This window comes from Hylobates moloch, unplaced genomic scaffold (genome assembly GCF_009828535.3).
Source record: "Hylobates moloch isolate HMO894 unplaced genomic scaffold, HMol_V3 SCAFFOLD_6, whole genome shotgun sequence".
Lineage (NCBI taxonomy): Eukaryota > Metazoa > Chordata > Mammalia > Primates > Hylobatidae > Hylobates > Hylobates moloch.
Window position 1 is genome coordinate 33,024,104 of NW_026652281.1, and position 72,089 is coordinate 33,096,192.

The 72,089-nt window shown below is 38.1% G+C and overlaps 2 protein-coding genes and 1 long non-coding RNA gene across 5 annotated transcripts; 2 read left to right on the plus strand and 1 right to left on the minus strand.

The window, feature by feature from the left end:
• The first annotated feature begins 2,089 nt into the window (after window positions 1–2,089).
• Window positions 2,090–47,272, plus strand: TMED7 (transmembrane p24 trafficking protein 7). Of its 3 annotated transcripts, none has more exons than XM_032156622.2 (4): window positions 2,090–2,563; window positions 7,512–7,757; window positions 12,017–12,144; window positions 44,461–47,272. In XM_032156622.2, coding segments are annotated over exons 1-4 (567 nt in total). In that variant the 5' UTR covers window positions 2,090–2,371; the 3' UTR covers window positions 44,462–47,272. The 3 variants fall into 3 exon arrangements, with proteins under 3 accessions (XP_032012513.1, XP_058296581.1, XP_032012512.1); XM_058440598.1 differs by lacking the exon at window positions 44,461–47,272 and adding an exon at window positions 13,791–15,033; XM_032156621.2 differs by lacking the exon at window positions 44,461–47,272 and having other exon boundaries at window positions 12,017–12,767.
• Window positions 7,773–23,573, minus strand: LOC116470922 (uncharacterized). The gene is made up of 4 exons (XR_004248685.2): window positions 22,978–23,573; window positions 22,527–22,637; window positions 8,989–9,049; window positions 7,773–8,124 (listed from the first exon to the last, which is right to left on the minus strand). It is a non-coding gene; the product is annotated as an uncharacterized LOC116470922 (long non-coding RNA).
• Window positions 44,520–45,227, plus strand: TICAM2 (TIR domain containing adaptor molecule 2). The gene has a single exon (XM_058440597.1). It carries the CDS (start codon window positions 44,520–44,522, stop codon window positions 45,225–45,227), a length of 708 nt encoding a protein of 235 aa, XP_058296580.1.
• Window positions 47,273–72,089: the final 24,817 nt, after the last annotated feature.

Sequence of the window (72,089 nt, forward strand, 5' to 3'; positions counted from 1 at the left end):
CTTGGACATGTATTTTTCAGGGGGACACAATTCAACTCACTGCACACATTTACATAAATAACACATCTTTTAACAAAAATCTTTTCCAAATAAAAATTTAGCAAGACCAGTGACCTTATTTTTGTAAATCTTTCATATCTAGATTTAAGGAAGAAGCTGGGTGCTCATTTCCTTTGATATTCAATCTGTTATGCTGTTTTGGTTGAAATATAATGAAAATCCAGTTTCACACAGATCATTACATACCCTCTGAAAGGGTTTCAAGAGGCCTCTGGGGTCTTCAGAGCAACACTTGAGAACCACTGCTCTAAAGCATATACTCCATAAATATATATAAAGTGGAATTTCCAGGCTGTGGCTATATATTTCAGGCTATATATATATATATATATATATATACACACACACACAAACACACACACTGTATATAGGTGTGTGTGTTCTGTGTGTGTATACACATATTCTACTTTATTAGATAATGGCACATTGTTTTCCAACTTGATTAACCAATTTACTTTTTCAGTAGCAGTGTATAAGAGGTTTTGTGGCTCTATAAGTCGACCAATATCTGTTACTGTTACACTTAAAATTTTTGCCTATCTAGTGGTATGTAATGTATTGCACTGTGATTTTAATCTTATTCATTCATCCTTTTTTGTCTGTTTGTTTGTATTGCCATTTTATGTATGAAGAAACTTAGGTTTATTTAGAAGACCATTGTTACTTGTCCCAGGTCACAGAATTAGTAAATAGAACCCATGTTTTCTATTTTCGAATTCAGATTTCTTCCCACTCACCAACACAAATAATGCTTCGGTTTCTGGCCCATTTCTCAGGAAGGCTCAACGTCCCCCCGATCCCCTCCCAATAACTAAGAATCTTGACTTCAAATCTTCTCCCTTCATTTCCCCACTGTGGAGGCTTTGGGCACTTCAGACGGCTGGAGGACTGCACAGCAGCCCTGCATCTCCCTCCCTTCATACCCCACTACCCACCCACCCCCACTCTCACCCTCTCACTTCCCTGTCTGACTGCTTCCTATCTGCCTCTATTTCCTTTTCATAAACCCTCTACTCATCTTCTGCTGACTAGACCCTCATCTAATCATTTAAAAAGGAATAATATCTAATTCGTGTGTATAATGCAAGAGAAAATGTATAATGCACTATAAGAAACACCTGTTAGCTGCTATTATTACCTATTAATACTACTACTTTTTAAGCACTTCAACACAAACCAGTGGTGTGATCATAGGCAGTTACTCAATGTTTTTCATCCTCAATTTTCTCATCAGTGAAAAGGCATAATACCTACCTTATGAGGTTGTTTGAAGGATGGAATGACATAATATATGTAATGTGCTCAGCACAGTGCTTTACGATAAGGCATGCTCAAAGACGTTTAATTTACTTAACAAAAGTTCATCTAGTGCTTGCTATGTACCAACCACTTCTAGGTACTTTTTCCAAATATTGGTACTTTGTAATAATTCTCTATGGTAGGTGTTATTATCTCCATTCTACAGATACAGACTGAGGCAGAGAATTTAAGCAAGTGGCCGGACGTCACACAGGCAGTACGTGGCAAAGCAGGGATTAAGCACTCCTGCAGTCTGCTCTTAGAATTCGCGCTCCTTGCCCAGCTGCTTCCCCCAAATATTTATTATTATGAGAAAACTCTGCAAATTGCAAAGTGCTCTATCACCAAAGATTAGCACCTTAGGGCAAAATGAGCCCTTTACCACTCCCTAGATGGTCCCCAGCGCTAAGTTCCCAGCGGAGGTTGCAGTGAGCGCAGATCGCGCCACTGCACTCCAGTCTGGGTGACCAGGGCAAGACTCTTGTCTCAAAAAAAAAAAAAAAAAAAAAAAAGCCAGTGATTGGAGCGTAATTACCCTCGCCAACCGCCTGTAACCACGGCGGCCGCCACGCCCCGTGTCCTAGCCTCGCCCCTCTCCGCCCACGACTCTGGCCCCGCCCCTCGTCCCAGGCTGCCACGGAGGCAGAGCCAACGCCTCACGGGCTTCCACGTACGCACTCCAACGCCTGTCCCCGGAGGAGAACACATCCGGGTCACAGGAGCCGGTGTCTCAGGCTCCGCCCCTTCCCCCCTCCCCCGCCAAAGGCTAATCCCCATTTCCGACCCTCTCAGGCCTTTTCCGCTTCTTTTTCACTGACCCAGGTGCTCCCCTTTGCGTCCCTCACGGGAATCCGGAGGGTCTCTCTGATCCCGAATCTCCCACAGGCGTGAACCTGCTCTGCGGTGTATCTTTGCGGGGCGGCCTGCGCTGAGGCCTGCCGCGTGCAGTGCGTCCGCGCAGACCCGACCCTGCGTCTCGCAGCTCGGTTGAGGCCGCCGCCGTCTTCTCGGGATGCCGCGGCCGGGGTCCGCGCAGCGCTGGGCGTCCGTCGCGGGCCGTTGGGGGTGCAGGCTGCTCGCACTGCTGCTACTGGTGCCTGGACCTGGCGGCGCCTCTGAGATCACCTTCGAGCTTCCTGACAACGCCAAGCAGTGCTTCTACGAGGACATCGCTCAGGGCACCAAGTGCACCCTGGAGTTCCAGGTATCAGGGGCCTAGCAGTCCCTGGGCCCCAACTCACGGCTCCAGGATTGGGGGTGCAACTTTCCTGTCCGTGTTTCCCCATTCTTAGGCTAATTCAAAAATCGCTTCTAGGTAGCTGATGCCCAGCATTTGACTTTCCTCTAATAAACCTTGGGTGAGAGATGTTAAGACTGGATATTAAAATATATGAATTCCAGAAATGCTCACTTTAGCATTTCTTTCCATTCTCATTTTTAAGGCCTATTGAACTTTCTTCCTTAAAAGATTCCCTTAAAGAAGATCATTTATACTATATAGTACCCAGTGTCAACCCCTCTACTCTCTAATCCGCACCTCCAATTTAATTGGATTTGAAGTGCTGCCAATGTCTTAACTTCATTGGTTTTCAGTTTTACCAGTATTAGGACTGTTGGTTAATGCGGTCCCTGTCATTGGAAGAGCTCCATTACAGGTTGAACGGCCATTTGCCAAGAGTGTTGTAGAAAGAATTGCTGTAATAAATGAGAGGCCCTTTCTGATCTTTAGGATTGTGTAAAAAAGAAACTTTTTAACAATGTGGTTTCTTCGGTTGGTTAGAACAGTCTTTACTGAGTTTCAATTTTGTTTGGTAGGCGCATTTAACATTTGGGTAGCTATTGAATCCTAGGTGCCAGTGATACAGAAGTGGTCGAAACAGATAGGGTCACTGCCATCATTCATGATTCCCCTCTCACCCTACTTTTCTTAACTGGTATCTGCTCATCCATCAGAACTGTGCCTTAAGAGCACTAAGTAGGATCCATAAAGGAAGGCTTCCTTTGGAAAATTATTTTAAGCTGAACTTTAAAGGATGAGCTATAAACACCTTGGTAAGGGAGGAGGGGGAATAGCCTGTGGTTGTAGTGAACACTGAGAATTTCAGGGCCATAGAGAGAGGTCCAGTATGGTTGGGAATAAGGAGCCAGAGCAAGGGGGTCAGCAGGGGCAGGCCAGATAGTGTCTTGCTGACCATGTTAAGGATTTGTTTTTCCTGAAGGTGCAGGAAGCCATCAGAGGGTTATAAGCAGTTCAGTGATATGACCAGAATATTCTTGGTGGCTGCATTAATAATAAATTGTGCAGGTAGAGAAGTGGTGGTAAGATGTTGCAGAGTGGATGTGGAAGGCTGATTAGGAGGAGGTTATTTTGGTGGTCTAGACAAGAAATGATAGTGGCTTAGAGTAGGGTGATAGCAGTGGGGTAAATGAAAAGTGAAAGGATTGGAGAGAAGGTAGTAAGTAGAATCAACAGGACTTGGTGATGATTTGGCTATAGTGGGTTAGGGAGGGGAGGCCAAGGATGACCCTTAGGCTTACTTACCTTCATGGATTAGCACCAGGGGACAGAAAAGAACATAGCAGGAATTGTGATAAAATGTATAAGCCAACATTTTCTTTGTTTGAATTTAATAAACATTTCCTGTATTTTTCTGTATGCAGACTCAGTGATTAGTGCTAAGGATACTACTACAATGGCTAACAAATTAGCATCTGTTATGTGTAGACAGTATGTTAAGCATTTCAGGTGTGTTCTCAGGAAAGCCCGATATGAAATTGTTATAGCTCTTACTCCTTTTTTACTGATGAAACTGAGGTTTAGATAGGCTAAGATCCAAGGGCATAAAACTTAGAAGTAGCTAAATCAGTAATGCAGTCCCAAGTTAAATTCTTAACCACTTTATTATACTACTTCCCAGAGACTGACTTTGACCTGAGAGAGCTTACGTAGACATATATAGTCATAAAATGTTAAATGCAACAATAAAGGTATACGCTAGGTATAGTGCTGGCAGAAGACAGAAGGATCATCAGGGGACATTTAGCTGAGGAGCTGATGTTAGAGCTGAGTCTGCAAGATAAGTAGCTGTTGCTCTACGAGGCGGCAGAGGAGAGAAGAAGGGGCCCTGGGCAGATATGTTCATGACAGTTTCAGCAGGCCTGAAATTAGCCTGAGCTATATTGCTAACATTGTGCATAGCATTGAAATACACCAAATAATAATAGTTTTGTGACTATAGTTATATATATTAATAGTCACAAAATGATTATTATTAGCTTTAATATAAAGCTATTATAATAGCTTTGTGACTGTGAGTCCAAGGGCTTTGGGGGCAGTTTGTACCAGTTTGTCAACATTATTTATTGGTAACAGTGAGACTGATGATTTGCTCCTGGTCTTGATGAGACCACACCCCCAACCCAGAGCTCTGTTGTTGAGACTAGCTCCGTAGCAGGAATATGCCTTTGTGACCAGCAAAATATTTAAAAATGCAATCAAGACTCCATTTTGGGTTCCTTGGTTCCAGGGTGTTTTCTTTGCACACTTGGGTGGTTCCAGATCTGAGAGAATATATGTCTGGCCACAGACCTAACAGAGGGAAGACAAAGGAGCCCACACCTAACTTTTTCAGATCTCTTGCTGTGAGACAGCCTTTGGCTGTGATGTTTTATATTCTTTTCCTTTTGGGACTCTTTTCAGTCCCAAGTTAAATTCTTAACCACTTTATTATACTACCTCCCAGAGACTGACTCTGACCTCAGAGAGCTTACATAGACATATATAGTCACATAATGTTATAAACTGTAGATTTATAACATTATAACCTACAGTAATAAACTGTAGATTTGCAAACACTGTCATTTTGATCCCCGTGATTCTTCTTTAGCAAACCCTGTTGAACTGCACTGTCAGTGCAGATGTAAAGCAAAGACTTGTTCAGAGAATTTCTGGTAGTCTGGTATTTTAGGAACATAGAACGAGTAAGGGTGTGAATAAAAGAGGTTCTGAAGCTACTTGGGAGGAAGAACAGGTGAATAGTATACCATTGTTAACTGGTTTAGATTTTTCTGCAGACCACAGGTAATTATCAAAAAGTGTTTAAGTGATTGCTCAATGGGAAATGAGGAAAGATGGGGAGATTGGCACCTCTCCTTCCCAGGGGATATTCGGCATCATGTTAGGAGAAGGGCAGCTACCTGCATCTAGTAGGTAGAGACCAGGTATGCTGCTTAAAGTGTCACAGTGCACAGGACCGTACAGCCTCCTACAACACAGAATTATTCAGCTCAGAATGGGAATAATGCTGAGGTTGAGAAACCCTGAGTTAGAGGGAGAAGATATTGGGTAGTGGGAAGAACTTTTAGGAAGTTGTGGCAGTAGTCCTGTCTGGATTGTGGTTTAGGAATGCGATGAATTTGAGAGGGGCAAAAAGATTGAGAGATTTGTGTGATCATATGGATAGATAGGGACACTTAGTTTGAGATGATCCTCAGTTTCAATAGTAGATGATTGGACAGGTTTGAAGGATACTATTAAGTGAGATTACTTGTTTTAAGTTTGATGGAAGAGAAGTGGTGTGATGATAAGTTCTGGTCCTATTCAGTTTGTATGTATGTGTTTGATTATTCAGAATGCAATGGTCAAGTATGTATAATTCACTATAGCAAAATGAAGTTATTATTTTCACCTGGAGAAAAAGTTACTTTTTGTTGAGGATGGGGATTGGTAAATCCCCAATTGATAAGACACTTTCATATCAAAACATTTTATCTGTATATTAACATTTACATATTTTTACGGTTTCATAAGTGCATAATTATTTTCATGTGATTATCAAAATGATCTGTAACATAGTTCGTTAGTCATCCTCTCTCTTAAGTGAGAAAAGGTCACACAGGTCACAGATCCTTCTTTTAAATCCAGAGTTTGACGTAGAATGTCAGTATGCTAACCAAGAGAGTTCAAGGTTGAAAATAACAATTTTGTGCTGCCCAATCACATGGTGGTTTGGGAACCCTTCATTCAACCCAATGTCTCTTCCTCATCATCTCTTTTACAAGTGTGTACGTTCACTCTTTCTTCACCTCTCTCCTCTCCCTCTTTCTTCCTACTCAGTTCTTTCTCATGTAAGGAAGCTTTTCTCTTTAATCCTTTCCCCCTTTTGTCTCTTAGAATACTTATCCAGTTACCACAGGAAAAATCTCTCCCTCCTCTGTTTGTACAACCCAAATGGCTGGAATTGTAACTGATTAAGCATAAGCCCTTGAAAGTAGTTCCACAGTTCTGTTCAGACTCATATCACCTACCTCCAGGCTTCCATTCAGTATGTTTGTCATTAGTACTGGCTTCCTAGATAAACAGACTTGTTGTCCTTCATGTTATTTTGTTTTTGCTTTAATCACAAGAGTTTCAACAATATTTTGTTTAATCAGTTATGTGTCTCTCCTGAAAACATGGTTGTAAATGATTATATACTTTTAGAGTAGCCCACTCCATTACTCAACTTACAGTGTGGTTCAGAACAAAATGTATTTCAAATTCCATATAACTGACTGTAAAAGAACTTAATAAACACAGTCTAATTTGGCAGTAAAATGAGCTTAAGTTCTATGATAGAAGTATAAATGGGGTGTAATCCTAAGGATTGGCCTACCTTGTTACTTCACTGTGTGTGTGCTTCGATGATGCTAATAAGAAAGTGGGTGAGAAAATTTTCAGAAATATTGCAGGCAGTAAGCTTAGAGGTTAAGGATATGACTTTGGAGTTCAAGTTCTGCCTTCCCACTTAACTAGATGAATAGTCTTGAATAGGTTGCTTATTTAACATCAGTTTTTCAGTCTGTCAAATGGAAGGAAAAAAAGTATATTGTAGGGTTGCTGGGAGAATTAAGTGATCTAATAGATCTACATTAATTAGCACAGTTGTCTGGCTAGTTCAAAGTGCATAAAAGTTGGAGGAAACTTGTTCAGTTTCTGTAAAGTTTAGTTGAAGTAAAATCTCCCAAGTTCTATCCGCTGGTGAAAATTAAAAAATGTAAAATTGTCTGTGATAGTAAAAGTCCTTTGCCCATTACCTTATTGCCATTTTAATAGGAAATCTGATTAATTTTTCAAACTTTTCACAGTGATTTTTTTTTTTAATCTCTTACAGGTGATTACTGGTGGTCACTATGATGTAGATTGTCGATTAGAAGATCCTGATGGTAAAGTGTTATACAAAGAGATGAAGAAACAGTATGATAGTTTTACGTTCACAGCCTCCAAAAATGGGACATACAAATTTTGCTTCAGCAATGAATTTTCTACTTTCACACATAAAACTGTATATTTTGATTTTCAAGTTGGAGAAGACCCACCTTTGTTTCCTAGTGAGAACCGAGTCAGTGCTCTTACCCAGGTAAATAAAAAAATCAGCAATATAATGTTGGTATATTTAAAAGGAGGAAAAAAGCATAATTTAATATCATGCACCAACTGATGAGCATGGAATTTTGAGACTGACAGCCTTTAAAATCTATCTTAATTCTTACATGTAGGCATTTCACAGAGAACTGCAGACTTTTATAGTGAAAAATAATGTTGAAAGATTTTATGAACTTTTAATTGTAAAGAGAAACAAGCATTAAAATAAGGAGGAAGATCACTAAGGTAGAAACATCAGTGCTAAAAGAAGTTTGGGAAGGCTGAGCAGTGTTCCAATCTTCTGAAGCATTTTCTTTAATCCCTGAAGGAATGTTGCCGTCATACTCAGGAGGCTGGTGTAACTGGAAGCAAAATAATGCCTAAATTAGTAGATAAATAATACCATATGATAGCCTTTAATACCGTTACTTAGTGTTACTCAAGCTGCTGTAACAGTAACTTGTGCTGTAACTTTAGGTGAAATATTGAAGATTAATGGTAAGGCATCTCACAAAAATAGTTACAAAAGCTGAATTCAGATTTATTTTGGAGAAATAGAGAAAGCGTAAAAAATTTAAATCCAGTGAACAGCTATTGCTTAGGTGATGAGGACTGTTTTATTTCTAGTTCAAATAGAGCAAAATCCAAAATGCTTCAAAATCCAAAACTTTTAGCTCCAACCTGATGCCACAAGTGGAAGATTGTACATCTGATCTCATGACACATCATTGAAAATATCATATACAGTTGCCTTAAGGCTGCATATATAAGGCATATATGAAACATAAATGAATGTCATGTCTAGACCTGGGTTCCATCACAAAGATAACTCGTTATGTATATGTAGACATTCCAAAATCAGAAAAAATCTGAAATTCAAAGCATTTCTGGTCCCAAACATTTTGGATAAGGGATACTCAACCTGTATGGGCTTAGATCATATCTAAAAGTTACTCAATTAGGCATGAAAAAGAATTATTTACCACTTATTCGTTAAAAACTTAAACTGGTATTTTAGTGTTCCCAGGTTCTATTTAGTCTCTTGGCCAAAGTCATGGTGAAAGAAACAGCTTTAAGAATGTGTAAAAGCCTTAATTCATAAAACTGTTGTTAGAATTAGCAAGATATATTCAAATACTCTTAATTTTAGAAATGTTCTCTTTATTTTAAGGTCTTGTGTGAAAGACACCTTGCTTTGTAAAATGATATTTCTTTGGGGCCATTACTTTAACCTGTATCCATTCCTTCATGAATTTTAACTTGTATAAGGTGGCTTGTTCTAAAAACCTAAGTGGGTAAATAGAAGAAATGAATGGTAATAAAGCAGTTAGTATCATAGCCGTCTTTATCCATGCTACATTTTTTAATTTTTCTCAGTCTTATTTTTCTGCTTTCAAAAAGATAATGTATCATATAATAGGGATAGTTATAAAGCAACTTTTCATACTACAAAATTGAAAATTACCGGCTAGTAATGCAGAATAAATGATAAGAGTTTTACTCTCACTATTTTTTACCTGTTGATAAAATGATGGATTTAGAGTAGGCAATGATCACCAGTCACTACTAAAACCATTAAGTAAAAGGCTGATGGGGAACTTTATACTGAGCGGATCAGACTGAATGATCATTCACAAATGGAGAGATAACTAGACATTATGTGCCTTATGATAACATGCAGTAAGAAGTACACAACACTGACTACTAGACGTTCCCACCCAGAACATTGCACCTGAATTCCATCAAGTCTCTAGCTCCAAATGCCAGTTTACAAGAAATACAGAGGATAAAGGAATAGCATGGGAATGCAATCAACAAAATCCAGGAAGTGGGAAATGCCACAAGATAGGGGTAGATGGCAAGGAAAAAAGAAAAAACAAGGAAGAAAGCCTAAAGATTAACGAAGACTTACATCAGCCAAATGATTGTGTTAACCTTACTTGGATTCTTATTTGAAAACCAATTTTGAAACAATAGGGGAAATTTGAACACTATTTCCTGACTTTAAGGAACTGTTTTAAATTATTTCATGGTTATAATACTATTGGGGTTATGTTTTTAAAAAGTGTTATCTTTTAGAAATAAAGTATAAAAGTATTTGTCGCTGAAGTGATAAAATATCTGAGATTTGCTTTAAAAATAATTGGGGAAAATACGTGGAGAATGTAGATGAAGCAAGATTAGCCATGTGTTAATCTTTATTGACATGGTGGGGGTTCATTGTACTTTTCTCAATACTTTTGAATATGTATGGAAGTTTTCACTGTAAAAGTTTTTTAAAAATCACATCTCCGGCCAGGCATGGTGGCTTACGCCTGTAATCCCAGCACTTTGGGAGGCTGAGGCGGGCAGATCTTGAGGTCAGTAGTTCGAGACCAGCCTGACCAACATGGTAAAACCCCGTTTCTACTAAAAATATAAAAATTAGCTGGGTGTGGTGGAGTGCGCCTGTAATCCCAGCTACTCAGAAGGCTGAGGCAGGAGAATCGCTTGAACCTGGAGGTGGAAGTTTCAGTGAACCAAGATCGCACCATTGCACTCCAGCCTGGGTGACAGAGCGAGACTCCATCTCAAAAAAAAAAAAAAGTCACATCTCAAAAGTTGTAGAATGCATGTAGTTTAATTTCTGTGATTTTCTCTAATTCAGTAGTTCTTAACCCATACCCCATGGACAGGCTTAAAGGAGTTCCTAAACATTCTACATTTGTGTCAACTCCTTGCCTTTATGTGTACTTTCCAGGTGAAGAATCCTTGGGCAATATGCCATTCTGAGAATACACAGCAAAGAAATGCTAGAAGCATATCTCTCTGTAGCTCCTCATCACAAATTCGGAATCATTTTACCACAGTTTTGCAAATTTTTCATTCCTAGGGGCCCAAACAAAGCAAGGACAACAAAAATATTTGAGCCTTCTAATAGGTTAATGCAGTTTGTTGGCCTCATAATTTCTTACATTTTTTTTTTTTTTTTTTTTTTTGAGACGGAGTCTCGCTCTGTCGCCCAGGCTGGAGTGCAGTGGCACAGTCTCGGCTCACTGCAAGCTCCGCCTCCCGGGTTCATGCCATTCTCCTGCCTCAGCATCTCCGAGTAGCTGGGACTACAGGCGCCTGCCACCGCGCCCGGCTAATTTTTTGTATTTTTAGTAGAGACGGGGTTTCACCATGGTCTCGATCTCCTGACCTCGTGATCCGCCCGCCTCGGCCTCCCAAAGTGCTGGGATTACAGGCGTGAGCCACCGCGCCCAGCCAATTTCTTACATTTTTTAAAAGCACTTTTAATAGAATATTTTAATAATTATTCCTTTCATACTTACTTTGGCAGAACTTTATTAAACATTATTTTCTAATTTCTATATTCCTTAACTAAAATTGAAACAAACTTAGATTTGTTTTTAAAACTCTTAATACAGGCTTGTTGCATAAAATAATAATAAAACATGTATTTTACCACTAGGATTAAGTTTGCAGCAGTAGAAAAATATTAAACCATGGTATACAAAAAAACTAGTCATTTAACCTTTCTCAAAACAGATGGTATAATAAATGTATAAAAAGGCAAGCTGTTATCAGCTAAAGGCTCACAAATTGATTACACAGTGAAACTGAAACTTGCATCCTGTTGGGAACATACATATTGGTTTAGTTGACTGGCATGAGGTAAAAGGCTGATTTAACAAATAGATAAATGTAAAAAAAAAAAAGTCATTCCTATTCTGATATATCCCTTTTGGATTTAAAAGTTACTAACAATTTTGATGTTGTGGCTGTTTTAAACATAGTTCAAAGAGCTTTGACTAATTCAGCTTTTTTTTTGTACTATGCTTTATTTTTATAGATATTTGGACTTTGACTTATATTCTCATTATTGGTGAGCTCACTGCCATTCTCTTCCTCCTAATTCTTCTTTAAAGAACTTGGGCTGGAAATTCTGTAGTCACCAACCTTAGCTGATAAGTATTTCTGCTATTGTTAGCTTAGTGTTCCATCTGCCCCCTTACTGATACCATGGCTGTGACATCTCAGTTGGGGAAAACAGCTGCTTCATGAGATCTCTAGCCTTAACAGTTGTCCCAGTGAAAATGAGCAGGGGGGTTTCATTGCAAGGACAACTGGCGTAAATGTATGAATGAATGCCAAATTAGTAGCATGTTAGTCAGAAGAGGAATTGAGATCAAATTGAAAGAAAAGCTGAATATGATAGATGAAGCCTACAGAAAGTATCACACATACTGACTGAAAACTATTTCTCTACAGATGGAATCTGCCTGTGTTTCAATTCATGAAGCTCTGAAGTCTGTCATCGATTATCAGACTCATTTCCGTTTAAGAGAAGCTCAAGGCCGAAGCCGAGCAGAGGATCTAAATACAAGAGTGGCCTATTGGTCAGTAGGAGAAGCCCTCATTCTTCTGGTGGTTAGCATAGGGCAGGTATTTCTTTTGAAAAGCTTTTTCTCAGATAAAAGAACCACCACAACTCGTGTTGGATCATAACTACGTTTTGAGAATTGATGCACCATTGCCACTGTAATATTGCTGTCCTCTAATTAATTTTAGGTACTGAAGAACTTAATATTGGCAACATTTTTAAAACCTTACTCATACACTTGTTGGGAGGGATGTACAATGCATATTCCCAAACTGTGGAAAGGACACCTTTTTTTATTTGTAAAGGTGGAAAAACTTTGGAACTCATTTTGGGCTATTCATGTTAAATATTCAGCACCAATGATCTACTCTGTTCTCGGTTGTTTATATCTACTCTTCGCACACTAAACTTTGGTATTTTGATTCCTTTTAACCATTTAAGACTACTTTTCTTATAGGTAGTTGATATTTTAAAAACCTTAGATTTAATGTCTACATGTGTTAGGGAGGAAGAAAATTGCCTTTTAATTGTTAATAAGAAAACCAAATGTGATGAACTGTAGCCCAAGCCCTATTCTGCACTGTTCAGTTTTATGGAGGAAAAATAAATCTACCATAGGAATGTTAGTTAATATTGATACATCGTGGTAAAATTTATTTCTCACTAGCTTAGAAAATGTCAGACTTTTGTTTTTGGGGTTTATGATTTATAACCAGCTATACTATTTTTTCATAAAGGCATTTGTAGCACACAGAAAACAGTAGTTTCAGTAGCATAAAAGAGTTTATACAGGCCTTAAATATCAGACTGTTTGTAACAGGTAGAAATATTACAGAATAATTTAAGACACTATAATGGGGGCAAATGAAATAGGAAAATTTTTAGTGAGTTACCCGTACTCATTACATTTTCAGTGCTTTTACAAAGAAAAAAGGTGATATGTTTAATTTTAACATTTTAATTGGCTGGCTTTTGCCCTTATATGACTTTAATATCTGAGTCATTCCCAGCTTAAATTAACAATTGTTAGTATTAGTGTCACACATAAGTGCCATACATTTTATCCTCATGGGTGTGATGCACTGAAAAGTTAGTTGCTCTCCTTTTTTCTTTTTTTTTGTCTTGCATATTTTGTTTCTGTAGTTTCTGGTTAGCTACCCTGAAGTGATTTAAAAATTTAGAATGCAATGTGTTTCTTATTTGGTAATCTTCATTGACTTTTCTTTATTTAATGAGTATTAAATAGTGCATATTCTGTAGACTATAGGGTTTACATTGTGTTTGCATCTTATACCTTGTATAGATTGAGCTGATTGAAATAAGATTTTGTTCCAAGTATTATCTGATAGAATACAAGATGATTCAAAATTATATAGATATTTAAAGCTTTTCTGCTGTTTTTTTTTTTTTTAATTGCAACTGCTTTTCTGCCATGCCTCTCTTCCCTACCCAAAAGTGATGAGTTCTGTACAAGACAAGACTGTCATATTGTAGAGACTTTGATATGTGATACCATAGAATACTGATTGGATAGCCATCCTAGTCACTTATCAGTACTGACTAGAAGTTAACTCTTAATTCTAAGCTATCTTAAAATGCATATATATACTTCTTGCGTGGAAGAGCAAAACAAATTCAAGTTGTCATGCTTGATAATTTCAGATGCCGCAGTATAGCAAAGGGTGAACATGTTTTCAACCCTTTTTTAAAGATATTTGAAGACCAGCTACTCCTTAATATTTATCAATGGATTAAGAAGTTTAAGATTTTGCGGATTTATCAATTTGGGTTTTTGTACTGAAGTTGTCTTGCGGCTTTGTAAGTGTCCCTTTATATTTAAATTTGAAAGTTTTAAGCACTTATGTTAATGTGATTGATCAGCATGGGCATATGTAAAATGTCCTTTTCTGGTTGCCTCTCTATGCTATTATGTTCAGATACTTATACCATAATTAAACAGTAAGTTATAGACTTGCTGAGTTTGGCATAGATAGTGTACTCATTTAATCTGTGCCTCTCAAAACTTCAGAATATTAGCATATTACCACAAATAATTTTTGGTGAAACTATTGAGATATTAAAATTTTTGAAATCACTACTGTTACCTGTTATAGAAAATAGTGTGGGCTTAGTCTAGTCTCTGTGTAACTGGTTACATTTTGATGGTTGTCTATACTCAACTGGATATGTATATGTAAATTAGAAAATACATACCTATCCAGACATAAATGCTAAGTAACATTTTTTTCTTCCTCCAACTACATAATTTGTAGCTCATCATTTTTCCTTAATCCTTTCCTAACTTGTTGCAGCAGTTTGAATTTCCCAAATATTTATGTTTGGACATAATGGCTCAGAATACATATTTGAACATCATAGTTGTATATATTTTTAAAGTAGAATAAATAATGGAAAGCAACTTGATATACAAGTTTATACTAAAATTTCAACTGTGTGAAAATACATTTTAAGGTATTACTTTGCTAATAATCTACACATTCTTTTTTCTATTAAAGAAACAAATGGTTTGTGGTTCACAGCTTTCATCCAAGCTTGGTGATAATCAATTTTGAAAATACAGTGGACTGAAAAGCAAATTTATTCTTTCGAAGATTTCATTTAAATCTCTGTACTATGCATTTTTGTTTCAGTTTGTAAATGTGTAACATTTATAGTTAAATAGGACAAAGCAGGCCCTATGACTATTGTTTTCAAAAAATTAAATTAATATATAAATAATTCAGAGGGGTTTTTCATTTACTTTTGAAAAGAAATTTCTTTAACAGGATCGCACCTATCAATTTCTTGTAGAATAAAAAAAATCTTTCAACACACTGACTTCACTTGTTTCTGTCAGGATTTAAATCTTTCTAAAGCTCCTTATAAACTTAAAGCCTGGAGTACAGTTCTGTAATGAGAGTGATTATTTATTTGGTATTTTATTAAAATATCTGAGGGACTGTCCAAGAAAGAGGTGAAAGAGAAATACCACATCTGTACTGCCTAATTTGTAACCTTCTCTTTGCATTCCTTACTGAAAGTTTGTGTAGGTGAAAAGCAGTTAAATCATCAGTTGCTCTAAAGAGGTCTTAATTTTTAAGTAAATTACCTTTAGTTTGTATATTACCTAGTTGGATCAATGTTTTTCTTAATAATGTAGTCAGAGGGGACAGTCTGGTTCCTGGGCACAATTCTCCGAAAACAGCAGGGAAATAACTATAAGTATAGGTTAACATTTATTGAATGCCTACCTTGTGCTAGGTGCTGTGCTGAGTATTTGTATTGACACATTTAATCTTTGCAATGATTCTATGAAATAAAGGTATTATTTCCATTTTACAGATGAGGAAAGTGAGGAATAGAGGGGTTAAGAAGTCTCATATCACATAGTATATTAGCAGAGTTTGAATATGAACCATAGCAGTCTGGCTCCAGAGCCCTCTTTCTCAAGCACTATGCAATATTGCCTTACAAAAAACCAATTAAGGATAGATCTCTGAAGGCTTAGCTATCTTGATTTCATTACAGCTCAGTAGCGGTTCAGTGCTTTGGCTTTGGAGTCACAGTCAAGTTCAAGTCATGGTTGTGTGACTTTGGATTTTATTAACTATATATTTCTGTTTTCCATCTGCTGCTAAGGTGATGCCATCTGGTATAATGAGAATGAAATGAGATGTTTATTAAACACTGAGGATCAGTGCCTAGCATATACAAGCACTTAGTAATTATATTTTTATCATTAGTCTAATTCTGGTCTCTTGATCTTTGTTTAGTTCCTAAAGTCCTTACTATGGTTTCTATTCATGTGGCTCTTACATGAACAATACATAACACAAATATGGTAGTGTTCGAATGTCTCTCATGCACATAATGGTCTGCTAGAAATTTCAAAAATGAATAAGACCGGCTGGGCGCAGTGGCTCATGCCTGTAATCCCAGCACTGTTGGAGGTCAAGGCGGGCAGATCACCTGAGGTCAGGTGTTCAAGACTAGCCTGGCCAACACGGTGAAACCCTGTCTCTACTAAAAATACAAAAAATTGGGCATGGTGGCGCATGCCTGTAATCTCAGCTACTCAGGAGGCTGAGACAGGAGAATCACTTGAACCTGGGAGGTGGAGGTTGCAGTGAGCCGAGACTGCACCACTGCAGTCCAGCCTGGGCGATAGAGCAGGACTCAGTCTCAAAAAAAAAAAAAAAAATGAATAAGACAGTCTGACCTCCAGGAACGTAACCTAGATGGTGTAGATAGGATAGCTGTATGAGCAACTAATGTTACACAGGTAATGAAGCAGAGTGGACTCGAAGGGTGCTAGAGGAAGAAGAGAATATATAGGTCCAAAGACTTATTTCTTAGGGAGTTTTACGTTATCTCCCCACAGCGGAAGCCCTGGTTATATGACTGTGCCAGTAATTGAGTGGTTTAATTTCCAGTTTAGGGATATGGGTATTAACCAGTCCCTGTTGCTACAGATTGAAAGACATATTCTTTAATTTTGTTAACAATAAAGGTGATGTTTGATCTCCTGAGTAACTTCTCCATCTCAGGAGTTTCCAAATTCTGGAGGAAAATACAAGGATGTTATCCTATTTTTATCATTAGGAATCAGCTTCCTTGCTGAAATTTAGATACAAAAGTGACACTGGTCTGGCATACTCTGTTTTTAGTGCTGGATCATTTAGATTCCTAATGATCACTACTATCTTGAAAAGGCAACAGCATAAGAATTTGATTAATAATGGTTCAAAGAACAAAGTCTACCCAGAATTTCATCATTCTTTTTGGTGTATTTCAGTTATTTTTTATAGATATTTGTGTATCGTTTAAAGAAATCGGTGTTGTACTGTCTATAACAAATTTTTACACTTTTACATTTGTGAAATCTATCATATAGAAGAGAGCATTCAACATGTACAATTTAATGAGAAATAAAGTTATAAAACAGATACTCATATACCCAATGCTCAGGTTAAGAAATGTACATTGCCAATACCTTAGAAAGCTCCTATGTATCCTTTCCTGGTCAGTTTCCTGAATCACCCCGAGAGAGAGAACCAATATTCTGCTTGTAATGCAAATAATCTTTTCTTTGTATTTTTACCAATTAAGTATACTAGTTTTCACACTTTTTAAAACATAATTTCTAAACCATCATAAAGTGATACTTTTATAAATACAAAATCATGTACGTGAATGTATTGGCACTGTCAGATTACTATCAGCATTTCTAAATGTTTATGCATGCTTGCTCACTTCATGTGCTTCTCTCTCCATCAGCTAATGACAATTGATCAATATGGGATCAATATGGGACCGCACTTCGAGTAGTACCGATGTCTACATTCCTTAAAAATAGTCTAAACAGGTAGAAGTAAACATTAATAAAATTTAATAAAGTATTAAATTCTATTTAATAAATAGAAATGTCACTTTTTTATGACTTGTTGAACATTTAATGCCATCCCTGATGGCTATAGTTTTTGTTACTGTGTTTATTATTAACATACCACCACTGTGTATTTCTTCCATGAAGACATTTGGATGGTTCCACCTTTTTTGCTATTTTGAACAAAGCCACTATGAACATTCTTATATATATGTCAGGTTGTACATGTGTATGATCTCTTGAGAATACATCCAGCAATGGAATTGGTGGGTCATAGGATATGTATATCTTCAAATTAACTAGGTGATACCTAACTTTTCCAAAGTAATTATTCAGTGCTTTCACCAGCAGCATTAAAAGATTCCACATTTGGTATTGTTAGACTTTAAAAATGGAAAATCTAGGCTTGTAATGGTACCTCGTTGCTTAATTTGCATTTCCATGAGGTTAATGAGGTAAACCTGTAGTCATTTGTTACCCAGCATAGAAAACTAACACAAGAGATAAAGCAGCATTTGGATGGAAATCTATAGCTTTAAATATGTAAATCAGAATAGAAAGTTGAAAATTTGAGGAGCTAACCATCCACTACAATAATATGACAAATTAACATAGAAAAGAAAAAGCTGAAATCAATAAAATAGAAAAAATAACAAAGAAGGAAAACAAAAATTAATTTCCATGAGACTCATTTCCATGAGTCTCAATATCTAGCATTTTAGTTATTCACTAACTGCAAAGTTTTTTATTTCATTATCATTACTACTTTGATCCATAGATATTATTTGGAACTATAATTTCCAAACATGAATATTTAAGTTTTCCGTTATTGTTGATTTTTAACATAATTGAATTGTGATCAGAGGATATATTCTCTATATGATTTAAATTCTTTGAAATGTAACTGTTAACAGTTGCTTTATGGCATAATAAGTGGCTGGTTTTTATTAATTTTAGGGTGCTTGAAAAGAAAGTTCTACAGTTATTTATGTTCATTAATCATTTTAGTCATGTTCATTAATTTTCAAGTCTTCAGTATCCTTAGTGATGATTTTTTTGTTTTTGGTATATATCTCTTGATTACTAAGAGAATTGTGTTAAAATGCAGCTAGCATGATTTTAGATGTGTCTGTGTGATTCTTTCAATTTCTCTATTTTTCTATTTTGTATTGGGATACAAATGTATAATTGTTATATTTTCCAGGTTAATTGAAAGAAGCTTTATCATTACAAAATTATCTTTATTTCCACTAATAAATTTTGCCTTAAAATTAATTTTATTTGATATTAATGTAGCTATACCAGCTTTTGTTTGGCTAGCACTTGTGTCGTATATCATTTTCCACAGTTTTACTTTCAGCCTTTATGTATACTTAGTTTTTAGAGGTGTCTTGTTTATATCATATTGTTGTTACTATTACTATGTGTCCTATCTGTTCTATGTTCCTTTTTCTCTACTCTTTTTTTTTTTTTTTGATAGTTTTGTTTTTGTTACTCCTTTTTTTCCTCTACCTATTAGATTGGACATTGTATATATTTCTGTTCATGGTTATTCTAGAAATTTCATTATGCGTCTCTGACTTATCAATGCCTAAACTTGCCCAGACTTCTGGGCAGTGCAGTAGCCTTAGAACACTTTAATTCCATTTACTTTCCTCCCAGCTTATATATGTGGTTGTCACATATGTTGTATCTCTTTAAATGTAGGTTATTACTATTGTTTTATATAGTTAATATTGACTTAGATTTACCCACAAATTCGCCACCTTTCTTACTCTCCATTCCTTGCTGTGTCTTTGAGCTTCCATCTGGAGTAATTTTTCTTTTGCCTGAGTATATGTTTAGAATTTACTTTAGTGCAGGTCACCTGGTGGCACATTTACTTTGTTCTTGTTTTTTGAAATGTCGTTATTTTGCCTTCTTTTTGAAGGACATTTTTTTCCCCCTTGAAATGGATGGTTATCTGGAAAGGTAAAGATAACTTTCCCTTGTATTCTGACTTCCACTGTTACTGGGAAGAAGTCACCTGTCAGTCTTTTGCTCCATTTAGACTAATCCATTTTTTTTTCCTCTGGTTGCTTTCAGGATTTTCTCTTCGCAATTATAATTTTTTTTTTGAGTTTCATAATGTTGTATATAGTTTCATTATGTTGTATATAAGTGAGGATTTTACTGTATTTTCCCACTTAGGCTTTGTTTGGCATCTTGGATCTGTGGGTTAATATGTCAGTTCTGGAAAATTCTCAACCATCATTGATTTGTTCAAGTTTTGTTTAGAATCTTACATCTGTATCCATGAGAGATGTTGGTCTGTAGTTTTCTGTTTTTGTAATGTCTTTTTTCTGATTAGTATGATACTAATGCTGGCTTAATAGAAGATTTCAGAATTCTATTGAATCCTTTTGAATTTTTTTGAAGAGTATGTGTAGGATTGTTATTATTTCTTCCTTAAATGTTTGGTAGAGTTCACCATTGAAGTCACCTGGACATGAAGTTTTCTTTGTGGGCACATTTTTCACTACACCCTAATTTCTTTGATAGATTTAGGGCTTTTAAAATAATCTGTTTCATCTTGACTGTTTGTCTTTTAAGGATTTTTTCCATTTCATATAAATTGTTGAATTTGCTGGCATAAAGTTCATAATCTTTCCATAGTAACCTTTTAATAACTGGAATGTCATGTCACTTCTCTCATTTCTAATATTGGTAATTTGCATCTGGTCTCTTTTTTCTTGACTTATCTGGCTAGAAGTTTATTGATTTTGAACGTCCCAGTAAACTATCTTTTGGTTTTATTTCTGGGGGAATAAAGTACCATAATCAAGCTTAGTAATCCTTCTTCTTACCTTCCTCCACGATTTTGACTTGGTAGGATTCTTTGTCTAATGAAGTGACCTAAACCTTCATTTCTACAGAATTGAGCCATTGATAGGCCTGTCTTTACTGGGTTGCTGCAGTTTTCCACTGACTAGGACTGTTAGCACTAAGAGGCATTCCAGTGAATTTCCTAGTTTCCAGATATAGCCTTCTTGTTTCCATTGTATAACAGAAACACAGTTTTCCTCTGGTAACTGGAATTAGCTACCCTGGCCAGTCCATTGAGCTGCTTTTCTGTTAGTTTAATGGCATGAGGAACCTCAAAAGGCCAAGGCCAAGGCCAGTCTCGGCTCCTAAATCATCAAAACATGATTCTTTTTCCTGAAGGAAGTGTTCTACTCTTAGACTCTAGAATTTCTAAACCCACCAAGCCCAACATTTTGGGAATGGGCAGCAAAAATTATTCATGTAGATTCTTAGGTATACTATTGAACAGAAACACTCCTTCCACCCTTTGGCTCTAAGACCCGTGCATCCTGGTAGTGGGGAGGCAACTCTGTATATTGACTGCTTATTAAATTAATATACCACATTCTATAGGACACCACCCTACCTTTTCATGATGTTGCCTCCCAGATATCTCTGTAACCGAGCTCTCATTTTGCCACTCAACTGTTCTATCAAGCTAGCTACTTTAAGAGATAAAGCATGTGTTAAAACCATTGAATTCACTTCCATTGCCATAAACTGTGTACCTGGTTGGAAGAAATGTTTCTGGGATTCCTACACAATGGATAAAACCTTCAGAAATATCAAGAATATTAGTGCCAGTGGAAACACTGCAGGCAGAGAATGCAGATTCATACCCTAAATGTGAATTATCTTTGTGAAGACAAAGTGCTACCTATTTCTTATGGAAATTGCCCAGTGTAACCATCATGTTACCAGGTTGCCAGCAAGTCTCATTGAGAATAATGCCATATTAGGAGTCCAGCCTTGGAAATACAGTCACACTCCACAATGTTGCCAGGTTGGACACTCAGCAATGATAGTAGCCAAATAGTGTAGGTGAGGAGAAGACCATACTATTGAACCTCTGTCACTGCTTTGATAGCCACTTGGTACATGGCCCCATTAACCAAGCCCTGGGTTGGCTGGAGAAAAAGACTGACATCTACCAGACAATTCATCTTGTTCCCCTTATTACTGAAAATCTTCTCCACCTGATGCATCCTGTTAGGCACTTAAGTGGGACATGAATATCTTCACATGCCCTCACCACTCCAAGAGGGTTATCTGTAAGTCTCACTGACAGATCTTTTACAAATTTTCCATTTTGTTCTTTCCAAGAACCTAAAAGCTGGACAATCCATTAGACACTGCCTGTAAGTCAGTATATTTATCAGTTTGTCATGTCGTCCCCTCCTTTCTTGAATGTGAATAACCAGGTATGTAGCTAGAAATTGCCCACTAGAAGATTCGCTGTCCCCATTAGCAATGCATGGATCTGAAATTGTCTCACTTCTTTTTTTTTGAGATGGAGTCTCGCTCTGTCGCCCAGGCTGGAGTGCAGTGGCGCAATCTCGGCTCACTGCAAGCTCCGCCTCCCGGGTTCACGGCATTGTCCTGCCTCAGCCTCCCAAGTAGCTGGGACTACAGGCAGCCGCCACTACGCCCGGCTAATTTTTTGTCTTTTTTAGTAGAGACGGGGTTTCACCATGTTAGCCAGGATGATCTCCATCTCCTGACCTCGTGATTCGCCCGCTTCGGCCTCCCAAAGTGCTGGGATTACAGGCGTGAGCCACTGCGCCCGGCCTGAAAGAAGAATTTTAACAAGCAGGATGAGCATAAAGGCAAAGTGGGGTTGTCAACATCAAGGAAACACAGTGTTGGGAGACAATGGTCGACTTTGTCAATCGCCAAAGAGACTCCCAGGAAAAACGAGGGCAACAAAACTATCAGTTGGATTTAGGAGGCCACTGCTTACCCAAAGAGTTTAGGTAGAATTGCTGGGAGGTGCAGTGGTTGGAGAATCAACTGCGTGAATAATGAATTGTGTTGATACGGTACATAGTACGGTATTTCTGACTACATTGGCGGCATTTCACCAAGTAATTACTACCGGAAGTGCCTACCTTCAGTAAGGCATCCTATTGTTGGATGGGGAAAGAGGAGGAAATAACTCTTAGCTTTACCTGTACTGTGCTTCTGAGACCTAGGTATGGACCTGCACTCCCAATTTACCATCCATGGTGTCATCCGATGTTCAGTAACTGGGTTCTCCTTTGGCAGGGAGTAGGGATTGCCTGAGAATTAAAAGGCGAGAGGAGATTTCTGAACTGGAGCTGTTAGATTATGACTAGGATTGGGTGCCTGAGGCAGCATTGGGGCTTTATAAGGCTTCTTACGCTTCATTTAACTAATTGCTTTTTTGTTCTCTCGATATTCATTGGAATTCCAATCTGTTCGGTTGTGGAGAACGAACCTGAGAAAAGGGATCTTTCTCAGGGTAGTTTTTGGGGGGCAGAGGCTGATGTGCTGCACCCCCTAATCAGGGGTATGGTTGGCTGCAGTAGTCAAGTGAGAGGGCCGCAAAGGGACAGGAAAAGTCGAGACTATCTTAGGGAACCAGGAGAGGCGCTGTACCTCTGAAGGATCTAGGGTTTGTCTGGTCTGTAAGGAGCAAACATGGTGGAATTCCTTTCCAGATCTTTCTGGGCCTCGACGTCTGGCTTTTGGGGTACATGCCAAAAAAAAAAAAAAGCGCAGGGAGAGTCCACTAGCCTCGGTGACAGTTCCCCATTGCGGTTTCCCCTCCTCCACCCTTCTTTGCGAGCTCCTTCCTTCTGCCTAGAGTTAACCCGCCACATTAACCCCTGACTCGCAGCTGGACCTCCCCGGCCCGCAGCGCCACGTCCCGGGTGGGGCCCGCCGCGGCCAAGCAGCAGCCCGGCCTCGAGCGGCCCCTCGGGGGCGGCGGGGCGGGCGCCAACAGCAGTCAGGCCTGACGAGCGGCGACCTCCAAGGGTGAGGCCACTGCGAGCGCCCGATTCACGCGTGTCCCGGCTCTGCAAGCGCGGCGGCGAGCAGGGTGCTGTGGTCGCGGGGACTGGGTTGCGGCCCGCCGCGTACGGGACGGCCCCAGCTTCTCGACGCCCGGGGCAAGACGCCCACCGCCTGGGCGCGCTCGCTGGGCCAGAAAGGAAGACAGAAAAGCCGCGGGCTGACCGTGGTGGCGCTCGCCTGCAGGCAAGTAAAGAGCGCTAGGGCGGAGGCCGCCGCCGGGGGCGCGGGGTGGGTTGGGGGCCAGACCGTCAGGGGCGCGGGGTGGGCTGGGGGCCGGGCCGCGTGCGCTACCTCCCCAGCCCACCCGACCCGACAGCGCGGGTGCTGGCGCTGCTGTCCCCAGGGGGGGCGGGCAGGCCTTTCCTTCACTTGGCTTACTCTGAAGGGAAAATCCACACAGCTGTCTGCCTTTTTGTTTCATTTTGACTAGAAAACCCATTTTCGAAAAGACACCTCAGAACCATAAGCAAATAGCCCAGAGTCTTAAATGCTCTAAAGGCTCTGCATGAGCCCCTGCCAGGCACACTGAGCCAGTGCTGGAGGTTTCGGCATGGGTTTTCCTACTTGGCTTTTTGTCCAAAGCTAATTTGGATAAAAATAATTTGACTGGCAGCTGTGAGCTAGTTTTCAGTATATTAGGACCTCTCCAGCTTTCCATGGTAGTAAACTTTTTTTTTTTAAAGAAAGTATTTTAAAATATTCTCATATTTATTATTATTTTTTAATTTATCCTTTTAATTTTGGAAAGCAAGAGTGAGAAAGGCTATATGATCTGGAGGTAAAAATACACCATTATACAGTGTGGAAGTGTCATCCCCTGAACCCACATTGCACGTCTACAAAGGAGAACTTGTCGTTCTCCAAGTGTTTAGTATTCCTTAGATGAGTGTTTTTCAAACAAGCCTGATGTTTAGACGCATTTGGGACTTTTGTTTAAAATGCATCCCCCACCTCTAAAGGTTTAATTTGGTAAGCTTGATTTCCAGAATCTGTATTTCTATTTTTTTATTGTTTAATTTAATTTAATTTTATGTTCTGGGATACACGTGCAGGACATGCAGGTTTGTTACATAGATAAACGTGTGCCATGGTGGTTTGCTGCACCTATCAGCCCATCAATCCTTACATTTTAATATTTTGAAGTTGTAGGTTGGTTATAAATGGAGTTAAGCAACTCCACTTTATATCTCATTCAAATGAGAAAATTGATAAGCAGGTATAGAGTATTGACACCTACATTTGAAGCAAAGTAAATGTGACATGTACGTCTTACTGTATGGAACTTGAAGTATAAACCATGTTTACACTGTTGAATCGTGAGCACCTATCTATCTGTTGAGTCATTTGTTCCTTATGCTATTCTTAAAATGTATTTATTTAACAAATATCTGCTGTTAAATCTTTTGTCTTTAATCCCCACTAGACCACACATCCTATTCTAGATCCCGCTCCACTACTTTGCTTCTTTTTATAACAAACAAAAATCCTCTTTGAAAGATTTACCTCTAAGTCTCCATTTTCATTTCCCCTGTTTCTTCCTACCACCTCTCATCTGAGGCTTTTTGTCCCCATTACCCCCTATATGGTCCTGACGTTGCCAATGACTGTCTTGTGAAATCCAGTGTCTGTGCACAGTTCTCATCTTTCCTGACCCCTCAGCAACATTTGATCACTCCCTCCTCGTTAATATTCTTTCTTCTTCACTGATGTTCTTCACTAATATTCTTTCTTCTTCACTTGGCTTCCAGGTCACCATATTCTCCTGCATTTCATTCTGCTTCATTGTGTCTCCAGGCTTCCCCACCACTAAATCTTAGTATGCCACAGAGTTCATTTCTTGGCCATATTTTTCTAGCCATACTTTCTCCTAGGACAATTTGTATCCCAACCCATATTCCTTGGCTATAAATAATATCTATCAGCTGATGACTTCCAAAATTTTATTTCTAGCTTTAGTTCTCTTCTGAGCTCCAGATGTGTATGTCCAGCTGTTTACTCAGCATCTCCACTTGGAAGTCTGATAGACATTTAAATTTAGTATCGACAGACAGAACTACTGATGCCACACTCACCAAGTTCTCCCTCTGTTTCCCCTCAGCTCCCTCCCTTATCTCAATAAACAGCCCCAGTTATTGCCATTCAAGTAGGCCGGAATTCTAGGAATTTACCCTTGACTTCTCTTTTTAGGTCAAACTCCGCATCCAAGCGTCCAACAAATTCTGTTGACTCTACCCAAATCTGCCCACCTCTCCCTCCCTCTCTAAGCTAAGCCACAGTCCTTTCCTACCTACGTGATTGAGAAGTCTCTGCCTCTGCCCTTGTTCCTCTACAGTCTTTCCCAAACAGCAGTGATTTTTGTCATACGTACTCAGAACTTTCATTTCCCTTCAAAACGTGGTGGCTTCTCATCAGAATCACAAAAAAAAAAAAAGGAAAAGAAAAAACAGACTTACAATGGCTTTAAAGCCCTGTGTGATCCAGTCCCTGACTACTTCTCTGAACTCATCTCCTGACTTCCCTCTCGTCCACTCCACTGTAGTAACACTGATTGTGCTGCTGTTGCCTTTGCCTGCAGTTGGTGTCTGCTAGACCATTCCACACTGTACTCCCTCACTTCTCTGTTAGCATACTGTCTCAGTGGTTACTGTGCTATTTCAGCAAGATCTCTTTTGCGGCTAGGCCTGTGTGGTAGGTTGCTGTTAAATACTGAATGCTACTCTCTAGTATTCCATGAAGCTTATGGCACCTTTAAAACATTGTTGGTTGCTTGAGTTCCCTAATATTAAAAATACACAACCATTTTTCTTTTGAGCCTAATTTTGATAAGATGGACAGTTTGCCTTTAAATTCTGTGTTTTTATAAAATCTCTTCCTGATTTGGAGATTTGCCCTTTACCATCAGTTTTCATTTTCAGATACACAAAATAGAAGAAAAATATCCAGTTCACTAAAAAGAGTATGTAATAATATTTGGTGGGGGGCAGTTACTTTGTCCCCCTCCCGCCACCAATAGGGGCTGTAGGAAATAGGAAGCAATAATCTAACATTTGGAGACTCTTTGAATGGTACCAGCAACAGGTAGTTTATGGGAAGAAGAAAAATAAAGACACTTGTTCAGAGAATAATATACAAGTTTCTAAGTTCTTCAGTGACTAAGCCAATATCAGAGTTGTCAAGACTTTATAAGATATTATATAAATTGAACTCTTTTTTTTTTTTTTGAGACAAGGTCTTGCTATGTTGCCCAGGCTGGCCTTAATCTCCTGGGCTCAAGCAGTCTTCCCACGTCAACCTCCCAAATAGCTGGGCCTAGAGGCACTTACCACTGCATCTGGCTCCAGTTCTCTTTTGAGGACTATGTAGAAATGAAAAACAATATTATCACTTTATGAGGAGGTGTAGCAACTAAAAGATTGTTTAATTTATAATCATTATTTTTCATTTTAATCTCAAGGAACTGGTTCTGTTATCAGTAGCATATGTACTATTGCCCCTTCTTTTAAAAGAAGAAAATTCCTTCTCATTTCAGAATTAAGATTTGAGATACTTTAATAAATATTTCCAATATAAGATTAAATTAAATTAAATAATAAGTAGATTTGGAATATGAACAAAGAGAAGAGTAGGAGGGTTAAGCAGAAGCTAGGAGTGAAGTTATTAATAGTATCAAAACATTTGCCATAAGCTGCTGTCTTTTGGCCAGAACACTCATTAACCTGGAGCTTCCTAGCAACTGAGTGAAGAGTTAGGGTCCACAAGATGAAAAAGCAGTGCCCAGGTGAAGATCAGATAGAAGCATTTTTTTAAATATTTACTTGCTCAAGGACCTGTTTTAGGTACTATGAAGATGAATGTTCTGTCCTTTGGTACTTAAGAAGAGTATTGGAGAAGCCCTATTTGGTTTAGAGTTAGCAAACCCATGCTCTTGGAATATTTGTATGTAAATAAAAAACATGAAATACAGCTAAACCTGGAGATAGGCTAAACTCATTTGGAACGTAGAGATAGAGCATGTAAGGAAGACACTTACCAAAGGCGTTGGAAAAGATATATATAAGGAAGATACTATTTAGATGGAAATCAAGTCAACATAATTGACATAATTGTTGACAATTATTGACCTAATTGATATTCATAAAAATATAAAGCCTAGAAAATGAATTTTTATTTACTAAAAAACTTTTTTCAGACAGTGTGATCATTGTTCAAAAGGTGAACATGTATGTGTATATATGTGTACATGTGAAGAACATGTGAGTTATTCACATATATATACACATTTATATATTCTTATGCATATACGATTCACAGAGGATCAATGTTACCTTTTTGGTATTCACTTGGCCCATGAACAACATGGGTTTGTATTATGTGGGTCCCCTTATATGTGGATTTTCTCCAACAAAACATGGATCAAAAATGCAGTATTCCAGGATGCAAAACCCACACATACGGAGGGGTGACTTTTTGTATATGCAGGCTCTGCAGGCTGACTGTAGGACTTGAGTATTCTTGGATTTTGGTATATGCAGGGGTCCTAGAACCCCTGGAATCAGTCTTCCCTACCCTTAAGTATACCAAGAGACGGCAGTACTTCTTTCTAATCTATTTTCTCTGCATTTTGTTTAACAAAACTGAGATCATATTCTGTATACTATTTTATAGTCAGTTCCTTTTCTTTAATTACATTTCATTTTCGTGTCATGAGAAGCGTTTTCTCATGTCGTTAAAATTATTCATAACATTCATAAACATTTTTAATGGTTTAATAGGATTCAATCATATGAATAATGTGACATAGTTAAAATTGTCATTCCCCGGTTTTTGGATATTTTTATTTTTACCTCCAATGGAATTTTGACTAGCTTATGATACTATGTACAAGATCTCTTATGATAATAAAATATAGTCGTATAACTCATACTTCAAATATGCCAGAAAATATCTCCATAGATTGCATGACAAGACAAAGCTAAGCCAGTTTGAGAAACTGACGAAAAGGTCTGTCAACCTAGATAACAGAGGGAGATAGAGGCTCTCTAAAATAAAGTAATATTTATTCAGAAATGGGCATTGCAGTGGGAATGTGTGTGCCATAGTAAATTGTGTGTACTCAGGGAAGTAAAGGCAGACAAAGATTTTCAAAGTAAAAATGAGGAGTTTTACATAATTGTTTTGAGATAATTATTTTTGGCTTGTGGATAAATAACAAGGGTGGCACCAGTCTGAAATTGGACAGGAAGTTGCTGGGCAGATGTTCTTGCAGAAGTACTTTTTATATAGGACTGTGATGGCATTTGTGCAAGGTTCTGTCTTTGTTTGTTTGTTTGACGGAGTCTCGCTGGCTCCCAGGCTGGAGTGTGCAGTGACATGATCTCGGCTCACTGCAAGCTCCGCCTCCCGGGTTCACGCCATTCTCCTGCCTCAGCCTCCCGAGTAGCTGGGACTATAGGCAGCCACCACCACGCCAGGCTAATTTTTTGTATTTTTAGTAGAGACGGAGTTTCACCGTGTTAGCCAGGATGGTCTTGATCTCCTGACCTCGTGATCCACCCGCCTCAGCCTCCCAAAGTGCTGGGATTACAGGCGTGAGCCACTGCGCCCGGCCAAGTTTCTGGTTTTTGGGGAGACTTTTATGATAGTTCTGGTTAGTAGGCATTTATGTATAAGAACCTTTCCTTCATGGCCTTCCCTGGCTCTGATTGTCCGGTTTTTTAACACTAGTAACTCCATTTTGATTCTGACAACTCTTACAGACCCATAAAGACCCATGTGCAGGGAGCTGGAGGAACAAAGTGGAGAAAAGCATGAGATGAGGTTGGAGCTGAAGGAGCCAGTCTATGCAGGATATTATTTGTCACATCAAGAAATTTTTATATCAAGCACAGTAGGAAGCCAATGCAGGGTTATAAATGGGAGTAACTCAAATCAGATGTTTTGAAAGATCATCTTGGCTGTTGAGTGGAGAGTAGATTAGACTGACTGAGAGTAGGGGACCAATTAGGAGGCAGTGCAGAAGACCAGGGTAGAGACATTGATCTAGAATGAAAATGTGGTAGAGAGGAAACTTGAAACAATTTGACGTTATCTGTTAGAGTTAGATACACAGGACTTGGTGATCACTTGGAAGTGCAGGAATAGGAGAGTAAGAGGAAGGTGCCAAGGATACCCCAGGTTTTGGGTCATAACAGGACAAATGATAATGCCATTTACCATGATGGAGAAGTCTGGGAAAATGAGGTGCAAGCTACCTTCCAGGTCAGCAAGTAAGACAAATTAAGAGTGCTGTGCGATACATATTATAAGAGATGTGAACCAGATATTATGGATATACAGAGGATGGGTACTTAATTCAACTTGGAGATAAAAGGAAATGCAATCCTTGAGTAGTGTCTTGAATCATAAAAAGGAGCTATTCATGTAGATCGTTGGGCAAGGGTATATTCTAAGATGGAACATGGAGGCAACAACATGACATTTGGGAAAACTGTAAATAGGTAGATATTAGAACTCTAAAGAGTAACATGGTAGGAGCAAATGTTATGGATAAAAGGGGAGATTGGATCATAGAGGGCCTAGAATGTTATTCTAATAAGATAGAGTTTTTCTTGAAGGCATTAGGGTATTATCAAAGGGATCTTTAAGCAAGAGAAAAACAGGATCAGTTTTCCATTGCAGAAAGATCTATCTAGAAATGATGTAAAGGGAAAGAGAATGGAGGCAATGAAACTAGTTGGATATTATGGGAGTTTGTAATCTTCTAAGGAGGAATAATATCGGTCTTGAACTAAAGCATAGGCAGGGAATGGAGAGAATGGGAAAAGAGACAGATATGTTTAGGAGACAGACTAAACATATCTATTAGCAGGACTTAAAGTTTAGTGGGTGGAGTTGTGGGGAGAGTTTGTTTGAATGGGTGAAAGAATATGAGAATAATTTCTAGGTTTCCGTCTTGATAGGTAGAGAGGATATTAATATCATTGACCAAGGCAGAGAAGATTGGGGAGGAAAGATTGATTGACTGATTGATTGATTGATTGATCCATCTGTCTGTCCATCTATCCATTTACCCTATGCTTATTGAGTACCTATTATGGCCCAGGTACTATTCGCTTGACCCAGTAAGCAAACTTTGGTCAACAGAGGGATTGACTGTACCAAGCCCAGTTTGATATCTATCACTCATATTAGTTCTTGTGGCCTAGCCTCCATTGGAGTCATGTCAGAGTAGTGTGCAGAGTCAGGGGTGCTACAAACCTAGAGAAGGGAGTGCTGTTTGGAAACATGTCACAGACTGAATTGAGTCTGCATCCATCATCTCAGATGGGGATGAGCTTGTCTCCTAAAAAAACTCCTAAAGTCATGATACGCCTTTAGCCAGCATTTATTTCAGTTCATCCAATTATGAGTCAGTCCTCCTCCCAGGCTGCAAGGGTATTTATGGTGCCTTCTTAATGCCAAAGGATTTTCACCAATTCCTAATTGCCTGCTATTTGTATACTCTTTTTCTGTGGTCATTTCCTGAAAGTACTTTTAGCCAAAACATCTATCATATATTTTTTTCTAACAGGTCTAGCCACTGTCACTTTTATGTCGTCGTTATGCCTATAAACTGTTTGCTAGAAAACAACATTTTGGCTAACAGTATAAACACCTTGTCAAGCTGCCATTCAGACTGAGGAAAACTTAGTAAGTTGAATAATTTTGTATTTCTTGGCTGAGAGCCAATGACAGAACTTAGTCTCCTAAGCTGACGGATCTACTAGCAAAAAATGTATAACTCTGCTATTTGGTATTTAAACACACATACTTACATACATTTATTTATTTAAAATTATAAAAAGACATCTAAGACAAACAGTGCTCTCATGAATTGTATTGCATAGGAAAGCACACAACCATATGTGTGTTTGGGTGTATGTGAATATGTATGTATACATACACACAGTTTAAAGCAAGCATATGCAAAGATGTACATATTCAGTGTAATTTTAACACAGAATTGGGATCATACTGTAAGTATTGTAATATATTTTAATTTGATCATTTTTAAAAAAGTAAGTAGATAATGTTACAAAGGTCATTTTAGTCAGAGGAAACACATTTCAGGCATGGATGAAGTTACAGAGCTGGAAAGGCTGGGCATCCTGGCAGAAGAGAAAAGGACCAAGCATGATACTCACATTTTTGAAAATTGTTTTTATATAGTAATAACATAGAACACAAAAGTGCATAGATCAAAGTATATAGTTGAATAAATAAAAAAAAAATCAGCCATGTAACCATTTTCTGGTCTACAGTCATTTTTCCCAAAGATTGTCTTTTCCCCACTACTCTGCAGTACCTCTTTTGTTGTACATCAAGTGTCTATATATGTTTGGATCTGTTTCAGAGCTCCTTATCCCATTCCATTAGCAATTTGTCTAACATTTTGCTGTATTACATTGTCTTCATTGTTGTAACTTTATAGTAAGTGTTGATGCCCAATAGAGCAAGTTCTCCCGTCTTATTCTTCCAAGTGTATTGACTATTCTTACTCTTTATATTTCCATAGAAATTCTGGAATTGAACTAGTAAAACCCAACTAAAAAAAGTCTTGTTGAGATTTTGATTGGTATTGCATTGAATCTATATATCAATTTAGAGAGAATTGACATCTTTACTATATTGAATATTTCAAGTAATAAACATGATATATATGTGCATTTATTTAGTATTTTCCTTTTATATCTTATATCACTAATATTTCTGTGTGGAAATCTTGCCCCTTTTTTGGTTAGATGTATGCCCAACTATTTGATATTTTTTGATCTATTGAAAAATAACATTTTTTATAATTTTATCTTTTATCTTTGTTATTGATATTCAAAAATACAATCGAATTGTTTATGTTGACCTTATTATATCCATTTTCTTGCTAAACTTGCTTATCTTTTAGTAGTTTTGGTAATTTTTAAAATTTTTGGATGATAGAAGACCCTTTTATTTCCAGTTTGCTAAGAGTTTTTATAATGAATGGATGTTGAATTTTATCAAAAGATTTTTATTTTTAATTTTCAATATGATTACTTACATTGATTTTTTTTTTTTTTTTTTTTTTTTGAGATAGAATCTCATTCTGTCGCCCAGGCTGGAGTGCAGTGACAGGATCTTGGCTCACTGCAACCTCTGCCTCCTGGGTTCAAGCAATTCTCTTGCCTCACCCACCTAAGTGGCTGGGATTACAGGCATGCGGCACCACACCTGGCTAATTTTTGTATTTTTAGTAGAGATGGGGTTTTGCCATGTTGACTAGGCTGGTCTTGAACTCCTGGCCTCCAAATGATCTGCCCACCTTGGCATCCCAAAGTGTTGGGATTACAGGTGTGAGCCACCACACCCAGCCACGTCGATCAGTTTTTACCTGTCAGATCAACCTTGCATTCCTAAAATAAACCCAACTTGGTTGTGATGTATTATCCTTTTTCTAAAAAGGATCCATTTTTCTTTCTTTTTTTTTTTTTTTTACTGAATGATATTTGTATGGGGTTATTGTCTTCCCTTTGTGTATGTTTAAAATTTTCGTAATAAGCATATTTATATATACACACATAAAACATATACATATTAAAAAAAGGATCCATTTTTCTAACATTTTGTTTGTGATTTTTGAAGTAATAATCATGAGTTAGATTGAATTATAATTTTCCTTTTCAAAATATTCACATCAGTTCTTGGTGTCATGGTTATGCTGGCCTCATAAACATGAGTTGGGGGAATGTTTCCTCTTTTTTAATCTTCTAGTTTTATTATTTTTTTCTTTACATATTTGGCTACCATTTGAACCTGGATTTTTCTTTTTGGGGAGATTTCCAATTATGAATTTATGTCTTTAATAATAATTGAGAAAGAGGATTAGGAAGAATAGCTAGTGGGTGCTGGCCTTAATACCTAGTTGATGGGATGTTCCGTGCAGCAAACCATCATGGCACACATTTACCTCTGTAGTAATCCTGCACATCCTGTAAATGTACCTCTGAAGTTAAAAGTCGAAGAAGAAAGATAATTGAATTCAGGTTATTTCTTCTGTGTCTATTTTGAGAAGTTGTCTATTTCTTGGAATGTGTTTATTTCATCTCAGTTTTCACTTTTGTTTACATATGGTTGGTCATAATCTTTTTATTACATTTTACGGTCTGCACGATCATCACTGAGATCCCATTTTCATTTCTGACACTGGTTATTTGTGCTTTGTTTCACTGTGTATATGACTCTAGATTAGCAGCTATTTTCTTTCCGCACATTAAAGCTATCATTGTTTCTCCTGAGAAACATTCTTATTGTTGCATCTTTTAAGGTAATCTATTTTCTCTTGCTGTTTTTAAGACTTTTTTCTTTGCTATTGGCTCTTAGCAGTTTTACTGTGTTGAAGCTAGATGTGGTTTTCTTTTTATTTTTCCTTGAAGTTCATAGGACTTTTAAAAACGTGTGATCTGATGTCTTTCTTCAATATTGCAAAGTCTTCACATTGTCTCTTAAATTACTGCTTTGCTTTAATTCTCTCTCTTTTCATCTGGGACTCCAATTTACACATTTGTTGTACCTTCTACTTGTGTAGTTGTCCTGTATAGCTTTTACCTGCTTTCTTGCATTTTACATTTTTTATTTGTTCCTCTCCCTTATTCTGAAGGGTTTTTTTTCTAGCTTGTTTTCTAGTTCATGAGTTCCTTCTTCTGCTGATCTAATCTAATGATAAATCCACCCATTCAATTCTTAATTTCAACTATTATATTTTTCAATTTTAGATTTTTTTCTTACCTGCCATGCCTTTTTTTAAAGTTTGCAGTTATCTGACAAAATTCTCAATCTTTCCTCCTCTTGTGCAATCATAGTTATTAATAAAAGTTTGAAATCCACATAGATTTATTTCTATTGTCAGCTGCGTTTGCTGGCTTTCTTGTCTTCTTCCAGAGAGGATTTAATTTTTGCTTGTGCCGGGTTCCTGGCAGCAGTAACAATCTGTGATCACTTTAATCTGATTTTAGCGATGGGAGTTATTAAAAATAATGCTTCCATTTCTGGGAGGATCAGTCTGTTTTTAGATCACTCTTACACCTAGGTGTAGCCTTCAGGGTCCCAACCCAAAGCACATGAGTGGAATCACACTTTTGTGTCATTAACCATGAGGGGAAGTCAAAAAGCACAGCACTAGCTTTCCTCTTCTGAAACTGAAAAATACTCTAGGGGGAGAGTTGTCTCTGGATTTCTGTCTTCTGGATTTGGGTTCTGTAATTCTTCACTATGTCATTAGTTCTCTGATGCTTCAAGCCTATTTTTTTTTCTATTTCGTCTAGCTTTTCTAGTTATCCTTGGCAGTAGCATTGATCCAAATTACCTATTCCACCAGTACTAGAAGTGGAAGCTGCAAATAGCCACATTTTGATATTTGAGAAATAGGCCAAGAAAGAGCATTTAGTAAAGGAGACTAAGAAGGAGGAGATGAGAGAGAGAGACAGAGACATGATGATATAGTTAAATGGATCTTGGGAAATGCCTTTAGTGACTTTAAAGCCGTAATAGAGAGTTAAATAACTTTTCATAGAAGTTATTTCCTCTTTCCTTTGTAGCCTATATCTTTGGAAGAGAAAGAAAGATAAGATGATAGTTCTAAAGGGAAAGATATTAAATAAGTATGACATGCAAGTAAAAGCAGGAGAGCAAAAGTACAAACAGAAGAACCTGAAAAATCTTAAAGAAAACTGATTGTCAGCAGCTCAGACATCTGTATACATCTGTAGCTAATAGATAAGATATGGATGGGTAATAAAGAAAGTGAACTTGAGTTTTTAATACAATGTATCCCCTGAAAGGATTTCCCTTCAATTTAGAAAATGTACATTAATATTACTTTATATCAATAAGACAACCAACTTGTACAGAAATTTCTGAATGCAGGTATGGGAAGCACTATGGAAAGGTTTCATATTTCATTTCTTGATAGTTAGATAATGGTCCTTTTGTCTACTTTGTAATCTTTTCTGTTTTCCATATTATGTGTAATGCATATGTCATATTTATATTCACATAACTTTTTCTTTTTTGAGACAGTGCCTTGCTCTGTTGCCTAGACTAGAGTGCAGTGGTGCAATCATGGCTCACTGAAGCCCCAAACTCCTGCACTCAAGTGATCCTCATGCTTTTTAAATTTATTTATTAAATGTTTTTTGTAGTCATGGGGTCTTGCTTTGTTGCCCAGGCTGGTCTCAAACTCCTGGCCATAAGTGATCCTCCCACCTCGGCTTCTCAAAGTATTGGGATTACAGGCGTGGACAACTGCGCCAGACCCTATATTCACATAATTTTTAAAAAAATGTAGTATAAGTGATCATTTTTAAAATCTAACAAAATATATTTGGTTTGGTTACTTTCTATTCTGGTTGAGTCAATGATTTATATAATAGGGATGATCAAAAGCTATCTGTTTGGCTATCTCTCTAAAGCTACAGAATTCTGTCATATCTTTGGAGCTGATTAATTTATTCATTCACAAAGCATTTCCTGAATGCTAACTATATGCTAGGCTCTGGGGATATAGTGATGAATAAGACAAGTTGATCGTTGTTCTGATCGAGTTTACAGTCTAGACAGAAAGATAAGAAACTAAGCAGATAACTATATACATAAATAATTAATTGTGATTAGTGCCATGAAGGAAAGATTCAGAGTGCTAGGCTTTGATAGATCCCATAACTCTAACCTTTCTAATGCAAGCTCTAATAGCTAAGAATGAAAAGTATAGGTACTGGCTTACTCTAACTGTAAATAAATGCCAATAGGTAATATTTGATATTTGATAATCCTTTTATTTAGGCTGGGCCTTTGCCATCCTTATTGATTCTCTGCAGTACCCCAAATGCAAAAAAACAAATGACAGCTGATTCTCAAGAATGTTATTTCAATCTAAGATCAAGATGGATTCAAATTCTACTCATTCTGTTCCTGAAAATACTTATTACCCTAGTTGGGATTTTTTAATATTTCCAGTGTCTAAGAAGTCTAAGAATAGTCTACGTGTTTCTCATCTGGCTGGCATGAATCTGTTCTACTGTGTCCTGACAGCTTGGCAGAGCTTGGCACACTCCCATGCTGTAGTTGAGGGATCAGCAGACTTTTTCTGTGAAGGGCCAAGGAGTAAATATTGTAGGCTTTATGGGCTATGTAGTTTCTGTTGCAATACTCAACTCTGCCTTTGTACTATGAAATAAGCCACAGACAAATACATCAATGAAGGGACATGTCTGCCTTCCAATAAAAATGTATTTACAGAAGCAGGTGGTAGAGTGTGTTTTGGATGTTGTATCAGTCACAGTTTGGTTGTGGACAACAGAATCTACTCTAGTTAGTTTAAGTAGAAAGGTATGTTTTATGAGATATTACAAGATGTACGGTATCATTGGGAAAGTCGAAGAACTGCACTCTAGGTTGGGTTTCTAGAAACACGTCTCAAAGCCACATAACAGACTTGTCTACTGGCCTGGGGCTTTTGGCACACTCAGAAGCCTCCTGCCAAATCAGGAAGCAGCCAGCTCCTTAATTACGCCAACTCTACCAGAATCTTAGCCAGCAAAACAGGTGCTTCATGTTCTACCTCCTTGCGTATTTAACTCAGACGTGTAAGTACATCTGATGCTGAACTTAAATTACATTTAGGAAACCTAGCATCAAGGGAGTCTGGGAGATAAAAGTTTTTAGTACTTGTGGTACAGAAAGTACAGGAAGATACAGTAAAAAGAGACAGGAATAAGTTTTGGGTAAACAATTCTTTAGTAGATACTGCAGCAGATCTACAGAACACCCCTTTGGCTAATTAACGTCATGGACACTCTGCTTTTCAAACCTAAACTTCTAGACAACAGCAATAGCTGTAATGGCATGCTATCTCCCAATATAATGCAACTCTCCTTCATATAAGCAGAAGTAGACTCACCTTCTCTCTAAAAGGTACAGCCTGAAGTCCCATAGGTCAGTGTATCTTCTGTAATATTTATCACAGACTTTATCCTGTGACCCAGCACACTCTAGAGTTAAGTGGCCTATTCTTTTTTAGAAAAGGAGTGGTGGTGGAGAGACAGAGCTTACCCAGTGCCCAAGAGCAAAAGACCTTAATTCTAAGAAACTTCCACACATATATTTCACCCTCTTTACTAGCAAATTCCCTTCACTTCGTAAGCATTCCAAGTATCTCTTCTCTTAATGAAAGCCTCTCCTGACCCTGCATTTAGTTGTGAGTATTGGCCTCTCCTTTCCCTCTCAGCCAACCTTTTCCTCTGAATGTCAAGATGCTAAATGCAGTGGATGCTGACTTCTTGGCAGCCATGGGTGCTGACCACTGCTGAAGCCCTCTCCTCCCTTGGCTTTCAGATGCCATTCTGTGTCTGATTTTCATGCTGCTCCTGGGCCACTCCTGTTCCGTTATGGTCCCCTCACCCTGCATATGCTCTTCAGTCATTTGTTCTGTCTTTAGCTCTCTCTCCTCTCTTTTCACTACCTATTCTCAGTTACTCACATGATTTAAGCAAGCAACTAACTTGTATCCCCAATCTAAGATGCTCTTTTATGCCCCAGACCTACATGTCCAAGTGCCTACTGGACCACTCTTGGAAGCCATGGGCACCCAAGCTCCATAGGTCCCAGACTGGATTTCTTGGTCACCCCCAACCCACTTCATGGGGTGATTATATTGCTTTTCTCAGTGAATGGCACCACCACCCACCAAGTTACATAAGGCATAAGCTTGGGAGGCATCCCTGACTCTTCCCTCTCTGCCATCCCCATTACCTCCTACATATCTTTGTCTCCACTATCACTTCATCTGTTTGGGGCTCTGCTTTCTCACCGACACTATTGTAGCAGCCTCTTAGCTAATTGTTCTCCCAGTCTAGCATCTTCCAGTCCTGTAGCCTAGTTTCTTTACAAACCTAAACTTCCAGACAACAGCAATAGCTATAATGGTATGCCATCTTCCAATAGAATACAACTCTCCTTCATATAAACAAAAGTGCACTCACCTTCTCTCTAAAAGGTACAACTCAAAGTCCCATAGGTCACACCATATCATCTGTAATATTCATCAACAATTTTAGGACTATTTTAACCTGCATCAAGTCAGATCAGATCACTCACATTTAAAACCTACCAGGGGCTATCTGTCTGCCAGCATGATGAAAGCCAAAGTCCTCAGCAAAATACCTTAGGTTCCTTATAAGGAACCTTTTTTAATCTACTTTACCTTTCCCCTGCTCTTGCTTCTTTCCCTTCCTCTTCTGCCTCCTCCTTCATGGACTTGAGCCATAAATGTCCGGTGCAAAATGATTCTAACATACAGGCTTTGCCTTCTGGTACCTCAGTGTTTTTTCAAGTGCTGCTTCCACTGCCTAGAAAATGTCCACCTGTCTTTGTCTTGCAAGTGTGAAGCATCCCCTGCTGCAGATGGCCCTCCTGAGTGCTTTCATGGCACCTGATATTCTGAATAAAGCACCTGTGCAGTGAGTCCTAATTGTCTTGTTTAATTATCCTAGCTTCACATCTCTAAAACCTAGCATGTTTTGCTGCAGAGTGAGTTTCCAACAAAATATTTATTAATAACAAACATTTATTAACAACAAAACTTATGAATTGAACACAGGAATCTTGATGTTACATATATTTGCCACAAGATGGTGCTGTTCATATATGAATGAAAAAGGCTCTCCAAGGCTGAAGGATTCAGTACTAGGTGAAATTACTTTAAATATGTTAAAATTTTAATATTGCTACATTCATCAGTCACCCTACTTGACCAGTCATAAGCATTTGAAGTCGGTTAAGCACTGTCTTTCTCTTGAATTGTTTTCTTTCCTTAGCAGCTGGGGTACCACTCTCTTCTGGTTTTCCATCAACCCATCAACCTTCCTGACTAGTCCTTTTCTGCCTTCTTTGCTAGTTCTTTCTGTTCTGTTTTTTTTTCCCAACACTCTACCTTTATTAATGGTTTCATTAATGGTTTATGAATTGCATGTTGTCGTAGCAGTAAGGGGTAGAAGTGACTAACGAATTGCCATAAATCTAGCCTAAAGACAGATCATCAACTATCCAAAAATCATTTGTAACATAACACAAATAAAAAATCACTGTAGGAATAGTTAATCTTAATAACAATGACAACAATAACTCCACCTTCATAATGTTGGAGTGCCATAGGGCTCAGCCTTTCTTTTTCTATCTATACTCACCTCCTTAAAATCCTGTATAGTCTTTAATGATCTCATATTGTCTTTTTCAAATACGATCTATACAAAGATAAAGGCCAAATATGCATCTCCCCGCTGGACCTTTCTCCTACACTCCAGACTCTATAGTCAATGCCTAGTCAACATCATCAGCAAATCTTCTCACTTCTACTTTCAAAATATGCCCCAAATTTAGCCACTTCTCACCACTTTTACTACTACCATCCTGGTTCAAGTCATCATCATTTTACTATTGGGTTTCTGCAACAGACTCCTAACTAGTGTTCCTGCTTCCCCTCTTCCTTTCCTGCCTTCTATTCTCAATGCAGCAACCAAAGTGATCCTGTGAAAACTAGTCACATCATGTCACTCCTCTGCTCAAAATCCTCCCCTGGCTTCTCCTCTCACTTATCTCCTTCTAGGCTACCCCTTGGCTCCCTCCAGGCCCATGGCACCCCTTTGCGGTTTCTATTTTTTCCTTATAGTGTTTGGATCCTTGATTTGTTTACAGCCTCCCTTTTTATCTAATTCTGTTAATTTATCTCATCTTTGCTATTTTTGTTTCATTGATTACATATTCTTTTTAGTACCTCCTAGAGCAAAGTTACTCAAAGTCCTTGTCCATGATAATCTAAGAAGCATGCACCAGAATGTAAACCATGCTGCTTCCTGCTTTGAGAGTGTCTTGCTAGGAAAAAAATGTCAGCTGGACTACACAGCATACTTACTGATGTAGTTGATTTACATCCTGGCACAATCTGCTTATCTCCTCATTGACTGGTAAAGAGTTCAGAGACTGGCATCTTGTTCATGGACTACGCTTTGAGTAGCACCATCCTAAAATATAAACATTTGTTGTATAAATGTTTTAGCTTCTTTGTTATGTATTTAATAGCAATAATAGCTGCTAACATTTATTGAGTACTTACTATGTGCCCAGCACCATCCTAAGTCATTTTGATCTTCATAAAACCCCTAAGGATAGGGACTATAATTATTTTACAGATGATGAAATCAAAGCACAAATATGTTGATTAAGTTGTACAAAATCACAGTTATTTTATAGCAGGAAGGGGATTTACACTCAGGCAGTCTGATTCCAGAGTGCATAGTCTTCATGAAATGGAATTTTAAATCTGTTTTTGTACCCTATGATTCTTCTTTATATTCTTTTATATTTCCTGTAATATTTTACATATTCACCATAGCATATTTGCCATGTTGTTTTTTTCATTCCTCTTCTGTTTAATACAGAGAATTCTATTGTGGTCCTCTTCTGCATAGATAAGAAGTGGATAAGTTCTGGACTCTCCTTCCTTCTTATCTCAGACCTATTGATCTTCCCTTCAGAACTTTAGTTTAAGGGCACCATTTGGATTGATTATGTTTCTTCACATTTCTGTTGCCTGAGGGGATGGATATTATTCACTCTGTTGGGCTTTGGTCAACAGTAATTGGTAGTTTTTCTCTTATGTCTTTTCTGGGGCAAGGGATAGAGTTGGGGTGTCATTCTATCAAGTTATAAGTTTTTTTTAAAAAGGCTCAGCCCTACAGAGAACAATTTGACCAAATGAATCACTGTTACAAATGGAAATCCCATTGGTGGAATTGTTCTATAGATAAACTTACACACATACGAAATGCTTTTTGTACAGAATTATCCATTGCAGCATAGTTTGTCCTAATAGTAGACTGGAAACAACTCACATATCCAAGAACAGGGAATGATTATGGGATAGCCACATGCTGCATGATTATATAGTTGTAAATAAGAGGAAGTTCTCTATGCGCTGTTACGGAAAGTTCTGAAGATATAAAGGGAAAAAGCAATGTATACTAATGTTTATCCACTGCTGTTTGGGATTTATATGTCATGTATACATATGAATAATGATACTTTTTTTTGAAAAGGAAAGAATAACAAGAATATTCTTTCAAAATATTCTTGTTTTGAATTTTGGGACATTTTTGAAGAAAGGAAAGAAAAATAAGAATATATATTCATAGAGAAACAGTGGAAAGATGCAGGAGAAACTGATAAAAGTGGTCACCAGCAGGAGACCATGGGAATAAGTAACAGGATGGATGGAGACACACCACCTTTTTTTTAAAAAAGTAAATGAAAATGTATATACATACACATTTTAATTTTTATGAACAGTGGTCTCACATGCGTCTCCCAAGTGGCACCCTCACTCTCCTTCCATTTCGCTGAAGCAAGGAAGTGAAACCTAAATTTTTTAAGCCTGGTGTTCATTGTTCTGATGGAGGAGGAGGACTTTAAAGGAGGCTTTCCAGGATTCCTTTGGCCAACCTTCCCCAGATTTCCTTCAGCACGCCATGCCTTTCCTTTTTTCCAATAGAGCCGTTTTTATTGATGGAGTTAATTGGCCCACAGTGAAGCACAGTCCTATCCTCTCACTTCCTCCCAACCCTGGGAACCACAGTGCAGTAATGAATCCTGACCATCTCTCCATGTCTGAGTCACAGTGGTGGTGGGAAGAGCACAACTCTCCACAGCTTGTTCCCTTGGCAGTCTCCTTACTCCCTCCCTCCAGATTAGAAGGTTATAGTAAAGTTTTATAGACATTGCCACTAGCTTTTTTCTCTCAGTCTGATTAGGTGGGTGACACTGCTTGGAAGTTGGAACATATCATAGATTTCTGAAGTCTTTTGCTCTTTTTTGCTAACTGGTATTTAAGAAAAATACGTCGAAGTTGTAATTCTTTGTTTTTATTTTAAAAGATTTTGTGATCTGCTTTGACACACTATCTTACCCTAGAAGTTTTTCATGTTCTTTATAAATAGCTGTTATATTCCTTCAAAGCACTTGTCTGTACCAGCTAGTGACTAAGATAATGGTGTTGAATTCAGTGATAAGTGTAGATCATTTTAATTGACAGAAAATAGATGCCTCTGGATGGTTTAACAATTGTTTTCTCATTCAGGGGAAACTTCTTTCTGCAACTTTGCATAGCAAAACCCTTATTTTATGATGCAGTAACAAAAGTCAGCAGTGAATCCTAATCAATGAAGAGAGTCCAAATTAATTTGGTTTTATTATTTTGGATGGATATATGTCACATTTTAGAGTTATTATGCCTTAGAATAGCTCTTGGTAACTAGCACAATATACCATGGAGCGAGAACCTAAAGTACAGAGTGAATGACAGGGAGTGGTCAGCAGGTTCCTCACTAGTCAGAGGCAGCTGCAAACATTTTACTCACATACATTGAATGAAATTCTCTATGTTTTTTTCCTTGGTTTTTGTTCCCATGACAGTTTTCACAACTTTTGTTGAACAGTTTCTTCTAAACCTGAATTATTTAGGCATATGTAGCCATGTTACTTATGTTGTTACGAATGTTATAATTTCTTCTTGAGGTCTGGCCTTTGCCCATAAAGAATAAGTAAAAATGCTCTGGAATATAGCCTGTGGCTCACATTTGAAAATATGAAATCTGTATTTATATATTCAAAATGTTCTGTCTTTTTGTAAAAGAATTCCCCGTTGAAACTGCCTGTTTGGGGAATTTTATTAGGAATATTGCCAACATTTTCTGCAGTTATTTAAATTAGATTCACATGGTTTGCTTTTCTTTCACAGCTGATCTAGTTCTTCCACTTTGAATTTAGATTTTTTTTAAATAAAAGAATGAGTCTAGGCCAGACACGGTAGCTCATACCTGTAATCCCAGAGCTTTGAGAGGCTGAGGCAGGAGGATTGCTTGAGCCCAGGAGTTCGAGACCAGCCTGGGCAACATATGAAACCCCATCTCTACCAAAAAAACAAACAAACAAACAAACAAAAAATTAGCCAGATTTGGTGGCATAGACCTGTAGTCCCAGCTACTCCAGAAGCTGAGGTGGGAGTATGGCTTGAGCCTGAGAGGCAGAGGTTGCAATGAGTTGAGATCACACCACTGCACTCCATCCTGGGCAACAGAGCCAGACCTTATCTCAAAAAATAAATAAATAAATGAATAAATAAATAACAAAAACAAGAATGAGTCCAGACTATAATCATTCTTTGTTGATTTCACTGGAGAAAGTCTCAAGTCTTTGTTTCTAGAGTTCATTTCCAAACTGAGATGTTAATTTTTCCCTAGGTGAATAAATATATTTTCTTCAGTAGTTACAGGATTCATTGGAAAAAGATATTTCTTACTTTTCACACACTCTTACTATAATTTATTCTCCATTAGATTCACCATCACCACAATGCCTGACTCCAGACAACCAAAAAATCTCTGAACCAGTGAATCCTGGACATCATTTCACTTGACATTTCAGATCTTCTGTTTATGCTGTCGGTAGAGATGCTGCCAGTCATCGTTAGGATATTTGTGTTCTATTTTGTTTGTGCTTGACACAGAAATATATTTATGCTTAACATTTGAATATTCAGTTTCTTTATATTTTCCTGTTTCTAGTCTACATGGTAATTTGATAATGGAGAAATTAGATTTAAACTGCATGAAAAGATAAAGTGGTATGTTACCTATCACGAAAATACCAATGTAGTTTATTTCAGTCTGGAGGTTTGTAGTGCTAATATAACACCATTTACATTTTCCGAATGTCTCCTATTATATTAAACTGGACCCTTTATTTAACATTCCCTTCGCTGCCTGTGATAGCCCTTGTGAAGCTCACAAAAGATTAGTAGTTTAGCTTCCCAATTATCTGTTTGTCATTTATGTATTTGGATCTGTCTATTATAATCTTTTTGAGCTTTTCAGGTTGAATGAAAGTTTCCATTTTTAATGTTTTGATTAAATTTATAATATTCTTCTATTTTGTTACTTCTTTTAGATTGAAAAGAAATGCTGAGAAATACATAAAGTTTTCCTCTTCTGCCTTGGATATTTATAATGGGTATCGGGAAGTCTAAAATAAATTCCTGCCCTCTTTCTCTCTCTTGGGGTAAAAGGCACAGTGTGGATACAAGTCCAGGATATCCTGAGTCAGATTCCAAGAAGTCTGAAGATCTATCCTTGTATAATGTTGCTGAGCACAGCAATACAACAGAGGGGCCAACAGGAAAGCAGGAGGGAGCTCAGAGCGTGGAAGAGATGCTTGAAGAAGAAGCTGAAGAAGAGGTGTTCCTCAAATTTGTGATATTGCATGCAGAAGATGACACAGATGAAGCCCTCAGAGTCCAGAATCTGCTACAAGATGACTTTGGTATCAAACCCGGAATAATCTTTGCTGAGATGCCATGTGGCAGACAGCATTTACAGAATTTAGATGATGCTGTAAATGGGTCTGCATGGACAATCTTATTACTGACTGAAAACTTTTTAAGAGATACCTGGTGTAATTTCCAGTTCTATACGTCCCTAATGAACTCCGTTAACAGGCAGCATAAATACAACTCTGTTATACCCATGCGGCCCCTGAACAATCCCCTTCCCCGAGAAAGGACTCCCTTTGTCCTCCAAACCATCAATGCCTTAGAGGAAGAAAGTCGTGGCTTTCCTACACAAGTAGAAAGAATTTTTCAGGAGTCTGTGTATAAGACACAACAAACTATATGGAAAGAGACAAGAAATATGGTACAAAGACAATTTATTGCCTGAGATGAAACATGTAATATGTGGCTGGCTCCTGTTTTGTAAACCAAATGATTAATCTTCACTTGAGAAAGCAGTTTCTAGGAAATGTTTAAATAAAAGAGAGTCTTCGCCTTAAAGAAACCTGTGGAGCACAAGAAAGATAAATTTCTGCAGGACAATCTATAAAATTGTGGTACTTTTTGATGTTTCAGTAAACTTGACATTGTCAGAGTTTCAAGGACTTTTCTTTCACAATTTTCCTAGTTCATGGATATGAAAAAGGAGTTCTCAATCCATATCCTCGTATTGAACCTTGAACAAAAAATTGTATGACAGACATTTTTAAAAATGTGACAATGCTTTTATTCTCTGAATTTTGATCTCAAAGGACACAGAAAAAAATGGCCCCAGGAGATCTGATCACACTTCCTCCCGAGTCACCTCTCATGGATGTTGCAATAAGCATTTGGGTACTATCACCCAGAAATATGAATTGCCAGAATAGAACATTTAGCATGTTGAGTGTTGATGCATATAAAATCAGAAATAGATGTGAGAATGGTGGAACTTTTTAAAAGAACCCAGTCAAATATATTTTCAGCTGAAATCTGCATATTCGGAGGCATTTCCCACCACCAATTCACAGCCCATTTGATAGTGTGGTAGTTAGGGACTTCGTGGAGTGGTGTTCAGACGTCCCTTGGGGCTTAGAGTTCTTCATATTAGTCATCATCTGTAACTACAGCTTTATTTGCAGAGCTTCTAAAAGGCATATAACTTTGTGAGTGGCCAGATACTCACTTTTTAAATCAAAAACCTCTTATGGAAGCTTTAAAAGTTTCCCTCACACAAAATTCTCTTCTTAGGAAGTATTTCTCATTTAGGTCTTCAAAGCAGCCTGACTGTGTGCATGTGTGTGTGTAATAGGTTATTTGTAAAGACTTTGGATAGAAGGAGATGTATTTTATTACCTCCTGTTCTAGAGCCCCATGCTCCTAACAAGCCAGAGAGGCCCCAAACAGGCTTGTTTCTTTCCTCCATAGCCCTTCTGCCCATCTGAGATTGAGGGAGCATCGTCCACTTGAGATCAGGGATGGGGTGGAGAATGGGTCATGTCATGTAATGAGAAAAGCCCTCTGCAGGATCATGAGACCTGGTTCTAGTCCAATTTCTGCCACTGAGGATGAATGTAACTGTGGGCAAACTATTTACCCTCCTTTATCTGTGAAATGAAAGGGTTGAATTGATGGATCTCTAAAGGCCTTTGTCCTCTATGAGGATGTGAAAAACTAGGGACCACAAAAGGGAACAAGCAAAAAAGTTTGGATTGATAAAGTGATATATAATAGTTGCAGAAGGCTTTATATATGCTTATAATGAAAAGATACTTTTTGTATATTGACAGCGTAATTTATTTTTAATGCTGTCATTACGCTTAAAGTCACAGGAAAAAAATATACATGCTTACTCAGGCTTTCTTAAAAATAAATTTTTATAGAGATCCTTGAGTAAAGACATTTTGCTTAATTTCTTTCTTCTTATCCCCACTTGTATATCCCCTACCGGTACTGGGATCTGCACACATCTTTTTGCAGTTACCTCTTCATAGCCATGAACCAAAACGTTCTATGAGGAGCATGCAAGTAAGTCAAGCCTCCTATTCTATGAGTACTTATTAGAGGAGGAGATGGTTTTCATTGCATAGTGACATTTTCTTAGCCTTATCATTCTGATAGTAGCTTACTACTCACTTCTCTTTTTCAGTTTTCATAATAAGTATTCATTTTTTTGCCATAATGCTTCCTGTAAAGCCAATTTTATATACTAATAAAACATGAACTGCCCACTCTTCATGCCTGCCAAACTTGGGGCAATTGATGCTAAACGGTATTTTTAAAATAAATCTTTTTATTCTTTACTTTTGACTAAACTTGTTTATTTTCAAATCCAATGAAGATTGTGGAAGAGTGTTTTGAAATGAAGCATCGATTTGTACTTCATAGAGCACCAGACACAATGTCTCACCCAATTTGGAATTCCATATTTTTTTTATGATGAAGAAAAATGTTAAGTGCTGAATTATTATATATGTTGAAATTATCAATTGTAACAAAATAGCTAAACTGAGGATGAAAACAGGTAAAGGTGTGGACTTCATTATGTGTATGTTGTGTACATATGTGCGTGTACACACACACATTTCTAGGTACATACACATATCAGGAAATATGGGAAATTTTGTACTATGCTGGGGAGCTTTCATTTTGAGTACTCTGTGGGCCTTATTGCCCACCCTGGAGCTTTACAGGGGAGAACCCTAGTTGAACCTCATGTATCAGTTAGGAAAACCCCACACCACATGGCCTAAACCGTAAGAAAAAAATATCTGACTTAACAAGAGGTCTGCCAAGGTACAGGGGCTGAAATATGTCATTAAAATCCCAGTCATATACTGAAATATTATTCAGTTCTAAAAAGGAATGAAATTCTGATACATACTATAACATGGGTAAACCTTGAAAACATTATGCTAAGTAAAATAAGCCAGATACAAAAGGACAAATATTATATGATTCCACTTATATGAGGTAAATTCACAGAGACAGAAAGAATAGAGGTTACTAGGGGCTGAGAGCAGGGAGGAATATGGAGCTATTATTGTTTAATGGGTACACAGTTTCTGTTTGGGGTGTTGAAAACGTTCTGGAAATGGGTAATGGTGATGACACACAACATTGCGAAATTTACTTATTATCACTGAATTGTACACTTAAATATGGCTAAAATGATAGATTTATGTTATATATATTTTACCACAATGCATGTTGATTATCCCTTATCCAAAATGCTTGGGACCAGAAGTGTTTTAGATTTTGGATTTTCATATTAGAGATGCTCAACTTGTAATTAAAAAAAAAGAAAAGGTAAAAAAACAAACCCAGGTTCTTTCCATCTTTTTGCTCTTCCATTATCAGTGTTTCAGTTGAGCTCCCTTCCAAGGTGTAGCCTGGCTGCTCCAGTGTCCAACACCGTATACAGACATGACGGTGTCCAGCCTATTAAGACAATAGGAGTGGTCCACCCATATGGAAAAAAAATTCATCACTGCATTATTGAAAATTGTTCATACCCAGTAATAATAAAGAGCCATCTGTCTCCCAGCTGGTTCTATTATTTCAAAATTCTCCCTACCCCTACCCTGAGTGGACACCTCCTAGCCACCCTGCATCTCAACATCTTCCAACACCTTTTCTGAGTCAGACTACCTGGATTTGAATTCCACCTCTGTCCTCTATAAGTGATGTTCTTAAGCAAGACATCTAACTTTTTTGAGTCTTAATGTCCTCATCTAAAAATAAAGATCATAAATACCTCCCTGAAAGGACATTTTGAGGATTTAATGAGCTAGTGCCTCACATATAGCTACCATATCTATGCTACTAGAACTATTTTTTGTTGCCTACACACATTCAATATGCAGCATGGGTTGGCGGGCAGCACACGTATGCATTTTTACATACCCACAATCCTATCCTTGGAAACCTTGCAACTTGTAGGGAATAGATTTTAAACAAAGACAAAGGAAGATGCCAGGCCTTGTTCCCATGTGCAGTACAGCCCCCAGTCAGGCACTGAAAAGCAGAGGAGCCCCCTTGATCAGCAAGAGATGTGTGAGCTGTTAATGACGAGTATGAGTGCGGAGGAAACTGGTGGCATGAAGGATGCAAGAGCATGGCGCCATGATTCTAACAAGTAGAAAGCTGGGCCATAAACTAGAAAAGCAGGAAAATGGAGTCTAGGAGTGCCAGCTTTGAAGCCATTCTTCCGAATGAGCCAGGCTCAGACCTGGATGCCTTCAGTGAAGTTTTGTTGCTCCTTACACTCAAAAATGGTGGATCAACTTTGTGTTCATTTGATTTTGGAGGGCAGGGGATGTAATCCATTTAATTTAGCTCTTTTCTGGGGCTTAGCAACTCCCGGATAATTTTGCCTCCTTTGGGAATAGGCTGTATGAGTTTAGTTACACTGTTCCCCTTGGGTTGGGTGGCGAAGGGAGTAAGAGTATCACTAGTCTACTCTGCTCCTTTCTTTCCTGACTAACTTAAGTTCTGCCTTGAATTCAACAAGCTGTTTGCTGGGGTTAACCCTTTCCAGCACGAGTCAGGGATGTTTTCCGCTTCAGTCTCTCATCCTTCAATTTTGCAGGCCCTAATGCACTGGTTGTCAAAACCACCTCACTGCATAGAAGGTAACACCACTAGTCACAGAAATAACTTCCCTGGGCCCTCTCATTTGCAACAGCTCATTCCTAAGACCCAATCCTAGTTCCTGATGGTGGATGTTGTTCCAGCCTGGAAAGCTTAATCACTTCCTCTCCAGTAACAAATACATAGGCTAGATTTCACTCAGTCATCTGTCTGCCCAGCAAAGGACCCTGCAAGAAAGAGATCAAAGTGGTTTTCACAGTCTTGTTGCAAAGGAAATCTGAGTTGGGACCCAAGTGTCCAAAGGGTGTAGAGTGGCTCAATATTAGTATCTAATTCAGGAGAATCATTTCAGTCCAGGCAAATGATCTCAGGTCCTTTATCTGTACATTTTGCAGGTAAAACACCTCAGTGCAGGTAAAGAAACCACATGCCATGCTGTGGAGTCAGGCTATTCCCAGCTGTAGAGAAAGCCCATTGATCCATGAGTGTGGTGGGGCTGGCCCCAGGGCTAGTGAGAAGCTGTTGCCATGGCTGCATTGCTGGTAAGGTGGGATTCCGTGTGTTTGCCCTGAGCAATCTGCGCTGCCTCTGTGACTTTCCTCCTCTTCTGAGCCTTACACCTTCTGGTCTTAGGTCATCTGCTAAGCTGTCACAGAAAATGACTGTACCCTCCATACCTGTGGATGGTCTGAAGGGCAAAGAGGAAATTTCAGAAAGCTGTCAGGCACTTGATGAAATGAAACTACAGCATCTGGAAGTTGATATCCTTAAGCCATTGACTAGAAGGAATGGACAAGAGAACTGATGTTGTTGTCTATGGACCTGATATTTCTTATGAGATTCCAAGTAGAAAAATTTATTAGATTTTGAACACTTAATGGCTGGATAAGGACAACTTTCTCATATATATATATATATATATGTACACATATATATGTCATATGTGGCAATACTCTTGTCAATTAACATATTAAGTTTGGATTGAGGTAAGTAGTACTTGAAAGTGCCATTAATTAATAACTCAGAGCATGAAAATTATTTGATTAAAAGCTCAAGGAGGCTGGGTGTGGTGGCTCATGCCTGTAATCCCAGCACTTTGGGAGGCCAAGGTGGGTGGATCACGAGGTCAGCAGTTCAAGACCAGTCTGGCCAAGATGGTGAAACCCCATCTCTACTAAAAATACAAAAATTAGTCGGGCACAGTGGCAGGTGCTTGTAATCCCAGCTACTCAGGAGGCTGAGGCAAGAGAATTGCTTGAACCCGGCTAGCAGAGGTTGCAGTGAGCCAAGATCTGGCCACTGCACTCCAGCCTGGGCGATACAGTGAGACTCCATCTCAAAAAAAAAAAAAAAAAAAAAAAAGCTCAATGAATTACCTTGTCAAAAAAAAGAAAGACAGTTGCTCTCTCTTCTCCTTTGCTAAAGAACCTGCTCTCACAACTGTTTACTCCAACATCTATACTCCTTCACAGCTGTCTTCTTTTCTGTCTTTTTTTTTTTTTATTATTATACTTTAGGTTTTAGGGTACATGTGCACAACGTGCAGGTTTGTTACAAATGTATCCATGTGCCACGTGGTTTGCTGCACCTATTAACTCGTCATTTAGCATTAGGTATATCTCCAAATGCTGTCCCTCCCCCCTCCCCCCACCCCACAACAGTCCCCGGAGTGTGAAGTTCCCCTTCCTGTGTCCATGAGTTCTCATTGTTCAATTCCCACCTATGAGTGAGAACATGCGGTGTTTGGTTTTTTGTCCTTGCGATAGTTTACTAAGAATGATGGTTTCCAGTTTCATCCCTGTCCCTACAAAGGACATGAACTCATCATTTTTTATGGCTGCATAGTATTCTATGGCATATATGTGCCACATTTTCTTAATCCACTCTATCATTGTTGGACATTTGGGTTGGTTCCAACTCTTTGCTATTGTGAATAGTGCTGCAGTAAACATATGTGTGCATGTGTCTTTATAGCAGCATGATTTATAGTCCTTTGGGTATATACCCAGTAATGGGATGGCTGGGTCAAATGGTATTTCTAGTTCTAGATCCCTGAGGAATCACCACACTGACTTCCACAGTGGTTGAACTAGTTTAGAGTCCCACCAACAGTGTAAAAGTGTTCCTATTTCTCCACATCCTCTCCAGCACCTGTTGTTTCCTGACTTTTTAATGATGGCCATTCTAACTAGTGTGAGATGGTATCTCACTGTGGTTTTGATTTGCTTTTCTCTGATGGCCAGTGATGATAAGCATTTTTGCATGTGTTTTGCATAAATGTCTTCTTTTGAGAAGTGTCTGTTCATGTCCTCTGCCCACTTTTTGATGAGGTTGTTTGTTTTTTTCTTGTAAATTTGTTTCAGTTCATTGTAGATTCTGGATATTAGCCCTTTGTCAGATGAGTAGGTTGTGAAAATTTTCTCCCATTCTGTAGGTTGCCTGTTCACTCTGATGGTAGTTTCTTTTGCTGTGCAGAAGCTCTTTAGTTTAATTAGATCCCATTTGTCAATTTTGGCTTTTGTTGCCATTGCTTTTGATGTTTAAGACATGAAGTCCCTGCCCATGCCTATGTCCTGAATGGTATTGCCTAGGTTTTCTTCTAGGGTTTTTATGGTTTTAGGTCTAACATGTAAGTCTTTAATCCATCTTGAATTAATTTTTGTATAAGGTGTAAGGAAGGGATCCAGTTTCAGCTTTCTACATATGGCTAGCCAGTTTTCCCAGCACCATTTATTAAATAGGGAATCCTTTCCCCATTTCTTGTTTTTGTCAGGTTTGTCAAAGATCAGATAGTTGTAGATATGCGGCATTATTTCTGAGGGCTCTGTTCTGTTCCATTGATCTATGTCTCTGTTGTGGTACCAGTACCATGCTGTTTTGGTTACTGTAGCCTTGTAGTATAGTTTGAAGGCAGGTAGCCTGATGCCTCCAGCTTTGTTCTTTTGGCTTAGGATTGACTTGGTGATGTGGGCTCTTTTTTGGTTCCATATGAACTTTAAAGTAGTTTTTTCCAATTCTGTGAAGAAAGTCATTGGTAGCTTGATGGGGATGGCATTGAATCTATAAATTACCTTGGGCAGTATGTCCATTCTCATGATATTGATTCTTCCAACCCATGAGCATGGAATGTTATTCCATTTGTTTGTATTCTCTTTTATTTCATTGAGCATGGTTTGTGGTTCTCCTTGAAGAGGTCCTTCACATCCCTTGTAAGTTGGATTCCTAGGTATTTTATTGTCTTTGAAGCAATTGTGAATGGGAGTTCACTCATGATTTGGCTCTCTGTTTGTCTGTGATTGGTGTACAAGAGTGCTTGTGATTTTTGTACATTGATTTTGTATCGTGAGACTTTGCTGAAGTTGCTAATCAGCTTAAGGAGATTTTGGGCTGAGACAATGGGGTTTTCTAGATATACAATCATGTCATCTGCAAACAGGGACAATTTGACTTCCTCTTTTCCTAATTGAATGCCCTTTATTTCCTTCTCCTGCCTGATTGCCCTGGCCAGAACTTCCAGCACTATGTTGAATAGGAGTGGTGAGAGAGGGCATCCCTGTCTTGTGCCAGTTTTCACAGGGAATGCTTCCAGTTTTTGCCCATTCAGTATGATATTGGCTGTGGGTTTGTCATAGATAGCACTTATTATTTTGAGATACGTCCCGTCCATACCTAATTTATTGAGAGTCTTTAGCATGAAGGGTTGCTGAATTTTGTCAAAGCCTTTTCTGCATCTATTGAGATAATCATGTGGTTTTTGTCTTTGGTTCTGTTTATATGCTGGATTACATTTATTGATTTGTGTATGTTGAACCAGCCTTGCATCCCAGGGATGAAGCCCACTTGATCGTGGTATATAAGCTTTTTGATGTGCTGCTGGATTCGGTTTGCCAGTATTTTATTGAGGATTTTTGCATCAATGTTCATCCAGGATATTGGTCTGAAATTCTCTTTTTTGGTTGTGTCTCTGCTAGGCTTTGGTATCAGGACGATGCTGTCCTCATGAAATGTGTTAGGGAGGATTCCCTCTTCTTCTATCAATTGGAATAGTTTCAGAAGGAATGGTACCAGTTCCTCCTTGTACCTCTGGTAGAATTTGGCTGTGAATCCGTCAGGTCCTGGACTCTTTTTGATTGGTAAGCTATTGATTATTGCCGCAATTTCAGAGCCTGTTATTGGTCTATTCAGAGGTTCAACTTCTTCCTAGTTTAGTCTTGGGAGAGTGTATTTGTCGAGGAATTTATCCATTTGTTCTGGATTTTCTAGTTTATTTGCATAGAGGTGTTTGTAGTATTCTCTGATGGTAGATTGTATTTCTGTGGGATCGGTGGTGATATCCCCTTTTTCATTTTTTATTGCATCTATTTGATTCTTCTCTCTTTTCTTCTTTATTAGTCTTGCTAGTGGTCTATCAATTTTGTTGATCTTTTCAGAAAACCAGCTCCTGGATTCATTAATTTTTTGAAGGGTTTCTTGTGTCTCTATTTCCTTCAGTTCTGCTCTGATTTTAGTTATTTCTAGCCTTCTGCTAGCTTTTGAATGTGTTTGCTCTTGCTTTTCTAGTTCTTTTAATTGTGGCATTAGGGTGTCAATTTTGGATCTTTCCTGCTTTCTCTTGTGGGCATTTAGTGCTATAAATTTCCCTCTACACACTGCTTTGAATGTGTCCCAGAGATTCTGGTATGTTGTGTCTTTGTTCTTGTTGGTTTCAAAGAACATCTTTATTTCTGCCTTCATTTCGTTATGTACCCAGTAGTCATTCAGGAGCAGGTTGTTCAGTTTCCATGTAGTTGAGCGGTTTTGAGTGAGTTTCTTAATCCTGAGTTCTAGTTTGATTGCACTGTGGTCTGAGAGACAGTTTGTTATAATTTCTGTTCTTTTACATTTGCTGAGGAGAGCTTTACTTCCAACTATGTGGTCAATTTTGGAATAGGTGTGGTGTGGTGCTGAAAAAAATGTATATTCTGTTGATCTGGGGTGGAGAGTTCTGTAGATGTCTCTTAAGTCCACTTTGTGCAGAGCTGAGTTCAATTCCTGGATATCCTTGTTAACTTTCTGTCTCGTTGATCTGTCTAATGTTGACAGTGGGGTGTTAAAATCTCCCATTGTTATTGTGTGGGAGTTTAAGTCTCTTTGTAGGTCACTCAGGACTTGCTTTATGAATCTGGGTGCTCCTGTGTTGGGTGCATATATATTTAGGATAGTTAGCTCTTCTTGTTGAATTGATCCCTTTACCATTATGTAATGGCCTTCTTTGTCTCTTTTCATCTTTGTTGGTTTAAAGTCTATTTTATCAGAGACTAGGATTGCAACCCCTGCCTTCTTTTGTTTTCCATTTCCTTGATAGATCTTCCTCCATCCCTTTATTTTGAGTCTATGTGTGTCTCTGCACGTGAGATGGGTTTCCTGAATACAGCACACTGATGGGTCTTGACTCCTTATCCAATTTTTCAGTCTGTGTCTTTTAATTGGAGCATTTAGCCCATTTACATTTAAAGTTAATATTGTTATGTGTGAATTTGATTCTGTCATTATGATGTTAGCTGGTTATTTCACTCATTAGTTGATGACCCTCCGAGCCAGGTGCAGGACACAATCTCCTGGTGTGCCGTTTTCCAAGCCTGTTGGAAAAGCTCAGAATTAGGGTGGGACTGACCCGATTTTCCAGGTGCCGTCTGTTACCCCTTTCTTTGACTAGGAAAGGGAACTCCCTGACCCCTTGTGCTTCCTGAGTGAGGCAATGCCTTGCCCTGCTTTGGCTCGCGCACAGTGCGCTTCACCGACTGTCCTGCACCCAGTGTTTGACACTCCCTAGTAAGATGAACCCAGTACCTCAGATGGAAATGCAGAAATCACCCATCTTCTGTATCGCTCAGGCTGGGAGCTGTAGACCGGAGCTGTTCCTATTCGGCCATCTTGGCTCCACCCTAACAGCGGTAATTCCCTTTCTGTCTTGGGCAAGAATTGTTCTGGGGAAATCACTTCATTAGTTAGTTTAACACACTTCTATTTCTCTTCAGATAGAGTGAGTTCTGAGTCATTTTTACTCTGAGGTGAATAATTAGAAATGCTTTTATTAGCAAATAACAGGAACCTGCATTTAAGCAGTTTCCAAATCTAATTAGAAATGTTGCTTCCAGCTACCTACTCAAACTACAGGTTTAAATCAAGAAAATTGTTTTTTTTCTATTATTCGTAGGGGACATCTACAAACTAGCTCCTTCCAGAGGTTTTCCATGTATATATTGGACAGGACACATAACAAGCTTTACAGATTTCTATATATTTTATGTGTATTTATAAATAACGCTATCATGTCAAAATGTTCTAAAATTAGATTGCAGTGCTGGTTGCACAACTCTGCACATATACTAAAAACTGTTGAGTTGTATACTTGAAATGGGTAAATTTTATGGTATGTAAGATATATCTCAATAAAGAACCTAAAAAATACTGTCAAGCAAAAATGACAATAAAATGCTACAGTGATTTGGAAACATGATTTAGCAATGACTAGTAATGTTGAAGGTGGACATTTATGAATCTAGCAATTCTACCTCTGGATTTGTATCCCAAAGAAACTCTCTCACAGGTACCCGAAGAAGCATGAGTGAGAAGGATGCCTGTGCAGCATTCTTTGTAATACGTGAATAACTGGAAATAATCTAAATGTCCATCAGTAGGAGGATGCAGGAATACATTATGGCAGGTCCATGAAATCAATACTATAGGGCATTAAAAATAACTAGGAAACTACATATGTGAATATGGGTAAATTGCTAAAGTGTAATGTGGGGGAGAAGTAAATTATAGAATAATATGGGCAATTTGATAACATTTATATAAAGTTTTAAAACATACAAGACAGCTCCATATTTTTAATGGATACTGACATTGGTGATGGTATATTATTTTCCATGCTCTCCTGTATGTTTTGAAAAAGTTCATAATTATTTTTCAAATTAGCATACACTTGTAGTCGTGTTAAGTGCTGTAGATGTTTCCTACATATGCAATGATTTGAGGAATTAAAAAAAGGTGAAGACTGTCAATGGGTAGAGAAATATATGCTTGTAATAATATGTTTCATTTTTTATCATCTACTGTATTTGGCACTTAACTTACATTATCTCCAGTGTTCCCCAGATTCCTACAAGGTTAGTCATACAGTGTCCAATACTGGGCCAAGAAACAGACGCTGGAAATGTAATATACCCAAGATCACAGGCTGGTAGAGGATGGAGTCATTGAAATATCCATCGGTCTGGCTCCAAAGCCTTGTGGGTCTTAGGCTTCATGATTGTGCTTCTCAGTGTACCTGTCTGCTTTTCTCATGGTGGAGAAATTAAGAGAGGCCAGTAGTACAAAAAGAAAACCATAGCAATTTCTAAGTGAGAAAGAACATGGTGAGGTTGCCATAATTCTAGTCTTCTTTGCCTAGTATGCACAACTCATGACAGAGAGTCTCAGGAACTAAGTGTCCTAATTCCACTGTGCTGCTGTGGAGCTAACTTTTCTAATCTTCACTTTCCTCTAGAAGACTCAAAGTATTGCAGTAGCTGATTTTTTTTTTTTTTTTTTTTTTTTTTTTTTTTGAGACGGAGTCTCGCTCTGTCGCCCAGGCTAGAGTGCAGTAGCTGATTTCTAACATTTTTCTAGCTGTATGATTTTTTTCTGAGCTCTAAAAACTGAGGTCTCTGCCAATTCTGAAATGCTTCCCTTCTTTTGTTGTACTTTTTTCACTTCAGCTTTTGATCAAGCATCACTAAGCACTATTCTGTCACAAACTCCATGACTTTTGGAAATGGAAATGATGCTCTCTTAGTACACCCTGTCTATGTCTAGGGCGAGAGGAGGATGTCAGTGTCTTTTAGCTCTGAACAAGAAGTCCACTATGTTTAGCATGATAATTTAGAGGGTCGCCAAGTACTCGTTTTGTTTTGCTTTATGTACTTTATTTGCTCATACTAAATGATGCATATGTTAAATGAAACACTGCTTTGATTTAGAGGGAGGAAGAAAAATGGAGGACATAATAAGTGGGACTAGTGTTTATTTCAGGAAAAACGTGTTGCTTAGCTCCTGGATGCATATAATCATGTGCATCTTTTCTGTGTTTCAGAACAAAGATGTTGTTCAGCAAAATAGAAAACATTAACAAAAGGGAACAAATGCAGACATTTACATACACTGTGATTTGTGAGTTTCAGAGTGGGATAGATCTAGCAAAAATTAAGTTTCATGCTTAGATTTTGTGTAAAACTACTGTTATATTGAATGCCGTATGTTTTGATTAGAGTACAGCCTGTGCAGCCCCATTATTTGGTTTCAATTTTAGTTGTACCATTTATTTGTTGGGTAACTTTGGTCAAATTTAGTTAACGTTTCTATGCTTTCAATTTGTAAAGTGGAAATCATAGGAATGACTACCTCAGAGGTGTTCTGGAAAGTAAGTGATTTAATAGGGATAAAGTACTTAGGACAGGGAGAGTAAGGCATTCTTAGAAGTCGCTTTCATCCTGACCTTGCCTATTATTCAAGGCTGACTGCTAAGAGACTAGTTAAGCAATTAGATCCAGATCTTGATAGTTGCCCTATTTTTCCCCTTTAAGGGCATATGTGTTGCTTTCCTCTAATACGTTTGCCTAAAGCCAAAGAACAATCCATCTATCACTTAAGAATACATTTATTCCTTTTAACTTAAAAAAAAATAAAAGATCTCTGTAAGGATGAGCTCCATCTTATGGTAGGCTTCATCTATGCTGCCTCCTTCTCATCGCAGTGGCTGATGCAGTCAAGCATCCAGTCACTGGTGCACAGCTGAGAGAAAACTCAGGGCTGGTGTTCTAAAGGGGGTGACATAAGGATCTGTAATCACTGACCCAGAGACTCCAATACTGTCTTTGTTTCCCTGAGTTTTATGTTTGCCCAGAACTGGAAGGCTCCCAGCCATTCATTCACTGGTCAGTTCTATGTGTGTGCTGTAGTAGCTACTCTGTTGCCAGCAATAAGAAGAAGGAGGTGAGGGCAGCTCTAGGCCTGATTTTCACCGCCAAGGAAATTCTGGCCCTGGTTAGTGCCCTGCTGCATGGTTGGCATGGAGAGTAGAGAATTCAGACTTCCTAAAAACTGAGGACTTAGGGGAAAAATAGGTCCTGGTTATTTTATTGGCCTTTTGCTGAGATATTTCCTTTATTCTTCTTTGGACTGCCCCATTAGGACCCAAGCTATTTCTTGTGGTTGTAAGGGCCTACTCAACTTAAAACATTTAATTCAGTTCTATTTAATTTTTAAAAATAGTGAATATATTCAAATGCCTCGAAATTCAAAGAGTACAATGCAGCAAACTTCTTTCCATTCTCAAAGACATTTACTATTACAAGCTCCTTATGAGTTCTGCCAAGATGCCTTATGCATATACAATCAATAACATATGTACATATATACAAAGCTACCCATCCCCATCTATCTCAGAAGTCATCCCATACCAATGCATGAAGAGCTTCTTCATTTTGTTCTTATTGACTGCCTAGTACTCAGTTGTTTCAATGTATCGTAACTTATTTTAACCAGTACCAATTGATGGATGGCCCTTTATATTGTTTCCAGTCTTTTGATACTACAGTGCCCCTGTAACAAGCAACCATGTATGTGTGAAATTTTGCACATGTATAAATGAATATATCAGTAAGATAAAAGCCTAGAAGTGAACTTGCTGGGTTAAGAGCATGTGGATTTGAAATTTCTACAGATACTCCACAAAAGTTGCATCAGTTTACATTCCCAGCAGCATTATATGAAAGTGCCTGTTTTCCCAGAGCCTTAGAAGAGTGTGTCACCAAATTTTGCCAATCTAAAGGTAAAAAACAGTGTCCCACCAAAGTTTTAATTGGCATTTTTTAAGATGTGAAGTTGAACATCTTTTCATATGTTCAAGAGCTGTTGGTATTCCCTTTTCTGTGAAATATCTTTATATACCCTTTGCCCAAGTTTCTATTGGATTATTTGTCTTTATATAACTATTATATGAATAGGAGCTCCTAAGAATAGGATCTCTTTATACGTTGGATAAATTAGCCCTCGTCTGTGATTTGCAAATATTTTTCACAGTGCAGGTTTAGATTTTGCTTATGGTAGTTTTTTTCCCCGTGGAGATATTTTTTATTTGTAAGTAGCAGAATTTATCAGTTTTTCTTTTATCTGAGCTTTTTCCTAAGCTTTATAATATGCTTTAGTATCTGAGAAAGCTTGTTTACCCTTATTCTTCATTTTCAAAATTTTCTACTTCTGTGCTTGCTTGTTTACTATTGCATATGACTGTGAAATATAAATTTTATATATTAATATAAATATGCTTATATTGCTATAAAAATCCTTTTATTAGGGCTGCATTCCATTTACAGCTTAGCTTAAAGAGATTTGATATCTTTATGTTGCTGTGTCTTTCCATCTAGGGACGTCTTATGCCAAAGGGCAACACAGGTGTGCCATCTCTTGGTGCTTTTAACAAAAATGCCAAGCTTTTGTGTATGTTATGTGTGCCAAGTGTTTAAAGCAGGCCTTGCACTAGTGCACCAGTAGTTTTTACTTTATGGCTTGAGCAAAACATTTTGGCACTGTATTGTGGCTATGTCACTAAAGTTAATAGTAAATATTTTTAATTTAAAAATATTAAGAACCTTAAAAATATATATTTTAATAATTCCCTTCCAAAGCCAGAAAATTAGAGATATGAAGAAAGTATTGTATACGTGTGCTTATATTATTTTTAGCATAATAACAAAAATTAGAAATGATGTAAATGCCCACAGGTGAAGATTTGGTTAAATTACAGTAATCCTTATCTTGAAATGCCTTTCAGTGATTCAACTTTTTAAAATAAATATTTATTGACATAAAAATTCCAGCTATAATGTTAAGTAAAAGTACAAGAAACCAAAAATATATTTAGTATGGCTTGAATTCATTTTAAAAAGTTGAATGTATATATTACATATGCTTTGAAAAAAGACAAGAAGGCAGTAAACTGTTAGTTTTAGCTATCTACAAGGGTTGGATTGTGGACAATTATTTTTTTTTCCTTCTGTTTTGTTGTACTTTCCAACTTTTCTACAAGAAACAGTAATTTTATTCTAAATAATGAAATTATTAGCTGCATAACAAGTTTGGGTTTGAATGACAGGTATAAGAGGTATATTGGTAGTTTAAAAACACAATATTTTCTGAAATCAGAGCAGCCTACAAATGCTGGATGTTTTCTTCATTTTATTTATGATATAGCTACTCTTCCTAAAGAAACTCTTATTAAAATTATAGATTCATTAATGAATGACTGATATGTAAAAATATAACTTTAAAAATAGTGGCTTGTAGAATTTTTTTAAAGAAGCACAATAGTAAAATTAAATGTGCATAGTTGGAAAGAAATTATTGGACAGTTTTATTATTTGCCAGTAGCGTGACTGTACACTTGTGAAACAAAACAAAGTAACAAAAAACAGAAATCATCCATTGTAATTTTACTGTCAAAGAAATATTTAACCACCTATAAATTAGCAGAAAGAAAAGTTAATTCTATGATTGTGATATGGATGATGAGCAGATGAGGACATCAATATGTCTGCCCTGTTTTGACTGCCACTGAAATATATATTTCAGCTAGAACAGCATCTGCTTCCCACAGTGTATTTATTTGCTCTCAGGGTGAGTATTATAAGTCAGCTGCTATTAATCCTGTGCTGAGGAGTTATGTTTCCTACCCTCAGACACAAGGAAACTCAAGAACTTGAAATCAAATTTAAGAAATGCACATTTCTTTTAAGTTTGGTTTTATTTGGAAGTTTTCTAGAAAGCATTTTCCTCTTATTCCAAGAAGTATTTTATTGCTGAATTTTAAAATGTTATTCCCGAATTTTTTAAGTATTTCAGTTTTTAATACACATGGATGTTTCTGGAGACTTGGGCAATGAACTACTTTGAACTGAGAATTTGTTGACATCTTACTATAAATTTTAATGAATGAAAGTACACCAAGGTTTAAAATGAAAGAAAGAGGTTTATATAATAGTAGCCCTTCACTTTGGAGTTTGGGGAGAATAAAAAAACTTTTTTTTTTTTTAATATATAGCTGTTGGCCAGGTGTGGTGGCTCACGCCAATAATCCCAGCACTTTGGGAGGGCGAGGTGGGAGGATCATATGAGGTCGGGAGTTCAAGACCAGCCTGACCAACATGGAGTAACCCTGTCTCTACTAAAAATACAAAATTAGCTGGGTGTGGTGGTGTATGCCTGTAATCCCAGCTACTCGGGGGCTGAGGAAGGAGAATCACTTGAACCCAGGAGGCGGAGGTTGTGGTGAGCCAAGATCGTGCCATTGCACTCCAGCCTGGGCGACAAGAGCAAAACTCCGTCTAAAAAAAAAAAAAAGAAAATACATAGCTGTTTAAATGCTAAGCCTGTCATTGTAGACCTTCCTGTATAGTGTATTTGTAATCAAATGTTTTTCTGGAATGTGATGATTCCTCTAATATTGAGAATAGAATTTATAGCTCCCAATTGTTGCACTATAGTGCTATTCCTACCCTCACCTACAGCTTCATGCAAAATATTTTATTGAGCACATACTATGCATCATTCATTGTACAACAGGCTTAAGATATAAAAATAAATAAGACATCGTCCCTGCCTTCAAGGAGCTATATGAGTGAAAAACAAAATCCAAGTAAGAGTATGGACATAGTAACAAAGTAAATTCCATATACGAGGTGTTATGAAAGATGGGAAAAGAACAACTGGACTCTGAAGGATGACCTAGAAATTTCATCCAGTGGAGTGGGGTAATAATGTTGCTCCTGCTGATTGATGATGATGACAGCAGTAATATCAGGGCCAGGACTTTCGATCTATGTATACATTATGCATTTAATCATCACTATATTCCAATGAAATAGATAATATAATAATTTATTTTTACAAGTAAAAAATCAAGGTCATCAATGAAAAGAGGCAGAGTTGAGATATAAACCTGGGTCTGTCTGACTTGGAGTCTAAGAGTTTGGGCATTGGAATTCTACAGAGCCGCATTAGGATTGTAATACCACATGTTCTAGCTGAGTGATTGTTGGTAAATTACATAACCTGTCTAAGCTTCAGTTTTCTCCTTTGTAAAATGAGATAACGGTAGCACCTGTGCATGAAGCTGCTGGCTTCCTACCTAAGAGTTACCCCTCCTGCCCTCCTTACTCCTTGCCAATGGAGCTCACCTCCAATTAGTATGACTGAAAATTCCAGATCCTCATGATTCCAGTTGCTCTTGCAGCTAGGGCCTGAATAGAACATGACATAGTCCTGGCCATTGGGGTCCGAAGGGAGAAATCAGCAGGAGAAACATTTCCTCTCTAATAAAAAGAGATGCTAGAAATCTACTTTCATTACATATGATTGTGTGAAACCTGACACTACTCTAGCCAACTTGCAATCTAAAATGAAGATGTCACAAACACACTGAGGATACGATGCAGAAAAATTCTAAGTAAAGGAGTCCTTTTTGACATCACTGAGCCAATAACATCATGGAATTATGTGAAACAGTAAATTTCTTCAGTATTTAAGCCACTTTTAATTGAACATTCTGTTACTCCTAGGCAAACCAAATGTATTGAGTTTTAGATGAGCTAAATTGTGTAAAACACTAAGTATAATTACTGGCATATGGTAACTGCTTAATAATAGAGGCTACTGCAATATTCTTGGTCAAAGTCTTCTAAGCATGCTGTTTATTTTGTAGCTTTTGATCATTACTAGTAAGGCATTGTTGTATTGCAATAAAGAAATACCTGAGACTGTGTAATCTGTAAAGAAAAGAGGTTTACTTTGCTAATAGTTCTGCAGGTTGTACAAGCATGGATTCAACATCTGCTCAGCTTCTGGGGAAGCCTCCAGGAGCTTTTACTCATGGCAGAAGGTAAAGCAGGAGCAGGAGCAGTCACGAAGGTGACACTTACTTACCCAGATCTCATGAATATTCTCTAATAATTGCAAGGATAGCACCAAGCTAAAAGGGATCTGCCCCCATGAACCAAATACCTCCCATTTGGCTCCACCTTCAACATTAGGGATTACAATTCAACTCATTACAATTCGTTACAACTTCATTACAATTCAAATGAGATTTCACAGGGACATATATTCAAACTGTATCATTCCACCCCTGGCCCCCCAAATCACATGTCCTTCTCACATTGCAAAATACAATCATGCCTTCCCAGTAGTCCCCCAAAGACTTAACTCATTCCTGCACTAACTCAAAAGTCCAAAGTCCAAAATCTCATCTGAGACAAGGCAAGTTCATTCTACCTGTAAGCCTGCAAAATCAAAACCAAGTTATTTATTTACAATATACAATGAGAGTACAGGCATTGAGTAAACATCCCCATTCCATAAGGGAGAAATAGGCCAAAAGAAAGGGGCTTCAGGTTCCATGAAATCTGAAACCCAGCAAGGCAGACATTAAATCTTAAAGCTCCAAAATAATCTCCTTTGATATCATGTCCCACATACAAGGCACACTGGTGCAAGAAATGGGCTCCCAATGCTTTGGGCAGCCTCACCCCTGTGGCTTTTCAGGATTCAGACCCCACAGCCGGTCTCACAGGTTGTTGTTCAGTGCCTACTTTTCTGGGTGCAGGGTGCAAGCTGCCAGTGGCTCTATCATTCTGGGATCTAGGGGATAGTGGCTCCCTTCCCATGGCTTCACTAGGCAGTGCCCCAGTGAAGACTTTGTGTGTGGGCTCCAACCCCACCTTTCACCTCTGCACTGTCCTGGTAGAGGTTCTCTGTGAGGGCTTTGCCCCTACCACCGGCTTCTGCCTAGACACCCAGGCTTTTTCATACATCCTCTGAAATCGAGGCAGAGGCTGCCAAGCCTTCACTCTTGCATTCTGTGTACCCACAGGCTTAACACCACATGGAAGCTGCCAAGGCTTACATCATGCGCCCTCTGAAGCAGCAGCATGAACTATATCCGGGGTCCTTTGAGCCAAGGCTGGACCCAGAGTGGCAAGGATATGGGAAGCAGTGTCCCAAGGCTGTACAGGATACCAGGGCCCTGGCCCTGGCCCTGGTCCAGGAAACTATTCAGTCCTTCTAGACCTCAGGGCCTGTGTTGGGAGGGGCTGCCTCTGCAATCTCTGAAATGCCTTCAAGGCCTTTTCGCCATTATCTCAGTTATTAGCATTTGGCTCCTTTTTAATCATGCATATCTCTCTAACAAGTGGTTGCTCCTTACTGCGTTTGAATTCCTCTCCTGAAAAAGCTTTTTCTTTCTCTGCCACATGGCTAGGCTGCAAATTTTCCAGACTTTTATACTCTGCTTCTCCTTTAAATATAACTTTCAACTTTAAGTTATTTCTTTCCTTCTGCATCTGAGCATACGTTGTTAGAAGCAGCCATGAGCATCTTGAATACTTTGCTTCTTAGAAATTTCTTCTGCCAGATAACCTAGGTTATTGTTCTCAAGTTCAAACTTCCACAGATCCCTAGGACATGGACACAATATAGCCAAGTTCTTTGCTAAGGCATAAGAGTAACCTTTGCTCCAGTTCCCAATAAGATCCTCATTTCCATCTGAGACCTCATAAACCTGGATTTCACTGTCCATATCACTATCAGCATTTTGATATTTAACCAGTCTCTAAGAAGTTCCAAACTTCCTTCATCTTCCTGTCTTCTTCTAAGCCCTCCAAACTCTTCCAACCTCTGCCTGTTACCCAGTTCCAAAGTCACTTCCACATTTTCAGGTATCTTTATAGCAATGCCCTACTCGTGGTACCAACTTTCTATGTTATGCCATTCTTGCATTGCTATAAAGAAATACCTGAGACTGAGTAATTTATAAAGAAAAGAGGTTTAACTGGCTCATGGTTCTGCAGGCTGTACAAGCATGGTGCCAGCATCTGCTTGGCTTCTAAGGAGGCATCAAGGAGCTTTTTTTTGTTTTTTGTTTTTTTTTTGAGATGGAGTCTTGCTTTGTCACCACGCTGGAGTGCAGTGGTGTGATCTCAGCTCACTGCATCCTCTGCCTCCTGGGTTCAAGTGATTCTCCTGCCTTAGCTTCCTAAGTAGCTGGGACTATAGGCACACACCACCACGCCTGGCTAATTTCTGTATTTTTAGCAGATATGGGGTTTCACCATGTTTTTCAGGCTGGTCTCAAACTCCTGACCTCATGATCTGCCCACCTCGACCTCTCAAAGTGCTGTGATTATAGGCATGAGCCACTGCACCTGGCCAGGGAGCTTTTACTCATGGCAAAAGATGAAGCAGGAGTAGACACATCACATGATGAAAGCAGTAGCTAGGGGTTGGGAGAAGGTGCCACACACTTAAAAAAACAGACCTTACAAGTACTCAGTCACTATTGCAAGGATAGCACCAAGCCATGAGGGATTTGCCCCCATGACTCAAACACCTCCCATTAGGTCCCACCTCCAACGTTGGGGATTACAGTTCAACATGAGATTTCACAGGGACAAATACTCAAACTATACCAATCACCATTTCTAAATTTACCAAATCTAAGCATATAAGTAATACATAAATCAAATAGTTGATGCTATTTGACTTCTCAAGAGATTAAACATAATGACAAGTAATAGCTAGGTGAGTTAGCAGAGAGCATTGAACTACTAGATGAGCTGCTGGATCAATCATTGATTAGCTTTGCAGATCTACTCAAGTTATTCAAGTTTTATAATGTATATTAAAGGATTGTAGGCATCTACATGAAAGAAACTTTAATTTTAAAAGATTAAAATAGCTTACAATTGACCACTGAAAGCACACCTGTAACTGAACAAAGTGGGTTTATTACCTGTTGCAGAGAGGGAGAACATACACTGTGGGAGACCATGGAGCATCTCAGTAAAAGGTATGAGAAGGAACCCATTATAGGGTTGGACTTTGGTAGGGTAATTTGGGGAATGGTCTAAAGTGTTGAGGGTTTGTTCTAGATTAGAGACTGTAAGAAAGCAGGGACAATTGTATATTGGGTATATCAATAAGTCTTATTTATAGGGAGAGGAAGTTAGAATGATCATAAAGTTGCAATTGGTTAATAAGTAGTGGTCAATTATTCTGGCCAAGAGAGGAGACATTTTATATTTTGTGGGTTGCATGCTGACTTTGTATTTTTTTTCTGTGCATAGACAAAATTATGAAGAGTCCTTATTTTGTCTTGTTTTATCATGGTCTTAGAGTAATCTTGTCTACAGTTAGTATTCTATGTGATGGTTTATGCCTAATAGGAGAATAATATGGCCTGGTGTAAGGTGAGATTCTGAATGTCAAGGACTGTAATTTTTTTTTTCCTTTCATTGATAAGTACAACAATATAAAATGCACATCTGCTTTTCTATATGTATTGCCATATTTCAAAATTCAGGTTTAAAGTCAATAAGATGATGGCACTTTAATATAAAGGAAATAAAATGTTGTTGTTCCTATTAATGGTCCTCACTGGGGAACTTCTATAGTTCTCTTTGGATGATTTAAGGAAGTTAGGCTGAGAATACCACAAAAGAGCAGAAACATGTTTCCTTAAAAGGTATAGTCTTAGACTGGTTGTGTTCTTCATCATGGTACAAATAAAAGATAATTTCTACCTATGTTTTAGTCATTCTACAATTAATTTTTGGCAATGAAATCCCAGTTATATTTACTTTTTTAAAAAGTCATTTTTTTGCAATATGACTTTTCATGAAGAAAAAAAACGTAAATTAAATTAAAAGAATATTTTGACTGTCCTGGGTTTCTCTTAGTATCTATTCATATTAATATATTTTTAAAAAGATTTTAAAAGATCATGTTAATAGCATCTTAATGTACAGATAATAAGTCATAAATGAACTTCAGTTGTCTTTCAGGTCTAGAAATATTCGAATGCCATGTGGCCAGTTAAAAACTGATAATAAACCATGTAGACATAAGTTTAGGGATAAAAAGAGCTGCAATAAGTTTCTGGATTACTAGCTGAAAAATAAAACTATATAGGAAAAAGTCAAGGAGACACAATAAAAGTATTTTAGTAAATGAAATTTCTGAAAAAAAAATTAAGGTAATACTTAGATGATAAATGGAACCACTGACCCAAGATAGGCAGAAAACGCTCTCTGCTTTATGATATACCCAGGATGATAAGCAAGATGAGCAACATTGGGAGGCTGTTGCTCCCCTCCATGTGTCCTGATAGGCTCTAGTGTGAACACAGAGGGAGCTCTATCTAGGCTAATGACTTGTTACTGTGGATCTCAAGATGCTTATCAGTAGAACGTAAAGGTGAAAATGCTTGCTGTGGTTCTCAAAGTTTATTGCATATCAAAATGACACAGAGGATGTACTAAGACACAGCTTGCTGAGCCCCACCCCTAAGGGTTTCTGATTCCTTAAGTCTCAGTTAGGCTAGAGAATTTACTATTTCCTAGGTCATGCTGATACAACTAATACAGGAACCACACTTTAGAAAACATTACTCTATAGGAAAAGGAATTATTTAAAGCACTACCTGTTGAACTCCCTGCAAAGTGGGTTATATGTTCCTCCTTTCAGGACTAATCTTTCAACATACTGAGATCAGTTTGAGGTGGCCTGATGATAGGGTTTGGTGGTGTCCCCACCCAAATCTCATCTTGAACTGTAGCTCCCATAACTCCCATGTGTTGTGGGAGGGACCCGGTGGGAGATAATTGAATCATGGGGGGTGGTTTCCCCCATACTGTTCTCATGGTAGTGAATAAATCTTAAGAGATCTGATGGTTTTATAACAGGAAACACTTTTCACTTGGTTCTCTTTCTCTCTTGTCTGCTGCCATGTAAGATGTGCCTTTGTCTTCTGCCATGACTGTGAGACCTCCCCAGTCACATGGAAGTGTGAGTCCATTAAACTACGTTCCTTATAAATTACCCAGTCTCTGCTATATCTTTATCAGCAGCATGAAAACAGACTAACAGACCTGGCTTCAAGTCCCTTCTTGTTGCTAGTGCCCTAAGTCTGTTTCCTGGACCTCTTATCTAGAGCCTGAGTCCTGGATGCTAGTCTTCTTAGGCTGCATCTTCTCTTGGGCTTACCTACAGCCTGCCTGCCCTACCCACATGACTTGCAGTGCCTGCCAACCCCTCTTCTATCTGCACCAACCATTCTTGTCCTGTCTTGTTCTATCTAAGTTTCTCATGAAATTTATTGCCAATGCAACTCTAGTTTGTTTCAGTTGCATTGCTGTGATTAATATAATGAAGTAGAATTTCTGTTGGGGGTTCAAGGAAAATATAAGTGTTTGATTTGATTGTGTTTTAAACCTGAGATATGTGAATTGTTAGTGGTTGATTCATCATAACTAATAAGACAATGAGCAACTGATGTTTTGAATAGTAATTGACTTCCACTTACATGGGACATACTCACATTAAATAATAAATATTTAGGAATTGTATTAGTTTTCTCTTGCTTTATAATAAATTATTACAAACTTAGTGGCTTTAAATGACAGCCATTTATTAGCTCACAGTTCTGTCAACATCTGGCATAGCAGAACTGGGCTCCCTGCTTAGAGTCTCAGAGGCTAAAATCAAAGTGTTAGTGGGTTATATTCTACACTGTTGGCTCAACTAAAGAGTAATCATTCTGCTTCAAAGCTCCTTCAAGTTGTTGGCATAATTCAGTTTCTTGTGATTGTAGGACTGAGGTCCCTGTTTCCTTGCCATCAGCTGGGGATTACTTTCTACACCTGGAGGCCATTACTTCTCATAGGCCCTCTTGCAACATGACAGTAACAGAAGGCTTTGAGTCCGGTAAGAGAATCTCCCTTGAGTTTGAATCCCTCTAACTTTATTTATCCCTCTGCTGCCACGGGCCAGGGAAAACTCTTTGTTTTTAAAAGGCTTATGCAATTAAATTTTGTGAGTCTAGTTGGATTATTCCCCTTTTGACATATAACATAACATACTCATTGGGCTGATATTTCATATTTACAGGTTCCTGCCACACTCAAAAGCAAGAAAATTGTACAAGGTTGAGAGTCATTGGGGCAGAATTCTGACTGCTACTCTCCACCCCCTTACCCCCAATGATCCACACCTGTGACACATGCAAAACACATGCCCCTCAAGGTTCCCAAGGGTATTTTCCCTCTATATCATCAGTTCAAAGTCCAAAATTCTCATCTAAACATGATCAGCTCAGAAGTCCAAAATATCATCATCTAAACCAGGTGTTGATGAGGCTCCTGGGTATAATTAATTCTGGGCACAATTCCTCATTATTCATGGACCTGTGAAACTAAAGAGACAAGTTACCTGTCCCACACTCTCAACATACAATAGTGGGACAGGCATAAGATGACAGTTATAGGCATTCCAATTCAAAAAAGAAGGTACAAATAACTTATTAGTCCAAAGAAGTTTTGGCATGTAGCTGTACCAACTCCATCGGATTTCAAAGCTTGGGAATAATTATCCCTGACTCTCTGCTTCATTCTCTAGGCTCTTGGCTTTCCCCACCCAGGCTCTTGGTTCTGCCTTTTGGAGAGTGTTACTGGGGGTCATTCTTAGAATTCTGCCTACCATAGCAATGATTCTATTTTTTGTGTAGCCCACGTTTCATATATCTTAAAGAATTTATGGCAGATACATAGAAACACATGATATAGTGACAAGTATCATAAAACTCAAATGTTTATAAAGCTAATGAAATGGCACTGCAATTTTTAAGCATGACAATATCAACCACCAGATGCCAGATTATGAATAAGTCCTTTGGTTATTCTCTAGCAGTGATCTCATAAGTGTTGACTTCTAAAACTATGGTGCCTCCATTGGTAATGGTGATCTCATAGATGATGATCTCAAAAATTAAGCATGAAGAAATCAAAGAACTGAGAAAAAAGTTCACAATAATTTTTTTTAAACAAAATCTATTAGCATTTTTTTCAAGCTAAGTTTTCTCTAAGAATAGTTAAGTGTCATCAATAAGAAAAAGCCAACCAGATATCACTTTGGTAGTCAATTTCTTAATATAAAATGGATCTTAATATGAAAGGGATCCCTAAGACTTAATCTAGGTAAAATATGCAGCACATGGAAGACTCTTCGGGGGAATTTTGGGAGTGGCATTTAAATCATGCACCCTTGGATACAGCTTCTATGTAAAGCTATCTTGGACAAAGTCATAAGAAGGCTGACATGACCAAAGAGAGAGAGAAAAGACTGCAGTTAACAATAATTTATTGCATATATCAAAATAACTAGAAGAAAAGAACTATAATGTTCTCAGTACAAATAAATGATAAATGTTTGTGGTGATGAATATCCCAATTAGCCTGATTTAGTCATTACACATTTTATAGATATATCAAAATATCATATGTACCCCCAAATTATGTGCAACTATTTATATATCAATTAAAAGAGAGAGAGAGAAAATCTTTAATGAATTATGGCAGACGGGGGGCAAAGGTAAAGACGACCTAGTACTTGAAGCCTAGAACATAGTTATGTGTCTGATTTTGATTGAGAGGAAATCTTTGATTTCTGAAGGGAGGGGTTAACATTGTTGGAACAGCCAGCCAGAGATAAGGTTAGCAAGAGAATAAAAAATGGACTAGTGAACAGAAGTGAGAAGAAGATGATAGAAGAAGTTACAGTGATAATGTGGACGTTTTGTTCTTTGTATATTAAAACAATGGCCCTGGCATGCTGTCAGCACAGAATGTTCTCTGAAGCATTATATGAGTAGTACTCATGGATTTGTGCTAACATAGTCATCATTTCTTGTCCAGTCTCTCCTGTGAACAAGGGCAAGGATCATAGTGGGTTGTTGTTACAATTACTACAGTGTATAGGGTTATGTGAAAATTCAGTTTTTGGTGAGAGAATCACACAAATTTAGCCAGCATAAATAGAATAAGTACTCCAGATTCTGACCTTATTAGATAATCTAATGGATACCATTTATCAAGTGCCTCCTGTGTGTAAAACACTGTGTTATTTGTTTTACAAATGTTATCTCATTCAGTTCGGCGGGGAGGGGTTGGGGGGGAAACTTTGGCAGTAGGAACCTTTAGCCCTATTTGAAAGTTGAGGAAACTGGGGCTCTGAGAGAGCTAATTATTTGCCCAAGGACACACAATTAGGAAGTGGTGGTTGCCTTTGTAGCATTCTGCATACTTTTCTCGTTGTTTACCCAGTAAATTGAAATTGCCTGTTTATGCGTCTGTCATCCACACCAGACTGTGAGGTCATGAGGGGTGGGACTCTGTCTTATTCTGAACTTGCTGCAGGCAATACATGTGTGTTGAACTGAATTATCTGCTTCTAAAGCCTGTGCTCTTATCACCTGGCATGATGTATTAACTACCTAAACTCAGTGGCCTTAAGAACATGACAGAAACATGGCAGGGACACAGTTAGGGCCTGGAGGCAAGGAAAACACAGCATTTAACATTGAAAGGTCCAGAAATGACCTATGTCCATCTCTTCAGAAGAATTCATTCTCAAAATTCTTTGTTCATTCACATAGTTCCTGACAATAAAAACAAAACAAAACAAAACAAAAAAACAGTCTCCATGAACAGTACATAAAAACTGTTGTAAATCTTTCTTCCTTTAACTTCCTCTCACCACTCCCCCACCC

Coding starts and splice junctions, on each gene's coding strand:
- TMED7 (XM_032156621.2), top strand. CDS start 2,372: ATGCCGCGGCCGGGGTCCGCGCAGCGCTGGGCGTCCGTCGCGGGCCGT. Junction 2,564..7,511: donor AGTGCACCCTGGAGTTCCAG/GTATCAGGGGCC, acceptor AATCTCTTACAG/GTGATTACTGGTGGTCACTA. Junction 7,758..12,016: donor GAGTCAGTGCTCTTACCCAG/GTAAATAAAAAA, acceptor ATTTCTCTACAG/ATGGAATCTGCCTGTGTTTC.
- TICAM2 (XM_058440597.1), top strand. CDS start 44,520: ATGGGTATCGGGAAGTCTAAAATAAATTCCTGCCCTCTTTCTCTCTCT.